The sequence below is a fragment of the Bidens hawaiensis genome, unplaced genomic scaffold, assembly GCF_021521415.1.
Source record: "Bidens hawaiensis isolate Kalapana, Puna unplaced genomic scaffold, B.hawaiensis_p1.1 tig00019795_1, whole genome shotgun sequence".
In the NCBI taxonomy this organism is placed as follows: domain Eukaryota; kingdom Viridiplantae; phylum Streptophyta; class Magnoliopsida; order Asterales; family Asteraceae; genus Bidens; species Bidens hawaiensis.
In genome coordinates this window covers 3,351-75,439 of record NW_027493005.1, presented here as the reverse complement: position 1 = coordinate 75,439, position 72,089 = coordinate 3,351, and the positions used below count along the sequence as shown (strand labels likewise).

The 72,089-nt window shown below is 36.3% G+C and overlaps 1 long non-coding RNA gene and 1 pseudogene across 2 annotated transcripts; one reads left to right on the top strand and one right to left on the bottom strand.

The window, feature by feature from the left end:
* Positions 1 to 28,780: 28,780 nt before the first annotated feature.
* LOC143559253 (TOM1-like protein 6) lies at positions 28,781 to 33,183 on the bottom strand (annotated as a pseudogene). Its single transcript, XR_013139904.1, has 10 exons — positions 32,948 to 33,183; positions 31,808 to 31,886; positions 31,614 to 31,712; positions 31,384 to 31,497; positions 30,914 to 31,077; positions 30,763 to 30,844; positions 30,575 to 30,660; positions 30,146 to 30,463; positions 28,888 to 29,551; positions 28,781 to 28,791 (listed from the first exon to the last, which is right to left on the bottom strand). The product of XR_013139904.1 is annotated as a TOM1-like protein 6 (transcript).
* A 30,556-nt stretch (positions 33,184 to 63,739) lies between these two features.
* LOC143559252 (uncharacterized) lies at positions 63,740 to 65,319 on the top strand. The gene is made up of 4 exons (XR_013139903.1): positions 63,740 to 63,820; positions 64,070 to 64,107; positions 64,255 to 64,474; positions 65,147 to 65,319. It is a non-coding gene; the product is annotated as an uncharacterized LOC143559252 (long non-coding RNA).
* The last annotated feature ends 6,770 nt before the right edge of the window (positions 65,320 to 72,089 follow it).

Here is a 72,089-nt window from a genome sequence, read left to right as displayed (position 1 = left end):
ATGTCCTAAAACCACACAATAGAGCAAGTTATATGGACCATCCGACGATAGAGGTAATTATGGGTCGACACGTAATTATCAAAGTCCTCGCATGGAAGATATAATAAGTCCAGTTGTGTGAAATAACTCGGAATTTGGAATGATTTGGAAACGGGACAAATACAATATGATAAGAGCATGGTGGATACGCCGCCGTTACATCCTATATATAAGTGTCCTTGTCATATTTCCTATTTGTGGCGTTCTTTCTAGTCACTCAAAGATCGGCGTTATTTTATTTTAATATATAAAATCGTTAAAACTTCTAACAACTCTGTGTATTCGTTTTTCAATTTTAAATTTTATCTTTATTTTAATTTATGGACGAAATTTCTAAAAGTTGTAAGTCCTGTAGCATTCGTTAATTTTCCAACCCGAAAACCCGACCCATTTTAAATTTTCGGTTTTATATGTATTAATATAAATGTAAATAAAGTTTCGTTGTATATATTTAAATGATTGTCAACTGATTCATTTTGATGTTTCTATGTATTCGTATCATTCGTTTATTATATATATAATTACCGTTATTTATTTAATAATATTTACGACGTGTTATAGTCACAATTAGTTGTTTTTCTATTTTGTATTGTTCATTAACGAAACTCCAAGTTCAAACATGCATACTTAAACAAGTCCCGAGCTAACCAGGTATAATATAAAAATAATCCGAAACATTTTATTATATTTATATGATATCTAAAAGTATAAGGTTCAAATGGTAATTAAAGTTTTATTATGTTTTAAATATAAAATGAAAGTCTACGTGTTGAATATGTAAATTATCCAAAATATTATATAATATAATAACAATAATAATGAAAACATGGAGCAGAACCCGTCCTAATCAACCGTTTTTCCGGCACCCTTCCGACGACTGGAATTCGGCGAGTATTTCCGGCGAGGAAAACCCATCAGCCGTTGTTTTAACTACGTTTATGTTGGGTCAAGAAACTGACCTAAGGGGGAGATTGTTGAGTTAAAGATTTGACCAAAATGAAGTACATGGAGGATTGGAATCTTCTCAACCTCCTAAGAATTCGCTAAGTATGGATCCGGGTACACCTTAGACTTCCGAGCAAGCTTTTACTTAGCTGGGTACGATATTTTGTCTATCGGGCAAGATTTACTTCAAGTAGTCTTCTTTAGTGGATATCTGAGCAAGGTTTGCAAATTAGTGCATTGCCGGGCAAGGTTCACTAGTTTATGTAAATCCGAGCAAGGTTCACTTTATCAAGCAAGTGTGTTCTTCATAGTCAAGTAAGGTTCTCTTCCGAGTAAGCTTTTGGCTAACCAAGTCCATGAGGCCAAGTGATTGGAAGACCGGGAAAGGTATTCTTTAATAATTATGGTCCGAGCAAGCTTGATGTATAAATGGAATATCTCTAAGTATCATCGGGCAAGGTTCAACTCAAGCAAGGAACAGTACTGCCGAGTACACTTTGCTAATAAGTTATTGTATAGCAAGGAGTTGAATGGACCATCGAAGAACAAGGTTACTCGTAAGGGTTTGTCGGGCAAAGTCTGGAAAAGTCAAGAAGGCTGAAGTCTACCCGGTGAGTATTTTACTTGGTAAAATACTCTTCAAGTAAAGTCTACCCAGAAACTGATCCCGAGCACACTTCTATGTTACCAAGTCTAAGGCAGGCAAAGCACATAGTCTACTCGGAGAAGTTTACTTATCCAGAGCCTACCCGGAAGACTTGTTTTACACTTAGAATATTTTCTGATTATGTAATTTGAATATGTATGTATGTTTGGGGTTTCTAGAAGGAATGACAGCTGTCCTAGGTTGGCAGGCCTATAAATAGAATGTTTTAGGGCACGCCTCCTACGGAGGAAGAGAGGCCTAAGAACAGACACACACACAACACACGGAAAAAGGAATTTATTAAGAGAGAATATTGTGTGTGACGGCTGTCTTAGTACGGATAAACCTTCAAGAAACCCTAAATCGATTATCCACTATGTATGATTGATATTATATAAATGGAAATATTTTGAGTGAATCTTGTTTATGTTATCTATCATTGAATACTTATTAAGTAACCGTATGTTTGTTATTGATTCAGCCTTTAACAAACGAATATCTTTCTAAATATAGCAACCCGTCATTAACTCCCTTGTCAACACATCAATCTGTGTGAGTTATGACTTGATTAAGTAAGATCCAGCTAAAATCGAGAGACCTGACAAGTGGTATCAGAGCTGATTACTGCTATTTTAGAAAGATTGTTGCTGATTGAAGATTTGAAGAAGAATGACGTAAGCAGACCACTGTTCCATTGATTTGTGACGTCAGCAGCTCTGTTCTTCATTTTTCTTCCAGATCTACAATCATTTGGTGTTTTCTCTTCCTTGTTTTATTTAAAGTTTTAATCTTTATATTTATATCTTTTTCTTATCGAATCAGACACCTCAGATCTGAACAATCGAGTCTCAGATCTGAATATTTTTGAAACTCTGTTTTTATTAAGAAATTACTTTTATTTTCACAAAAATGTCTGGTTACGAGGAACATGAGGTGTCTACTAACAAGATTCCTAGATTGCATGGACAGGAAATTTCACAAAATGGAAGGTTTTGTTTGAAGCAGCCGTTTGCTACAATGATGTTGATATGTGGAACTCCATCAAGCATGGTCCACAAGGAGAAGTTGCAGAAGGTGCAAATGCAGCTGCAACTGCTGCTGTAAGAGAAAGAATGAGAAAGGTTGATGACAAGGCTTTAGCTATGTTGAAGCTAGGTCTGTCTTGGGAAATACTCACCAAGGTTGCACATCATCCCAATGCCAAGGAAATGTATGATGCAATACTTGAAATGTTTGAGGGAAATGTTGAACTCAAGAACATCAAGAAGCAGAGATTGAAGCAGCAGTTAGAAAGATTCAAGTATAAAGAAGGAGAAAGGTTGAAATCAATTCTAGAGAGGTTTCTGGGAATTGTGAATGAGCTCAGAACCACAGACTATGTCATGACTGATTTTGATCTCAACACCAAGCTGCTGAACTCTATGCCAAAGGAATGGTATACTGCCTGCAAGTTCATTCTTACAAAGCACAACTTCAATGAGCTAAAAGTAGATGATGTAGTGTGTTTTCTTCAAGCTGCAGAAATAGAGATGATAGAAAATGAAATGATTAAGGAGGAAAGACCATGCTTCAATGTTTCAAATGCGTTGAATGCACCTATGGGTAATTTGACTACCAAGAATCAACAGCAGATTCCTATCATTGAAGAACCTGTTGAACTCAATTCTGATACTCCAAAATCATTTGTTGGTGTTAGCACAAGTAATCAAGGAAATCAGCAAAGATTCAATGTGCAGTTGATTGATGATACTGATTCTGCCTCTATAGCAAGTGGGAATGTTCCTCACACTGGTGGTGGACATGGTCAAAGCAGTGATACACAGGCTTTGCTTTCAATGTTCATAGAGTCATATAATGCATTTATTGCAAAGAATTTAATCCACACAAGTGTAGTGCAAGATGATCTTGAGCAGATAGATGCTGATGATTTGGAAGACATGGATTTGAAGTGGCAAGCTGCCAGTTAGCATAGAGAAGTAAGAGGTTGTATAATAGAACTGGTAGATCTCTGGTTCCTGGTCCTAATAAAAGGATTGGATTTGACAAGTCAAAGGCAATCTGCTACAATTGCCAATAGCCAGGACATTTTGCAAGAGAATGCAACCTGCCAAGGAACTATCAGATGAATCAATTCCAGAATCAACAACCAAGAGGTCAGCAGCAATACCAGCAAAATCAGCAAAGAAATAATAACCAAAACATCAACAACAACTTCAATCCCAACAACAACTACAATCCCAATTTCAACAACTTTCAGCCTCAAATGAATAATCGTAATCAAAGTATGCAATAGAATCAAGGTTTTCAAATGAACAACAATCAAAACCTTCAAGCAGTTCAAAATTTTCCAAACAACATTGTTCTAGTCAACCAAAATCAACCAAGAAATCAAGGAAATGTGGCAGTGACTACACAACATGAAGGTAACTTTGATTGGAGCAATCATGAAGAAGACATTGCAGATGATATCAAGAGGGCAAATGTAGCATTCATGGCCATAATAGAGAAAGAAACTGGATCAACTTCTCAGGTACACTCTGCTCCTACTATTGATTTAAATGAACTTATCAATGATTTGAAAACGAAGGTAGGCAAGCTGGAAACTGAGTGTTTTAAGAAACAAAGTATCATCAATGCATATGAAGCTAGTGAACTGATAAGTGAAGAAAGGATGAAAAGTTTGGAAGATGACTGCATGAACAGTTACAGAGCTCAGAAAATATTTACAACTGAGATTGATGGGTTGAAGAAAATGATTATAGAAGAAAAGGTACTGAACACAAAACTGCAAACTGAAAATGAATTCTTGAAGAACTTGGTATCCACTGGAAACATCTGTGGAATTCTGAATCAAGTCAAGAAAGAAGACAAATACAAAGCAGTACCGCCACCATTCAACAACAACTTTATGCCAAAAGTTGATAAAGAGAAAAGAAATGCATATCTACAACAATTCAAAGATGTCTTTCAAGATAAAGAAGAACTTGTGTATTTGTATAAGAATGTTGAGGTGAGTGAAGAAGGAGAGTTTGTTGTGAAGAAAGAACTGAAAGAAGAAAAGTCAATTGGAGTTCAAGTCTCTGAAGATAACCTTGAGTCAATTGACTTGAATCAAGATGACTTGAGTGATCAAATTACTGAGGAGGAAATTAAAGCTGCTGAAAGAGGAAGAAGATTCAAGAAACTAGAATCCATTGACAAACTTCCAAAGTATCTACCTGTCACATCAAGAATGAAGAAACAAAATGAAATAACCAAGAGAGGACATGTGTCATTTGATATCTGTGAAGTATCAAAACCAAGTTATAATGCAGTGAGACCTCCAAGCAAAGCTATATTGGAAAGAATTAAACAGAATAAAAAATTGAAAGAAGTTGAAACAGTTTCATGTAAAAATTTTATTCCTGTTTACCCTATTTTCTCAAGTGTTGAAGACTTTGACATTGGAGAAGTAGAAACAATGGAAGAATATGAAAAGAGGAAATCAAGACAAAGGGAAAGCATAGAGGAAGAACCCTTAAGTATAAGAGAAATTGTTTTTATTAAAGGGAAAGTGGAAAGAAGTGACATAAGGATAGCTGAATTTGTTCCCTTCTCAATTGATTTTTACTGTTTAAAATCTAAAAAGACAATTGGAGTTGATTCACCAAGACCAAGTGAAAGGTTCAAGAAACCAAAAGAACATGGAGTATTCAAAGGAAAGGTTTGGTGCAAGAAGTGTGATGAATATGGTCATCATACAGACTCCTATAATGAAAGACTTAAATTCAAGCCTTTTCATGTCCCAGATGAAACATAATATGGACAAGACTTTGTGGCCTATAAAATGAAATATGAAAAATATTTGGGTATGGGAAAGGATTGTGCAGAGGAAGTTCTGGAAAAAGAGAGCCAAAGGCATTCACTAAAAGTCAAGAAACATGTGATCAAACTTGTTAACAAGGTTAAATCTCCAGTGAAGCATTTGAAAACTGTTAAGAAGGACTCTCATCCATTCCGAACAATCCCAAAAAGGGATAATCAGTCTGTCAAATCTGATAGTTCTCAAAGATCATCAAGCAGTGAGAATACAAAAAGACATTTGGTATCTAAAAGGAAACCAACAGAACTCACTAGCGATGAGAAGTTTCTGTTAAAGTATGGATATGAACCACAAGGTTTTCTTAGGAAACTTAAGCCTGGGATTAAGGTTGAGATAGTTGCTGATGTAAGAGACTACTCTGAAAAGAAGGACTATGTGATAAAAGAGTGTGACACTGACTCAGCTGAGTACCAGAACTCAACATCACTAGTTAAAACTCCAAGAGAATGTGGTTATGAAACAGACAATTCAGACAATCTAGAAATCACTCATGAAGATCCGGAACCAACTACACTCACTTCCCAGGTTGTGTCTGAAACTGAATCTGATGAGCTGCAAGTTGATAAGGCTTGCACTTCATCACTCAACTAATCAAACTTTCTTTGTATGTGCAGGAACAGTCTACTCGTCTGAATGACATATGGTACATGGATAGTCGATGTTCTAGGCACATGACATGTGACAAGAGATCTCTTGTCAATTATGAAGAAAAGTATGAAGGTCCAGTAGCTTTTGGGAGTGATGAGAATGGTGGAAAGATTGTTGGAAAAGGAATCTTAACAAATGGGAAAGTCTGATTTGATAATGTATTTCATGTTGAAGGTCTTCAGTACAATCTGCTGAGTATATCACAAATGTATGATAAGGGATACAAAGTCAGTTTTGATGATTCACACTGTTTCATTCTAAAACCCGAGTTTGTGATTCCACATGAAATGAATATGATGATGGCACCAAGAAATGGTAACTTGTATGAATTGAATATGAAAGAAGCGATTTCAAGAGGAGGTGCATGTTTTGTTTCCAAAGCCACTGAAAATGAGTCAAATTTGTGGCATAGGAAACTGTGTCATGTGAACTTGAAGAACATGAACAGACTTGTTAAAGGTGAGCATGTCATAGGCTTACCCACAATAGAATTCAAATTGGAAGATCACTTTAGTTCATGCCAAAAAGGAAAACAACACAAATCTACTCATAAGCCAAAGCTCATCAACTCAATTGATCAAGTACTTGAATTACTTCACATGGATCTTTTTGGTCCTGTAAGTGTACCAAGTATAGGAAAGAAAAGATATTGTCTTGTGATCATTGATGACTATTCAAGATACACTTGGGTTTATTTCCTAAGTACCAAGGATGAGACTGCAGAGTTGATTAAAGGTTGTGTAACAATGATTGAGAACAAGTTGAATAAGAAAGTCAAGATGATGAGAAGTGACAATGGCACTGAGTTCAAGAATGGAGTTATGCAAGAATTCTGTGCAGAAAAGGGCATACTACAACAATTCTCAGCTCCTAGAACTCCTGAACAAAATGGTGTAGCAGAAAGAAGAAATAGAACCTTGATTGAAGCTGCAAGAACCATGTTAGCTGATGCAAATTTGCCTGTCACTTTTTGGGGTGAAGCCATAAATACAGCCTGCTATGTTCAGAACAGGGTACTTGTCAACAAAAGGCATAACAAAACTCCATATGAAATATTTCACAACAGAAAGCCTTACATCAAGTTTTCAAGCCCTTTGGATGCAAATGTTTTCTACTGAACACAAGAGACTATTTGAAAAAGTTTCAAACAAAGTCCCTGGATTGTTTCTTTGTTGGATATTCTACACACTCAAAGACTTACAGAGTTTATGTGAAAGACCACTTGAGTGTTGTAGAATCATTTGATATTTTCTTTAATGAGAATCAATTCAATACAGTTAATGGTGCATCATGGCTGTTTGATCATGAAAAGTTAATAAGGTCTTTCAAGCCCTTTGAGGAAGTCTTTGCTCCTGTTGCAAGACTTGAAGCTATCAGGATTTTTCTTGCATATGCTGCCTCAAAGAACATTAGAGTGTTCCAGCTTGATGTTAAGTCTGCATTTCTTAATGGAAAGATTGATGAAGAGGTGTATGTAGCTCAACCTCCAGGTTTTGAGGATCCAATGTATCCAAATAGGGTGTATAAGCTAAACAAAGCCCTTTATGGATTGCATCAGGCCCCTAGAGCATGGTATGATGAGCTGTCAAATCATCTTCTTGAAAATGGTTTCAAAAGAGGAGCCATTGACAAGACACTCTTCTACAAAAGAAAGAGATCAGACTTGCTTCTGTTACAAGTGTATGTGGATGACATCATCTTTGGATCTACAAATGAACAAATGTGCATGGATTTTGAAGGGGTAATGAAGTCCAAATACAACATGAGTTCTATGAGAGAAATGAACTTCTTTCTTGGATTGCAAGTTCAACAGAAAGCTGAAGGGATCTTCATTCACCAAAACAAATATGTGCAGGACATCTTGAACAAGTTCAACTGTCATGAGTACAAGACTGCTTCAACTCCAATGGACACCAAAGAAAAGATGATTGCAGATGAAAAGGGGGAGCATGTAGATGAACATGAATATAGAGCCAAAATTGGATCTCTAATGTATCTGACTGCAACAAGACCAGATATCATGTTTGCTGTATGTGTGTGTGCAAGATTCCAATCAAGTCCAAAAGTCTCCCACATGAATACTGTTAAAAGAATATTCAGATATTTGAAAGGAAGACCAGACTTAGGGATTTGGTATCCAAAGAACCAATCTTTTGATCTAATTGCCTACACTGACATTGACTATGATGGCTGCAACATGAGCAGAAAGTCAACCTCAAGAGGAAGTCAATTTTTGGGTGAAAGGCTAGTGTCATGGCAATGCAAAAAGCAGACTACAGTCTCAATCTCTACTGCTGAAGCTGAATATGTTGATACATCTGCCTGCTGTGCACAAGTTCTATGGATTCAAAATCAGTTGCTGGACTATGGTTTGAATTTTCTAAACACCCCTATTCTTATTGACAATACTGCTGCATATTTTATTGTTATGAATCCAGTTCAACATTCTAAAACTAAGCACATTGAAATCAGACATCACTTCATCAGAGATTGCAGTGAAAAAGGTTTGATTGAAATGCAAAGAGTTGATACAAGTGACAATTTGGCTGACCTATTCACCAAACCACTTGATAGAACCTGGTTTAACTTTCTTCTGAAAGCCCTGGGAATGATCAACTCTGATGAAATCTGATTAAGGATGTGTGCCTAGCTGTGTGTCTCTCTGTGTTAACTGATTATGTTGTTAGAGATTACACATATTGAATGTTTAGTGAATATGCTTGATTATGTTGCTTAATTATGTTACTTGAATATGCTACTAAATATATTAACTGTTATGTGCTTTGACTGATTATGTGTGAAAAATTTGACATGATTGAATGGATTTATATGTTTGCATGTTTATCAGTTAATGTGCGTTTGTGATGTCAAGATAAGTGTTCTTGTTATGAATTACTTGTTGATGTAAGCTTATCTGATATCATTGCTTAATTGCTTGAATATGTGCTTTATCTGATCTTCTGATGTTATTAAGATAAGTTGGAATTTGATTGTTAGTACTGTCTACTTGTCTTGATGATTTCATGTTTGATTAAGATTTGAATATGTTACAACTGTTTGTCTCAAAATGTATTTTATGTCAAAATTAAATGATGAAATGAAGATTTTCCAATGAATTTTACATAAATACTCTATTTTGATCAAAACATGAGCATGTTGTTAATGGTGAAGAGATATGATAAGGTTATTCAGTTCAAGCTTTAAAAGAAGCTTAAAAGAATGATTTTTAAAGAGAAGTCTCAGGAAGTTGTTTTTGCGGAAAATTATGTCATTTGCCCGGTTAGAAGGACATGCACTTGTGTCTGTTTGGTCCTTAAATCTCTACAGATTTAAAGGATAGCCATTGACCTGAAAACTAAATGCATTTGGGGCAATTATGACTTGTTTCTTATTCCTTCACTTAAAACTATGTCAATAGCTCTCTCTTTGAAAAGACATATATTCACATGTATGTTTGGTCCTGTTGACCACTGTTGGTCAAACAGGATAGCCATTAACCTGACAATAAAGAGATATTGGGGTGATTGAATATTAAACTGTTTTTATAGGGGAAATGATAGTACATTGACTGCTTAGCCAATTGTCACACCCTCAAAATCCACTAACGGAGTTTTACCGTCAAAGGGTGTGAACTAACAGGATCAGAATCATTAGTTATAATCAAACACCATAAATAAAGTTTTCAAACCACGAAACATTTAAGTTTAAATAAGTGCGGAAGCGTAAATTCATAATCCAAGTGTTGCGTCACACAGGACGACTTAAACCCAATTAATAACAGTTTAAAAACAAGTTTGCAAAAACGTTAGAGTTCAATGGAATGCATGTTCCTATACCGCGCGCCCGCCTCGGCTACCTGAGAATAACATACTAAAAGTGTCAACACGGGGTTGGTGAGTTCACATATATAAATAAAGAAACTGTTTGCGTTTAAGTGTTTGCGTTTTGCGTTTGCGTTACCAGATAATGTTATGTCAATTATATATCGATAGGTAGCTAGCCTATAAAACAAGTATTACTAAGTGTTCGACACCGAAGCTGATGTTTATCAATTGCCTTGCCACCATGTCTACCACGACCATGGAAAATGTGTTAGCCAAAATTACACCCACTCGACCTCCAGTCGAGTTTAGAGTTGGGTGGGGTTTGTCAAACCCAGTAGTACTACTCAACAGTGACTCGCTATTATCCAAATATTAAACGGTTCGATGTTATGAAGGACTTTAGTTGGTTCGCTTGCCACTTAGCCTTACAAGTGATATATAATTAATAACAACATCTAAAGCGTTTTGGAGTATGTTATCTCCCCCAAGTAAAAAGCGTTTAAAAGAGTAAAAGAGGAACGTGAAACTCACTGTTTGCGAAGAATTCAAAAACAAGTCTACCGAGAGATGCGCGTCATAGAAAAATCCTCACTAGCGTTCTAAAACAAGAATGAGATTTTCTAAGTGTTGGAACTATTATTGATTATCTAGACTCGCAATATAATACCTATGCATGAGATACGTCTCGTGTTTCGTTTGTGAATTATGTGTGACTCGACAAACACATTGGTGACACGTTTCATGTGTAAGCAACTACATAAGTATTAAGTACTAACATTGTACATTACTAGCAATCTTTCCCCACAAGGGCAATTTAGTCAAAAACATAGCCATTATCTAGCAACAAGCACGTTTCATGTATTTTCACATAGTTCAGCAGCTAGTTATATCAAGACAGATTTCTACTTGAAAGATTACTCTATTCAACAGATCATAATATATCAATTAATTCACCAAAAATCGTCAATAAAGCACACATGAGTTAGGTTTCCAGAACTATTTTTATTGTATTTTTATTCCACCTAAATTTCTGACAATAACTAAAACATTACTGTAAACTCACAGCAGTCAAAATCATGCGCAACACAATGATATTTGTTATTACCATTAAATGGTAATTCCAATTAAGGCAAGACCAATTGTGTTAGATTCTTAACTCAATATGTTAACTTCCAGAAGTGGAACTAACCCATTTGATCTTGTAGTTTATGAGATATGATAATTTCAAAACAGCCTAACAGCAGACCTCACAATTCAGACTTGCACTTCAGTTTTGTAAAATAATAAAAGTTAACTTTTACACGTCCAAAAATTACAAACTTGGACTTTATAGAAACTAGACTCAACCTAGTACACAGTAGTGTTAAGAATTTCGACCAATTACCACATTAACATTCAGTTACAGTCGTCTAAACGTAAACTTAACAATCTGTCGAGTGCCAGTTTACATCAAGACTCAGCATAATAACAATCTATGAACCATAATCCATGCATATAACACTCTAGTCACAATATTTACCAATCATGCATATCAATATCACATTACACACATAGTTAGGGTTTTTCTTGAAAGTTTAAATCAAAGAACAAGTGATTATCAAACAACAATAACACAACTAGTTATCAATTTCATTAGCAATCATCATCAAGCATATAATCAAACCCTAACTCATCTTAATCATCAATTTCGTGACTTAGGGTTTTGGATTAACCCATTCAATATCAAAATTAAACATATAGAACGCATAGGGGAGTTGTTAATACCTTCCTAGCACCTTAATTCTTCAACCAAACATGAAAATCCTTGTATGTATGTGTGTGTAGTGTGAAGGCAGCCAAGGGAGAGAGGGGGGGGGGGGGGGGCGATCGGGTTTTGGGAGGGGGAAGGGAGGTTAGGGTTTTTGTTATTATTTAATAATAATATGTTACACAATAGTCCCTCCTCTTTTAGTTATTGCTTTTCTAGTGTAAACAATTAGTTCTTGCTTCTTGTGTTTAGCATTACACATAACATATCAAGTAACACATAAACCTAACACATAATTATCAATTACTTATTGTTTTGTTGTTTTTCGTTTGTTCACCAATGGTTTGAGTCAACTCGTTTGCGTTTCGGTGAAACCCCGAAAGACTACATGTGTAGTGATTGTCAAGAGTCATTTAAAACCCTAGTTTAAATGTAATGGGATGTGCGTTGTAGATCAAGTGATCTTAAGTTTGAATTGACGGAGTTTGAATTATCGGAGTTAACCTGAAATTGACGAGTGTCACATCATTCCCATGTTGAAAGAATTTTCGTCCCGAAAATTTGAGTCAAGTCGCGATGGGTGTCTGAAAAAGCAAGAAAAATTTTCAGTTTGTCATATCATCCCCTAGTAGAAAGAAATTTTTTCCCGAAATTTAATTCACACCTCTGGTGATTTCTGGCGGTTTGACGGCTTTCGCGGTTTTCGGTGTTTGGTCAACCCTTCAAAAAGGTAAGGATACTTTTTCATCATTTGGTCCTCGCGTTCCCACGTGAACTCTGGTCCACGTCTCGAGTTCCAACGAACCTTAACGATTTGAATTTTGCTGTGCTAGAGTGTTTTGGTTTCCCAATCCAAAACTTCGACTGGTTCTTCGATGAAGCGTAGCTGTTCATCAACTTGCAACTCGTCCAAAGGAACTGCTTGGGTTTCATTGGAAAGGCATTTCTTCAAATTGGATACATGGAATACATTGTGTACACTACTAAGTTCCGTTGGTAAATCCAGTCGGCACGCTACCGGACCAATGTGCTCAGTTATCCAGTAAGGGCCAACGTATCGTGGATTGAGTTTGTTTCGCTTTCCGAAGTGAACTACACCTTTCCAAGGTGAGACTTTGAGTAATACTTGGTCGTTCACTTGAAATTCAAGAGGCTTTCGGCGCTTGTCGGCGTAACTCTTTTGGCGATCTCGTGCTGCTGCGCTCACTTTGCCCATCCGTCTGAGGATGGTATGCTGTGCTCATATCAAGGCGGGTGCCTAGTGCACTCTGTAGTGACTTCCAGAAGTGCGAAGTGAAACGGGAATCTCGATCAGATATGATGGAGACAGGCACTCCGTGTCTAGACACTACTTCTTTCATATAGATGCGAGTCAGTCTTTCCATTTTGTCCGATTCTTTGATTGCTAAGAAGTGTGCAGACTTAGTCAACCGGTCACCGATCACCCAGATGGAATCGCATCCCGTCGGTGTTTTGGGTAATCCTGTGATGAAATCCATGGAAATGTGCTCCCATTTCCACGTTGGAAGTTTCGGTTGATGTAGCAGACCAGATGGTTTCTGATATTCCACTTTGACTCTTGCACAAGTCAAGCATTTGCTCACGTAGGTGGCAATGTCGGCTTTCATGTTTGGCCACCAGTAAAGTGCCTTTAGGTCATGGTACATTTTATCTGAGCCAGGGTGGATGGAATATCGGGACTTGTGTGCTTCGTCCATTACTAGGGTTCTCAGCTCTCCGTATAGAGGAACCCAAATTCGGTTTTCGAAATATCGGACCCCGTCCGATTTGGTTTCAAGTTGCTTGTTCATACCTCGCATGAGTTCTGATGGGAGGTTATCGTCTTTCAAGGCTTCGAGCTGCGCATCGCAAATCTGATCGGGTAAGTTGGCGTGAATCGTGAGTTGTAATGCTCGCACTCGTCTAGGTTTATCGGTTTCTTTTCTGCTAAGAGCATCGGCCACTACATTGGCCTTGCCATGGTGATACTTGATGGCACAGCCATAATCCTTAAGCAGCTCGACCCAACGACGCTATCGAATGTTCAGCTCCTTCTGATCGTAGATATGCTAGAGACTCTGGTGGTCGGTGTAAATGGTAAACTTGGTACCGTACAAGTAATGCCTCCATATCTTAAGAGCAAACACCACGGCTCCGAGTTCCAGGTCATGGGTCGTGTAGTTCTTCTCGTGGATCCGTAGTTCTCGAGAGGCATAGGCTATAACCTTCTCGAGTTGCATCAACACGCAACCGAGGCCCTATATCGATGCGTCACAATGCACCTCAAAATTCTCCGTTCCCTTGGGGAGGGCTAGGTTAGGTGCGCTACAGAGTTTGGTTTTCAACAGTTGGAAGGCAGACTCCTACGCGTCACCCCAATTGTACTTAGTACCCTATTGTGTCAATGCGGTGAGGGGTTGAGCAATCTTTTAAAATCCCTCGATGAAACGTCGGTAGTAGCCAGCCAGTCCTAGGAATTGTCGCACCTCAATCGGAGTCTTAGGTGCTTCCCAGTTTTTGATGGCCTCTACCTTGCCTGGATCGACATGGATACCACTCTCCTTGATCACATGTCCTAAGAAGTGAACCTCGCGAAGCCAAAATTCGCATTTCGAGAGTTTAGCGTACAGTTGTTCCTTCTTTAGCAATTATAGGATCAACCACAGGTGTTCTTCGTGGTCAGCCTTGTTCTTGGAGTAGACGAGGATATCATCAATAAAAACAATCACAAACTTGTCGAGGTACGCCTTGCATACTCGGTTCATGAGATCCATAAATACGGCTGGTGCGTTGGTTAAGCCAAAAAGCATAATCGAAAACTCGTAGTGACCGTACCGAGTTCTGAATGCCGTCTTTGAAATGTCTTCTTCGCGCACTCTTAATTGATGATAACCAAATCTCAGATCGATCTTCGAGTAGTAACTCGATCCTTGAAGCTGGTCGAACAGATCATCAATTCGGGGGAGGGGATAACGGTTCTTGATATTCACCTTGTTCAGCTCTCGGTAGTTGATGCACATGCGGAAAGTCCCGTCCTTCTTTCGAACATATAAGACAGGGGATCCCCATGGTGATGAGCTAGGTTGGATAAAACCTTTATCCAACAAGTCTTGCAATTGAGTGGACAACTCCTGAAGCTCTGCCTGTGCGAGCCGATACGGGGCTTGGGCTATTGGTGCTGTACCGGGGGCCAATTCGATTTGGAATTTGACTTGTCGAATAGGTGGGAGTCCAGGAAAATCCTCCGGGAAGACTTCCGGAAAATCTCGCACAATCGGTATGTCTTCGATTCGCTTCTCCTCCGCGGGTTTCTCAACAATATGAGCTAAAATCGCTGGATGGCCCTTTCGCAAATATTTCTGCGCCTTCATGAGGGTGATGACGCTTGTAGTCATGCCGCTCTTCTCGCCCTGTATTGAGATGATTTCACTGGAAGAGGTAGTGATATGGACTATCTTGTCGTGACATATAATCTCAGCTCTATTCTCGGATAGCCAGTCCATGCCGACAACGACATCGAAACTACCAAGCGTAAAGGGTATGAGGTTGATATCGAAGGTATGACCCGACAGTTTCAACTTACATCCCGCTAGTACATGAGTTGTTTCTATAGACTTACCGTCAGCTAATTCAACAGGAAACTTAGCATCTAACGGGGTTGGAGTTAAGTCTAAGAGTTTACTAAAGACTTTCGATACAAAACTCCTATCAGCTCCAGTGTCAAACAAAATAGAAGCAGAACAGTCGTTCACAGGGAACTTACCGGTAACCATATTCGGATCGTTGCGGGCCTGGCCCGACCTAATGATGAAAGCTCTACCTTTACCACTGCTCCCGCCACTGTTATTGCCTTCATTGTTCTCATTATGCTTCAGTTTGGGACAATCCTTCCTGAAGTGACCCTCTTGACCACACTCAAAGCACCATTTCGTCGCTGTAGGCTGTTTAGGAGCACCCTTAGCCGCTAGGTCTCACCTACAGTCCTTGGCCTGATGAACCAATTTACCACATCACAAACACTTGATATGGTCACATGGGCCAGCATGGTGATAGTTGCACTTGTTGCACTTCGGGTAGTTTCCAGCATAGCAACTCGAACCCTGTCCGCCACCGTTGTTGTTATTGTTGGAACCCTGATTATTGAAGTTCTGAGTGAGTTCGGGTTTACGGTGGTGTTGTTGCTGTGGGGGGTTCGATGATGAGGACCTGGTGTTGTCAAACTTCCTCTTTCCATTCCCAGAGTTGTTGTTACTGTTGTCATTGCTCGAGTTTTCGCGGGTTCTAGAGGTGGAACCTCTAGGTGGTAACGCACCTTGTGCCACTACTTGTTCTGTCAGCCTGTGGGCTATTCGGATCACTTGCTGAATAAAGGTTGGTTTAGAAGACGTCACCATACCCTGAATCTGGGGTACTAAACAATCAATATGCATCTCGATTCTCTTACTTGGCGGGATTTCCATCCGCGGGCACATCACTGCCAGTTCATGAGAACGGGGGGTGTAGGCTTCAATCACAGAGCCCACCATCTTCAAAGCCCAAAATTCTGACTCCAGCTTCGAGATTTCCTTTCTAGGACAATACTCTTCTCGCGTCATGTTCTTGAATTCTTCCCAATTCATTGCATTTGCCAATTCCAATCCAAAAATTTGCACATTAGAGTTCCACCAGGTGAGGGCGGAATCTTGCAGTGTTCCAGCAGCAAATTTGACCCTACTGGCGGGTGGACAGTTACACATCTCGAAAGCTGACTCTGCCTTCTCAGCCCAACGCAGGAAACCTATGGCTCCCTCAGTGCCCTTAAACGAATTGGGCTTGCAATCCAGGTAGTTCTTGAAAGTACAGGCTCCGGCTGGACCTCCGGCTTGATTCTGAACATGTGCGGCTAGAGCTGCCGCCGCATGGTCATTCAATAGGGTTTGGAGTTCTGCTACGGTTAGGTTGATTTACCGCGACCATGTCCAGCGTTTCTTCCAGCCATCTCCTAGAATCACAGCATAAAATGTTAGACTGAATTCTCGGTTTCATATGCAACACACCATACATGTAATAAAAAGGTAGGTAAGAAAGAAAAATAAAAGAAGCAAACATCACATCACAACCATATAATAATCCAAATAATAATTCATGATTAAAACCATTGTATTCGCTACAAAGTATTTAAAACCAATCCTTAAAATCATAGAAAATAATAGTTTGGATGGAGACAACCCCTCCATCTAGGTGTTATCCTTCTCAAATGTCATCGTCTGAGGACACCTCTGAGAGTGCCTCCGGCTCAGCCTGTTCATCCTCCGGTTCCTCTTCGGGATCTTCCTCGGGTTCCTCCTCAAGTTCTTCCTCAGGTTCTTCTTCATGTTCTGCTGCATTCTGGGCAATTTGCGTCTGTAAGATATCGCAACGCTCTAGAGCTATCTCTGTCCGGGATCTCGCCACAAGGAGTTGCTCTTGCAAATCTATCATCTCTGTTTGCATTTTTCTCATAATCTTCATTTGTTGATCGTTGGTATCCTGCGCTTCCCTCACTGCTTCCTTCAGGCGGAATATTTCTTTCCTAGCCTCGGTTCCATCTCTTAATAATTCGGGAACGTTCACTTTCTCCGAGCGAATAAAATCCGCGTCACGCTCTAGACAGGAAACAACAGCTGCGAGAACACGCTCTATCGGTTCGGTTGTGGGTGGTAGGGTGTTGGGGTAAGCAGGGCGGATCGGGTGAGGTAGTGGGGGAACTTGTTCGCGGTAAACCATACGCCTGATCAGACTCGGGTACCAATCCCAGCTAACGTCGTCATTGTACATGCCTCCAGATAGACGATACCTCTTCGGTGCAGGGACTTCTAGTTCCGGGGCTACTCGGAGTGGCGATGAGGTAGGTGGCTGCGGTTCCTTTCCATGGGCATGAGTCACCTGGTTGGATGATGATGATGGTGGCGTCGACATCCCTGCAGGTAAGTCGTGTATGCGCGCGTATGAGTGAATGAGGTAAAGAGATAAAGATAACGAAAGACTAATAAAATATATATGCAGTGCGTAGAAATTATAACTAACGGGTCGTTGCGGTTATAGTCTAGTATGCATGCAATTTCTAGTTCGCTATAACCAATGGCTTTGATACCAATCTGTCACACCCTCAAAATCCACTAACGGAGTTTTACCGTCAGAGGGTGTGAACTAACAGGATCGGAATCATTAGTTATAATCAAACACCATAAATAAAGTTTTCAAACCACGAAACATTTAAGTTTAAATAAGTGCGGAAGCGTAAATTCATAAACCAAGTGTTGCGTCACACAGGACGACTTAAAACCCAATTAATAACAGTTTAAAAAAAAGTTTGCAAAAACGTTAGAGTTCAATGGAATGCATGTTCCTATACCGCGCGCCCGCCTCGGCTACCTGAGAATAACATACTAAATGTGTCAACACGGGGTTGGTGAGTTCACATATAAAAATAAAGAAACTGTTTGCGTTTAAGTGTTTGCGTTTTGCGTTTGCGTTACCAGATAATGTTATGTCAATTATATATTGATAGGTAGCTAGCCTATAAAACAAGTATTACTAAGTGTTCGACACCGAAGCTGACTGTTTATCAATTGCCTTGCCACCATGTCTACCACGACCATGGAAAATGTGTTAGCCAAAATTACACCCACTCGACCTCCAGTCGAGTTTAGAGTTGGGTGGGGTTTGTCAAACCCAGTAGTACTACTCAACAGTGACTCGCTATTATCCAAATATTAAACGGTTCGATGTTATGAAGGACTTTAGTTGGTTCGCTTGCCACTTAGCCTTACAAGTGATATATAATTAATAACAACATCTAAAGCGTTTTGGAGTATGTTATCTCCCCCAAGTAAAAAGCGTTTAAAAGAGTAAAAGGGGAACGTGAAACTCAATGTTTGCGAAGAATTCAAAACCAAGTCAACCGAGAGATGGGCGTCACAGAAAAATCCTCACTAGCGTTCTAAAACAAGAATGAGATATTCTAAGTGTTGGAACTATTACTGAGTCTCTAGACTCGGCGCATAATACCTATGCATGAGATACGTCTCGTGTTTCGTTTGTGAATTATGTGTGACTCGACAAACACATTGGTGACACGTTTCATGTGTAAGCAACTACATAAGTATTAAGTACTAACATTTTACGTTACTAGCAATCTTTCCCCACAAGGGCAATTTAGTCAAAAACATAGCAATTATCTAGCAACAAGCACGTTTCACGTATTTTCACATAATTTAGCAGCTAGTTTATCAAGACAGATTTCTACTTGAAAGATTACTCTATTCAATAGATCATAATATATCAATTAATTCACCAAAAATCGTCACAAAAGCACACATGAGTTAGGTTTCCAGAACTATTTTTATTGTATTTTTATTCCACCTAGATTTCTCACAATAACCAAAACATTACAGTAAACTCACAGCAGTCAAAATCATGCGCAACAGAATGATATTTGTTATTCCCGTTAAATGATAATTCCAATTAATGCAAGACCAATTGGGTTAGATTTTTAACTCAATATTTTAACTTCCAGAGTTGGAACTAACCCATTTGATCTTGTAGTTTATGAGATATGATAATTTCAAAACAGCCTAACAGCAGACCTCACAATTCAGACTTGCACTTCATTTTTGTAAAATAATAAAAATTAACTTTTACAACGTCCAAAAATTACAAACTTGGACTTTATAGAAACTAGACTCAACCTAGTACACTGTAGTGTTAGGAATTTTGACCAATTACCGCAATAACATTCAGTTACAGTCGTCTAAACATAAACTTAACAATCTGTCGAGTGCCAGTTTACATCAAGACTCAACATAATAACAATCTATGAACCATAATCCATGCATATAACACTCTAGTCACAATATTTACCAATCATGCATATCAATATCACATTACACACATAGTTAGGGTTTTTCTTGAAAGTTTTAATCAAAGAACAAGTGATTATCAAGCAACAATAACACAACTAGTTATCAATTTCATTAGCAATCATCATCAAGCATATAATCAAACCCTAACTCATCTTAATCATCAATTTCGTGACTTAGGGTTTTGGATTAACCCATTCAATATCAAAATTAAACATATAGAACGCATAGGGGAGTTGTTAATACCTTCCTAGAACCTTAATTCTTCAACCAAACTTGAAAATCCTTGTATGTATGTGTGTGTAGTGTGACGGCAGCCAAGGGAGAGAGGGGGGGGGGGGGCGATCGGGTTTTGGGAGGGGGAAGGGAGGTTAGGGTTTTTGTTATTATTTAATAATAATATGTTACACAATAGTCCCTCCTCTTTTAGTTATTGCTTTTCTAGTGTAAACAATTAGTTCTTGCTTCTTGTGTTTAGCATTACACATAACATATCAAGTAACACATAAACCTAACACATAATTATCAATTTCTTATTGTTTTGATGTTTGTCGTTTGTTCACCAATGGTTTGAGTCAACTCGTTTGCGTTTCGGTGAAATCCCGAAAGACTACATGTGTAGTGATTGTCAAGCGTCATTTAAAACCCTAGTTTAAATGTAATGGGATATGCGTTATAGATCAAGTGATCTTTAGTTTGAATTGACGGAGTTTGAATTAACGGAGTTAACCTGAAATTGACGAGTGTCACACCAATCATATGGATTTAATAGGCTAAAAGGACCATAGTATAGTCATTAACATTTATGGTTGCTTTCCCATGATGATGTAAAATCTAAGGTGATATAAACATAATGAATATGCTAATCTTTATGTGGATATACATAGTTGTCTTTGCATGTCTCAAGATAAATCTCTCCGAATGATAGGCCGAAAAGTGATTACCCAGTCATACACGAGCCTGTTGTTATTTGGTCAACCAAAAATGAAGCATCTTTAAATATGACAAAGAACAAAGTTTAAGAAAATTTGAGAAAATATCAAAAACAAGGGGAAGTATGAATAAATCAACCAAAAGTTGATAAGTGTTTTAAATATTTTATCAAAACACGAGGGTTACAACTAAGAACTACAAAGATATTGATAAAATCAGTCTCATCTTGAATGAAAGGCATGTTATTAACAGTAAGTCCAACGTTCAACCTCTATATATGTTTGAATCTCAAAATCAAAAAAAAATACAAAAAAGATCCAATAAGTTTTGTCATACAAAAACAATTTTTGACCAAATACAGGAGGTTGGAGTCAAATTGGGGTGATCTGGGGAAAGCCAAATAAGCTTTGAGAAGAGATATGAGGCATCATAGCACAGTGTTGACCATTAATGCATTATTCTTAAATTGAACCTTAATAATATCACCAAAGAAATGAAATTCATGCTAAGTTTATACCTGCTGTTAACCTATCAATGTTGTCATAATAATGCTGAGAATGAAGTATTGAGAAAGCTACTTAGTCAATATGATCCCATTCTTGAGATCTTTTCAGAAAATGGAAGAAACTGTTTTGAAGAGAAATATAACTGAAATTTGATCTCTAAATGCACCATTTGCTCTTAAACTATGATCTTTAATGAAAAATATATTTTAACAAGTGGTTTAAGTCAAAGAGTGTTGCATTTTGCCTTTAATTGGCTGAATATGTAAGTTCGGGTAAGGTTTGATGTTTTATAACCTTTCCGGGCACAAAACAGATGAATATGTTTGAATATGTTACTTCGGGTAAGGTTTGATGATTTATGACCTTTCCGGGCAAGCTTAGTCATTTTTGACTAAGTTTATGATTTTCGGGCATGCTTTGAAGTGTTTACACTTTTCGGGTAGAGTACACTGTTGTACTCATTTCCTGAGCAAGCTTGAAGTCTTGAGATGATTATGTGGTATAGCTAGTTTTTAACAAGATATTCTTGTTTCGGGCAAGCTTTGCATTTTATATGCTGATTGTGAGTTCAAGCAAACTTTGTGAACTTAAGTTAGTACACTGAGTAAGCTTTGTGATTTATGTGAATATGCTGTTAGGAAAGGTTTGTTAATCTTTCCAGGCAGACTTAGATATTATTATTTAAGTTTGTCATTTTCGGGTATGGTTTGACATGTTGAAATTCCCTCGAGTAAGGGCATACCTGATGATTGAATGTGTTTATCCTAGCAAGCTTAGTGCTAACATAGGATTTTCGGGCAAGCTCTTTGAAATTTTAGACTATTGCACACTTAAATGTTTATGTGTTTTAAATTCATTCCGAGCATGCTCTGTGATATGTGTGTTTATGATTTCTTTGAAATTACAAGTGTTTTCAGGCAAACTTTGTTTTCCGGGCACACTTTATATTTCGGGTACACTTTTGTTCCCTCAATATACTTGGTAATTTCAAAACTTAACTTTCCGAGTACACTGTCTGCTAGAAATCCTTTTCCGGGCACACTTTGTACTATATGAAGGTTATTCGGGTATACTTTGCATTAGAAAGGTGTTCGGGCACACTATTCTCTTGAATAGTTGCTCGGGCACACTATGTTTTCAAGTATGCTTGATTGAATATGTTATTTAGTATGATAAAATTGATTGTGATTCTTATTAGGGTTTATGCTAGATAAGTTTTAATTTGAAATTGAGAAATCTATATGGGTGTCTTGATTGATTCCTAGTAAGGATGTTTATTTGATGTTTATACTTGATTATTTATCTTGTGATTAAGTTCTCAAGAAATCTAGTATTTCGAGTAAGCTTTCTTCATTATGTCTTAACTTTAAATTAATTAGCTTGATCGAACAAGGTTTATAAATAGAAGGATTCGGGCAAACTTTGTATATTCAAAAATGAAAATTTTCCAAGCAAAGTTTGACCGGGTAAGCTTTGTAAGTGGATGTATACCTAGTAGACTTTGAAAAGAATAATTTCGAGTAAGGGTTCACTACCTCAAAAGATAAATATTGTTTTTAATATATCAAGTGGATAATGTTACTGTATGACAGATAATAATTCACAAAAAGAAAAAGAGCATTTAAAACCCACTTTCAAAAGGTATATAAGAGGGAGTTATGCAAAATTTTCAACATTACTTTTCCCTCTCTCTCCTTCAACTGCAAACTGCTTACTCGCAAAGAAACCTAACCAACTTATCGCATTTTGCTTCAGTCCAAACCCTAACTTGTATCAGCTCTCTAATTCCGACTCGGTAAGCAACATTAATGTGTTTTCCGACCACGATTAGACTATTATGGGCTTTGATTATATATTTGATTACTAATACTCTGTTTATGTGTTTAGGTTATAAATTTGTCGAAGAACAGGTTCTTGATGAATTTCCTCACTTTCTTCTTCATTTTTATACATTGAAATTATCTAAAGTACTGAACTTTATAACTAATTTCATTTTGAATATGTTTGATTGTATTGTTCAGATATGGCAGAAGAAGAAGAAGTTCAACCTAAGTATGCTTTTGAGAAGAAACACAATATGTGTGCACTTTTACAAGTCACACCTGACAACGAGCCAGTGGCACCAATGATAACCAGGATGGCTTGATCAAATGTCAGCTTTGCTTTCACTGAAAGTCCTGTTATCTACAGAAATCATTCATTGGATTTCTAGAGATCTGCAAGACTAGTTGATGATGTTAATGGTCGGAGAATTGAAGCAACGGTTGCAAGACAAGAGATACAAGTCACTGAAAGAATGATTAGACGTTACTTGCAGTTGCGTGATGATGATCATAACCATATAAACTTTAATACTGATCACCTGATGAGAATTTTTGAACAGACGATGGGATATCAGGGGACAGTACATGAGGGGCAATTTCAAAAGGGAATGTTCCCTATGTTGTACATATTTTTGATACACCATGTGATACAAGGGTTTGCTCCACGGAAGGGGTCATGGACTCTAATGAGTCGTGATCTAGCTAATGCCACAATTGGTATTGTATATGATCTGCCTTTTTAACTTTTCAAAGATGATATTTGAAGGCATGGTGGGAAATTTAAAGAAGGCTGAGGTAGATAGATTTTTGCAGTATCCAAGGTTTCTACAGATAATTTTTAATCAAGAATTGCAAGATTTACCCACTATTGATATAACCCACCTACTCCAGAACCCTGACACTTACAAAAGGATCAGAAATCCAGGTGTAGCCAACAGATTTGACTCAGGAGTTTCTTTTGAGATTCTGCCATGGTTGTTAAACCATGACTTGGAGATAATGCCAGTGCCTGAGTTAAGCTCAGAGGAGGAAGGAGTTGATGATGATGAGAGTGATGATGGAGACTCTGATGATGAAGATGATGATGTGAATGGAGATGATGGAGGAGCTAGGGTAGCTATGGACATTGTTGCACCTGATCAAGGGGAGCAACTTAAGCAAATTGATCAGCCTATTCCAACACCACCACAGTCACCACTACACCTTGACCAACCAATTATACCACCAACACCACAAACACCACCAACATTTAGCCCAAGTCATTCTGATCCATTCATTTCAAGCCCACCTCATATACAATCACCACCACCATCCATTTTCCAAACTCACACCACAGAACAACCTGAGTATGAACATTTCACCATATCACCACCTTCAACACCACCCACTGACACTGACCTTCTAACCTTGTTGAAAGAAAATGCTGAGTTGAGAAGAAGAAATGAAGAGGTGACTAATGAAAATGTTATGCTGATAGAGAAATTGGTACAAGCTAATATGAGAATTCAAGCCCTGGTGCAGGAGGTTGAGAAGACCTCAGCTGCCCCAAAACAGGGGGAGAAAGAATCTATGCCAACTGTCTCAGGTGTGAATATTAAAGATACTGCAACAGTTGTGGAGACTGCTGATAGTTTGAAGTTGACTATGATTGATTATGATGATGGAGAGGAAAGTAGTGAAGAGAGGAGGATTGATGATGATTAATATGATGGTGACATATCAGATGTTGGTGAACAAGATTATAATTACAATGAAGAAAGAATTGATAAGGAGAATGTTGAGAAGAGTAGCTGGAACTGATATGGCTACTGATGTTTTAACTGACATGATTGGAGTTGAGACAACTTAAGTGTTAAATGAAGGAGATACTGCTGTTGAGGAGCCCATCACTCAAACTGAACAACCAGAAAGCTCCAAGAGGGCAGAGTATGAAATAACATACTTCATATCTTTAATTTAATAATTGAGTAATTTAATTATTGTTTATTTTGTTTCAGCGTAAGCTAATTTAATTATTCTTTAAGGGGGTGTTTGGGATTGCTTCTTGAAATTACTTATGGCTTTTTGGAGAGGCAAAATATCTAAAATGCCCCTCCAAAAGCACCTAAAAGCTCCAATTTGGTGCTTTTAGGTGCTTTTGGAGGGGCATTTTAGACATTTTACTTCTCCAAAAAGCAATAAGCAATTTCAAGAAGCAATCCCAAACCTGCTCTAATGAATTCATGCAAAACATTTAAGTTTATTAATTAGTAAATTAATTAATTATATTACTAGGATAAAAAAAACGTTTAATCATAAATTGTTATTAATATTGCTATTTAATCTTATATTAATAAATAATAGTTATTTATCTACAAATAATTATTCAACTAATAAACATCAAATGATTTATATAAACTTTAATTCATTTTTGTTAAACTCATTTTAAATAAAAAATTATCAAGTCCCCATTTGCCATAAGTTAGTGAAATAGATATTAAAATAAACCTTAATTCCTAAAACTAATATTATTTAACTTTATAATCCGGATAGCTAGTCTTTAAATTTTGTATATCCTTTTTAATTATAATTCGTGAGGTTCGATCGTTTCAATTTTCTTAAACGCGCTTTCGGTTGTTATCTCAAGTTTAACTTCAATTTCAAGGTGATTTTCTCACACTCCCTTTTTAACATTTTTTTAATGACTTTTGGGGGTAACATATGTATCCTACAAAACTCAATTATTTACGATTTCGCTTACAAACTACAATTCGCTACATGGACTTGTGTGTTTATTTGTTACTTGCTCAAAATTACCTGCACATGGATTACTTCAAGAAAGTATGATTATACGCCCCCTTTGAACTCAGGACCTTGTTGTTATGAGTGGAAAAAGGCCTCATTATCCGAGTACGTTGTTTGTTACCATCGAGAAAGAACCTTATTTGTTTTTCACAAGTTTTCACGGAATTGTATGGTTTTTATGTATTATATCAAATTGTGTGAACTCACCAACTATTAATTTAGTTGACATTATTTTATGTATATATTACCGGCATGCTTATTAGAGGATGAAACAAGAGAAGACACTAGACTTGGGATTATTAATAAAGTGTTTGATATGTTTCATTTCTTTGTAACTTTCTTATTTGCAAAACAACTTGTTATTTGAATCATCAATGAAATAATGAAAATATTGTCATTTAATAGTGTCACATGTGTTTTGAATAATCTGTACGTCACACACGGGCGTATTCCGCTTAAGCAGGGGTGTTACAACCCATCTTACTCCGCTTGTCGCCAATGCTCGAACTTCAATCACTTCAGTCACCCATGCATTTTATTCAAACTCCTCCACAACTAAGAGCTTGTTTCAATTGTGGAGCCCCAAATCATTTCGGAGATGCATGTCCCCGACTCACCTTTGCAAACCAAGCCCACACCATACTTCAAAACTCAAGCCTACCAAGTTCAAACTTACCAACCTCAAGTCTCGCGACACATGGCTACTCCAATGCAAACTCTCCAAGCAATTCAAGCTCCTCCGCAAGCTTCGCAAGTCACCCACAAAAACCAAGGGCGTGCTTTTATGATGAACGTGCCAACGACGTAGTGAACATTACGTTTTTAGTAAATTAGCATTTAGCGTCAATGTTATTTGTTACCGAAGCTTATAGGAGTTTTATTTCTTTTAAATTTGAGTTTACCCTACCCCATACTAAACTTTCTCGACATTTTTCATCCTCCAACTTTGCAAGCGTAAATACTCGATCGATCTCATCCCGATGCAAATGGGAAGCTTCAACATCATACTACTCATGGATTGGTTAGCCCTGCATCGTGTCGAAGTTGTTTTATACTTTAGAACACAAAAATACAATGATTCTATAAAGTATCAAGATTGGTGGAATCAATCTTTTTACAATTACTTAAGTCTTACGAACAAATTGTAAAACAAAATTAAAGAAATACTTCACACATTACAGCAATTCACTTTGAAGCTCCAAAGCATACCACTCTTAAGAAATTCAAAGTTGTAAGGCTAATATTAAAGAGGCAGATGCGTATTAAACGATTTACTACAATATTGATTATTAAGGCAAAAGACGAAAGGAAGAGATTTGACGGGTTAAAGTGTTGCACAAGGGTAGTTTAGACTATGTCACCCATAAATCCATAATGCATTATGAGCTACAATGGATTCCTCATCATTTATACAAAACATACACAATAAGGTGTATTTGGACACATCAATAATTCTACACGTTTCATCTATTATTACTAGTTTAAAATCAAGACTTTCTTCTTCTAGTACTTCTAGCTTGTTTGGTTTCGTCAAGTTCATGGTTCGACTGTATTTCGCGCTCCCAAATCACGTAGATCCAAATACGTTAGTTAGATCTGATCAGTTGGGGACTTACAAGTGGTATCAGATTTGTTGTGCACGATTTCAAGTTCGTTTTCGAATCAAATTCGTGACATAAGCTTATGTTCTTAGCTAATTTCGATTGGAATCTAGTTCGGTAAATCTCGGATGTAACTCGATTTTAAGGTTGTTTGTGTTCAAGTTTGAATTTTTCTTACTCATTGGGTTGTGTTATTAGTGTAAAGAGTTTCACGTTTATTGATCTTGGAATAAAAAGCTTTTTAGTGATTGTTGTGTGGCTATTAGTTTGATTCTGGTTCATGAACCCTGGTTCATAAACCTAGGTCTGATAGCAAGTTCATCAAGTCTAGTCACATTCAAATGTGCCAAAAGTTTGCGAGCAATAAAACATCATTTGCGAACCACCAGTTCAAGTCACAATATAGGTTTTGCGAGCCTGCTTGCCAGCTCGATTTTGCAATATGTACCACATTTGCAAACATGCCCTTCTACAATCTTGAATTTTGAAAGGCCACCTAATCGCATTAGAGATTTGCTATCCCGGACACTAGAAGTTGCGACTCTACCCTTGCCCTTGTGCGATCCTGCTCCTACCATTATGTAGGCTCATTTATCTCTTATAGATCAATTGCAAGCCTGATTTTAACACATTCAGATATGGGAAATATCAATTGACTTGATAGTCTATATCCAAAATGGGTTTGGATCAAATACAAATGAAATTAACGTGTAAATTGTGAAAATCAAGTAAAGAAATTATATATACAAGTAGAGTAATTAGGTAAATACATCATAGAGTAATACCCAAAACAAAATTAGCATGTTTATGTTACGTTAACTTTCCCCTATCCAAAATTGAGGGAAACAATGACAATTCAAAGCGAACCAATCATCCAAACATCATGTTCAATTAATTCAAAGCCAAATATGTAAATTCCGGCTAAACGATTATAGTCAACAAAACGAGTTAACAGCCGAAATGCACCATATCATAATCTATTTAACGTCTAACCAATAACCCCCAAAATGATCTGCAATTTATACTAAACCCGTAGTGTCGCAATAGCTAAAATAACAAGACCTGATAGCGTATCTAGCGTCGCATATAACAAAACATTTTTCATAAGCACAAGACACTAGCTAGTGACTCTATAGCAACAACTTCAAAAACTTTATTTTCTCGTTCACATTTACTGATTTGTAGCTGCTTTTAACGATCCCAAAAATCTTCCCCGAAGGCCGAAGCAGCTGCAAACCAGTTTTCCAATTACAGAAGATCATTATCAATGTTGGTATCAATGTCAGGTCTTACGTCTATCGTTGACTATTCAAATCAACTGCCCTTGCAACGCAGAGGTCAAAATACTTGCTATTTATTCATTTACCAAGTGCATCATGTCATGCCATCATTGATATTCTTGCAATCATTATTCTAAACTGTTAAAAACACTACCAGTAATCCATCCACCAATCATAAACTCAATTACCGACACAAAACCATCCTCGTCATGTTCTAAATCCAAGAAATTGATCTAAACGAATGCACACACATACACAAATCTTAACCAAACACTGTATGAACAAACATAAAATCTCATTATACCAAACTTACCAGACCCATTTTATTTCATTTCTTCCCACCCATCATACTTTGTTAAAAACAATTACCCATCATACTATGACCAGAAGAACTCCCTGACGATGCACCACCTGTCTTTTGATTTCCAAGAACATTAAGATCCTCAAATAATCTGTATGAAGGAATAAACTGTTGACTTTGACCAGAACCATCAGCATTGTTTGACCCGACCCGACCATCTCCACTCATCCCTACCGACCTCATATTATTCGAATAAGCATTCATTTGCTGCGTAGGAACGTTATTATATGCAGGAGACGTGTATGTGTTAGGAGCTGATGAAGCATACGGATTGTTGGTGTAGTATCCGGGAGTTGCAGCCCATGGTGGTGGAATATAGCCCATGGACTGAGGTTGGACCTGGACCTGGTCCTGAGGTTCAGACTGGGCCCATGGAACCACATAACTATTTGAGGGTTGCTGGGGTTGGTATGGATACGGTTGTGGGGCGGCTGAAACAGGTGGTGATTGGTCAATGTTTTGTGGTGGTGATGTGGAGGAAGGTGGAGGCTGGGAGGGTGGAGAGGTGATGGTTACAGATGATAATGTGAGACTTAAAAAGTCAATCATGTCATCGGCTCTTGTTGAATTAACTGGTGGAGGTGGGTCGGTTATTGTTAAAGCCATACTCATTGATGTGTCGGGTTGCTGGTAACCCCGTTTGGAGATACGCCCGTTTGTGCTTTCGTGTGCCTGAAAAAACAAAACATAATAATGAATCCATTCTTGTAATCACAACCATAATAAGTAGTATATGGCTCACTAAAAGCTCGAACTGAGTAGAGCTCAAACAAGACGGGCTCAAGCTTATATCGGGGCTCATTTAATAAACAAGCTGAGCCAGAGCTTCAAATGTCTAGCTTGACTACACTTGTGAGCTTAAACAAGCCTTTTATATTAAAAACATAATAACATAACAATATTATTATATAGATATAATATGATATAAATAATAATACAGTATATAGTATGTTACATATGAAAAATTCAATTATAAAAATAAATATAAAAGAATTAATTAATGAATAGTGAACAAGCCAAGCACTGCCAAGCTCGAGCTTGAAAAACTACTCACGAGCCTGGCTGCAGGTTGGCTCAGCGTAGCTCGTTTACACAGCTAAAAACAAGTAATTCTACTGATAAAAAACACAGGTTAGGTTGATCTCATGCAAAAATCATTAAAGTCAACTCATTTCCTTTTTGGGCCAACTGTTCTCTATTAAAAAATGTATAACCCATATTGGTAAACATGTCAACTTTTTCACAAAAAAAGAAACAAGAATCAACCTTCTAGCAAGCAGAGCAAAGTCATCTTCATCTTCCTCGTCTTCGTCGTCTTGAGGTTTGTTATTTGAGAGTGGAGTTGCAGGGGAAGAAACTGCAGCAGCAGCAACGCTTGATAGCATCTTTTCTTTATCTTCTTCAGTAGGAATTGGAGGTTTAACTTGGGGGCTTGGGTTATTACTATTATCAGAAGGTGATGCAGTAGCAGAACTTGTAACTTGAAGAGGAATTGGAGAACCAGAAGCAATAGCATCATGCTTTGCAAGAACAGTTTGCAGGTAATCATTTAATTCAATACCCTGACCAAGAAGCTCCTCATCACTGCAAACATAAAAAAATCATCATAAGCGGAGTGTAAGCAAATAGGCACGCAAACAGTTTGTAGTTAGTGTGTCTCAACTGTTAACATCCAAATAGTTAAGGTTAACATACGTTGGGGAAGCTAACATTTGCATCAATTTCTTCTGATTTGATCGACAACGGCCCACAACATCAACAATAACTTCATCTTTTACAGCCTATTAATCAAATATTAAAATAAAAAAATTCGTCAAATATTGCACTAATTTATAACCCAAGGTACAAAAAAGAAAAGAAGCAGCAGAAAACAAAAGGTGTACTGCGCGGTCATTTGGGTCAACTTCTTGCAACATCTCAGATAAGAGAGCAGAAACATTCCTCATAGACTCAATCGTTGACACACTACAAAAATAAACAATTATTTATTGGCTAAAATAAGAAAAAAAAAATGGAAAAAGAAAATAAGGATACCTTAAATTTTCAATCTCAGAAGCCATGGCTTCATCAAGCCGTGTTGAAGAATTACTTGGCATACCATAATTTGCTTGAGGAGATCTTAAAGGTGGATGGGTAATAGGAGGTGTGAATATTGGAGCTGCATCAGGTGACCGTTGAGGAAATTGTACTCCAGATTGCTGTAATAATAAAATTATATCAAAAAGAATAAATTAAATTTGGAGAAAAATTGAACAAATATTCCCTGTGGCTAATGTCAACTTCATCACCATATGTCAGTGCAAGAACGAATGTTCAGTTTAAAACCGAAAGTGATGAAGTTTATGTTAAGAGTTCTGTAGTTTAAAAGAGTATTTTATTTGGACTAAGTTTGCGATTTTTAAAATTTGGGAACCAAACTTGCAGAAGGGTCAAACCACAGGGACCATTTTTGCAATTTTCTCTTAAATTTAAAACTTGAAAGCGTGTATATGCAATAAATTTACCAGTAATTCATCGTAAGCGAAATAATACTGAGGGTACTTTCCTCCTCGACCACCAAACGCGTCTTGCCAAGAGTCTAAAAGTACCAATACTTTCTCCCTCACACGCATATCCGTCTGCAAAGCATATATTTCTTGTAAGCTTGACTCACAAAACTCAAAAGTTAAAGTCAACTTTCTTCAGAACAGAGATGGTAAAAAGTCAAGAGTCAAATGAAGAATGGAAAATTGACCTTTTTCTTGACAATCTTGATCATCTCTGGGAGTAGGTTTCGTTCTGCTATTTGAAAATGAACATTTTCACCACAATTCTTTACCATTGTCTCTAAAAGCTACACTCAACAATAAACCGTGTCTTCCAGATTTATAAACTAAAATGGAAAGATATCAACAAAAGTGTACAAATGGTTTAAAGTAGATTACATACCGTCAAGGAAAGGAACTGAACATGGGGATTCTTGTGTTGTAAACGTTTCTTCAAATCCTTGACAACATCTTTTGCCAGCCTGGAAGAATTTAGATCTTTAGGATACAAAATATCCTTTTTTTTAATATTCAAATTTCCGAAAGTTGTCAGCAGTCACTAATTCTATCAAATTGATTTAATTGTTTTGTTGAGTGTTACAAAATCGTCTGCAAAAAAGCTAAGTAGCATATCTGGAAGACTAATGATCCTAAAAATAACGTTATAAAAATTATTATCATTAAGCACACATAAAGTGTCTAGAAACAAGAATATGTAGTCAATTAAGCGAGTATAAGTCCTATTTGTAAACACAAAACATGAACGGTCTAACTAAACATGAATAAAGTTCCGTGCACCCGTTAAAAGAAAGTCCATTTTCCTTCGCGTGCATTTAATAAACGACATCTATAAACGCCCGTGCATATAATGATAGCACCCAAGTAAGAAACGTATACTTATTTAGTAACATCTACAAAAGTAAGATAGCAACTATTAGAAATAAATCATCACCGAATCATGACTAATGACTCGGTATTCACTTAAGAATCTTAACTGCCATATAGACATACAGAGACATAAGAATAAACTCAACAAATTTTATACTAATTTGTGAAAATTTTAAGCATCAATACTCAATAGATATCAAAACGTTTAAACCGCACTCTCTAAAATATAAAGCAAGTATCAACATGTAATTGAAGGGTTCCTAGACAAATCATCAAACCCTAAAACAACTAAACCCACATGTCGAAAGGTCAATTTTATTAACTCGACATACCAGAAAACAAGACAAATAGAGTAATTCTACAATCAGAAGTTAACTCGAATTGATATATAACAGTAACAATTGAGCATACCCTCCAACGGTTAAGAAAATTAAACTTTCACAACTTACAAAACAGTAGCAACTGTAGCAAGGATTAACATGAAACACTGAAAATGAAACAATTAAGACTTGAAATTGGTGGGTCAAATATTGGTACCGGGGTTCTGCACGAGGTAGGTATGATGACAGCCAGAAACAAATAACAAAATATTTCAGTCATTAACAAAAACCCCCAAAAAATGATATGTTGCAAGTAAAATGAAAGGATTAGGTACCATGGATTAGCGTTAAGGGTATCGCAGATATCAATGTTGAGAGTCCAATCGGGGCCGTTCAAGAACTCGCTGGTGGCTTTGTCCACTCGAACAACAGCAGAATTAGCAGACGGCGTTGAAGCCGATGAGAAGGCCGTGGCGGGAAGCATCACTGATGATGATTATTATTATTATTAACAAGAAGAAAGAGGATTAGGGAGAAAAGAGGATGAGGAGGGGGAATAATAATAATATTATTATTAAGGAAAAGGGGTTGTTATTATTATTGTTCATGAGAAAGGAAGGAATGAAAGTTTTGGTGTTAAAAAGAAAAGAAAAGAAAAGAAAAGAAAAGGTGTGTTTGATTCCTAAAGAAACGAAAGGTAACCAGCAAAGGGGCGACCTTTTTGTTTTTCTTTTTAATAGGCTGATGATACAAGGTCTCACCATTCCACAATGGTTTCTTCAGCACACCATCCTCATCAATCCTTTGCTTTTTAATCTTTTTAAAGACAATAGGCTATTTTTGGTCAATGTGATTTTTTGACTTTGAATATTTGGGTTTAGTCGTCAAATCCTTAACAATTTGGGATATTAAAGTTTTAATTTAAAATTATTTATGTCTAATTGACAAATGTCATCCAACTTCTCCGTTAGAACCTCCACACGCTCCTCACGTGATGGGTATTTTCGTTCACTAAAATCTATTCAAATCCCTTTTTGTAGCCCCTGTCTCTTCCTCATTGATAAAATCCTAGCTCCATCAAGAATCATTCGTACATAACCACGAACATGGTCATCTGCTCATGTGGATGTTCAATAGTCATTCACACATCTTGGACGGATAATTGTCCGGGTCATCGCTTCCATTGTGTAAGTGATAAACTTATGATTTCTTTGAGTTTTAAACCTATTATTTTTATGGTAAATATCACCATGTGTTTAGTCCTAATGACAGGTTCCAGCTGCAATTATGACATCCAAGAACAAGTTATGAAAATTATCATCTAAAGACTATAATGAAGCTAAGAAAATTATCATCTAAAGCCCTTTCCCCAAGGAGATCGGTTTTCTATATCATGAAGATAATTTAAAAGAGTCTCAAAGATCTAATAATCTTTAGACCAAAAATGACTTCTTAGACCACATCACATCTTTAATGTATCGTTTATATTTGATACTTTGAAAAATACTATACTACTTTCAGCTTTAAGGTTTAGCCCAGTGCCGACCAAACCGATTTAAATACTGTTCGGGGTCTAAAATCGGTTCAGTATCGGTTTGACTCGGAAACACTATTTGCATAGTTATTGATAAATATTTAATGTGTATTATAGTGAATTTATTTTTTATTTGTGTAATTTAGATTCCAAAGCTTCAAAATTCAAATAAAACGATTTAGGAGGGTGTATGGTTACAATAGGTATTGGGTGAGTGCATACTTTTTTCAAGTAAATAATTTTCAAGCCTGATGTTAACTTGGTTCTTAAATCACAACATATATATACTAGTAGAAACCCGCGCAATGCAGCGGGCAACGTAATTTAGAATACAATTTAAATTAATTTCTTTTCAAGAAAGCATAATCTTTTTATTAAAAAAAAATCCAAATAAGTATAAAAATTCGTGTCATCGATATCACTAATTTCAAACAAACCCAACAAACACAATGCCCTTTTAACAGTTTGACACTAAACATATACCAATCAAACTAAAAAAATATAGAAGTCAAAAACAAAACCATGATACATTAACCAAATATTAGACACCAAAAAAGACAAATTACATTCTTAGCAATCTAGGTACAACAACATAAAGAAAACATATTCGAGCCAAACCTCATGTGTAAAATAACCAAATTATGTGCATGAACCAAAAGAATAGAGATTTGTGTGTTTAATGGTCAAATTTAAAAAAAATGACCTAATATAGATTATTTTCAAATCTCACAATTCTTCTACAATTTACTATTCACACTTAAAAAAAACAAAAAAAAAACCTTAATAAATGACATCAAGAATCTTAAGGGTGTTTGGATTAGCAAGACCTTTAACCGCCATTAAACTAATACATATTTATCATGAATGTATAATTACATTTAGTTAGGACTTTTCATATAATAGCCCTAAATTATATAAGTCATTCTATGACATATACACACACCTAAAACTACAAAACCGCAGCAACTTCCTTATATGTATTCTTCTTTGGCCTCCCAGTTTGCAATGCATCTTTAATCATCAAAAACTTCAAAGATTTCTCAAGGGTTACACCATCCGCATTCACGAACTGCATCATGTCAAACAAAGTCTTTAAACAGTCGTTTCATTTATAAATCTAAATAGATATTTAACAACTTTTGACATCTTTGGGCCCATTTGAAGCATTCAACCCGTTGACTCATTAAGTTATTTCTTAATTTTAATTATTAGATATTAGCATACCTTTGGCACCGGTGCTTGTGTACGTCTATGTTTGACCCGTAATCCATGTCTTTCGAGCTTTAACGCGCCTCATCCGGATGTTTTCCCTAACAATAGTTCCACACACACACACATATATATATATACTAATAGATACCCGCACGATGCGGCGGGAATGACAAATTACAATGCGGTACTCGTTTTTCGTAAGACCACATGCATATGCTAAACTTTATTAAAATTGCCAACTATAGTGGATTAAAACAAAAAAACAAATAGCCACATAAATATATCAAACAAGTTGGTAACTTACCTCACCATTTACCAATCTCCAATCTGCCTCCGGGTTTTGTAAAAAATTTGGTGTGGTCGTTTTGGTTTAAGCTAGGACTGGCATAGCAAGAACATCTAGAAAAGACAGCATAACACCAACATCTTAAAATATGGCGAAGACTTAATGCATTCGTTGCACCCTCTACAAACACATAATGTGACGCAAAACACAAATTAAATATATATTTAATCAAGTATAAAGTGTCATGTTTACAAATATTCATACCTCATCCCCGTTAGACGTGTGACTGGTAAGGTCAACCCTACCCAACTTAATTCATAGACTCACAGTAAAAATTGCTAACTTAACCCCTTTACCAAGCCAGCCCATTTTTTACCAATGGCCAACTTGAAAAGTTTAGTGCTTTTAGTACCATTTTAAATCCACTATATTGTAGTTTTTAGGGGTGAGCAAGGTTTGGTTTGGTCTGGTTAGGTTACAGGGCGAAACCCATAATACCATATTAGTAGATTCGGCTTCATCCCGGTATCTTTTATACATCATCTCTTTCTCCATGATTTTGTTGACAAAGCACTCAACCTGCATGTACTTTTTATTCAAAAACAACTCTCTCCCATTACCAAATCATTGATGAACTTACTTGAATTTCTTATAAATTCTTCCCATAATGTTTTGACTTCTTCATACCTGTAACAACATTTAAGTATATGTTCATTACCAGTAATACCTAAATTTCCTAAACTGATGTAATACATAAATTTGACTAAGGACACACAATTGCCAAATAAAACCAGAAGCTTATGTTTGTGAATACGGCCTCACTTTAAACTAAAATCCTTCATATATAAAATATATATGTTAGATACATATAAAAGTTGCACTGGTGGCATGACAAAAAAAATTATAGGTGGATCAGATTTTTGGCTTGAATTTCTCCCAAAAAAGAAAAAACATAAATTGAGTGATCGGTTATCTAACACTTTATAGCAAAATAAAAAGAAGCATAAATAGTTACATACAAATTAACAAATATCCAGCTAATCCATATATACATACATACATATATGTATATATATAGTGTATATAGTAATTGTTACATGCTATCTAATGGCCACTAAACTATGCCCCACCAGATGTTGCCCCCATTTCTTTGGGATATCTCATATTAAACATCAACTAACTAAAACTTAACCAACAATGAATTTGCAAGCACATACATAAAACAATAGATATAAGGAAACATGAAGTTCTAGTGTCACCTTGTCGTGATAACCAGAATTCTTGATATTGCCCTCGTACTTATTTGCAGATTAAATATTTTTCTTCCACGAAACCTAAGTTTCAAACTGCAAAACCACCCATAAATTAAACTTAGATTACGTTAAAGTTGAAAATCCAAACATCAAATGCACACAAACACATAATTATCTTAACCTATGCTAATTCAAATGGTTTTCCAACCATAAAATAGCTCTGGTCATTGCAAAAAAAAAAAGGAAAAAAAAGAACAAAACAAAGAAAATCAGAGATTTCTCAAAATATGGCAGCCCACCATATGCAATAGAGACTGTTGCCAACAACTCTAGTAAGTTAAATCCTCAATCACAAGAACCATAATATATTACCTTATAATGGTGATCTAATTTCATTTTTCATATGCGTGTGTGTGGTGGGGTTCGGTGCCGTTTTAGGCTAAAAACCAAACCAAAGACCAATTTTTTTTTTGAGTTTTGTAACCATTCGGTTTCGGTTTTTGCCATTTGCCCGTTTGAGCTTGAATATTTTAGGTAGAAAAGAAAGTAGGCAGAAAATAATGAATTTAGGTATAACTACTTTTGTTAATTGTTAACTAATAGACTATTACACGTTTGACCAAAAGTATTTGAGTTACATATTTATTAAATTCTTTATAAATTACTTAAAATAAATAACAAATAAATAAAAATCCAGAAAATCGGTTCGATTTTTATTACTTTAAAAACCAAAAGAATAAAACCAAACCATCGGCTTTTGTTACGGTTCGGTTTTTTCGGTTTCGGATCGGGTTTTTTTCTTGCACGTCCCTAATTTTTCGCATTCAATAACGGGCTCTGCATTGGAGTCCGGACAATGAATGCTAAAGATACACCATCCCGTTAAATTTTGTATTTAGCTTATCGTGAGATAAAAGTTGTACTATTTATTTAGAAAACTTACGAACATAAATGAACCTGCCAAGCTCTTCGAAAAGGAGATGCTCCATTTCGGCATAATGATAGAAAGCTTGGATGTATAATAACAGTTTCTAAGAAAAATAAAAAATAAAAGTTCCATGAATAGTTAGTTTTAAATAAATTAGAAAATGTGATAAAAGAACCCCAACCTAATGACGGAATATTTAAAAATTTGGTTGGTAAAATATTCCCACATGCTGCTATGATGCAAAGCTCTGTCTCAAGGGCACTAAAATCAGATAAAAATGTTTCATGCATGACAGTGAAATAAAAAAAAAGATCATGAGAGCAGGCGAATTTTATTTATTGAGTTCTTCAATATAAATACATTGTCAACATCTTTTCAACTAATATGGTACAATTTACTAACAGTGATACCATTATTTTGCTACTGGTATGCCTCTTAACATGTTTGTGATCACTAACTGAATAACACAGTCATTGTTGATTTATTATTATTAACGAATGATTGTTTAATTAGAAGTTGATGCCCAACATGAAGATGTTTAATAAAATCGCGACCTTAGGTTGTGAACCAGTTTTAGTGTAGATGTTAATGTTAATTTGTTTATCATGGAACACATTATCAACAAAATACTCTTCACACATTTGTAAAAAGAGATCAACTATGACAAAATGACAATATCATTTAATAAAGGTTAAGTGGTTAAAAAAAGCAGAATATCGCCAAAAAAGAAGTACTAAAAGTACAAGAACTAATGCCCCAGATCTCAGTTACTAAACGATTAACACATTAACTAAGTAAGAAAATAATTAATAAATCAACTGACTAATAGATAAAAATGTCAATTTATGCAGCATATCAAGATTTCTAAATCAACTTACATTTCTCATTTTGGTGTTTGAACCACCTCCGATTCTACAGCTTTCCGTCCGCTTAAAATAATTGATTTCATGCTTGAACAAAAAAAATTATAAAACGAAATTAGAGACACTGAGCAGTTAATAAACATACTAAACTGTTTGAGATAGATCTATTAGCTTTAGGAATCAACACTTACCACTTATGTCCTCCCACATGATGTAAATAGTTTTTGTATGAAGCTTCCAAAGCCTAGACGGAACAAACCGCAAGCTTAATGGTTAGATAATTTGAGTGTATGCCTGAGAAAAAAAAATGTTAATCGACTTACAAAAGTGACAAAATATGGATGCTAGAAACCATAGATCTGATGGTACATGACTGAAAATGGTTAAAACCCCATGTAACCTAGCTTCTTCGTTTCAACCATCTAGAAGTGAGGCACTCACGTGTCAGTTGTTGAGCTACTCATTCCTTGAAAAAACTATCTCTCTCTCTTTTGCTCTATATGAGAATAAATAAATATAAGGTGAATTCAAAATTTGAAATGGGAACTCAAAAGACGCGCTTAATGCTTCTCTATGCAGGAGTGAGTTGTAACTCAAGCATTATTAGTTGTAAAACTCTTAAATTTAAGAGTTTATGTAAAATTACCTTTCTATCCTTTCTATATCTATTTTAATATAGTATAAATATATATGTATGTATGTATATATATGTATGTATGTATGTACATTGATATATTAAAAATTATTAATATAAGTCAAGTCAAGTCAGGCCAAGTCCGGATCGAGCTTAAAAAATTACTCGCGAGCAGCGTCGAACTTTAAATAGAGCTCAAAACAAGCCGGGTTCGAGACCAAGTATGTTAAACAAGCCAAGTCCAGGCCTTGTTGAGTATGTGATTGGCTTGGCTCGGCTCGTTTACACCTCTAATCATATACTAGTTGGTTGAATGACCAAAAAGGGTCATACAATACTATGGCTCATAATCAACATAACAGAACTGAAATAACCAGACCCGACCCAAAATCGACAGTTTGATCTTTTTTCAAAGAAAAATTTCCGGTTCGGTTTCAATTTTACCAGGTACCTAATACCAAACCAAACCGAACCATGAAAACCGTAAAACCATGAAATCCATTTTTATGCGAATCAAAACTTGACGTTTATATAACCAAACCTGACAGATTTTTCCTAAAAACTGCATTATTGATAAACATATTTGCGAAAAAGATACCCGTGAGTTTAACCATAACAGATGTGGGTACCGCAAAGATAAAGATCAAACAACTAAATGAAAGTAGATTATTTTGAACTTTAAATATAATTTACTTATTAAAAATTAGGTGATTCTACAAACTGCTATAATGCATCCATGTAATAGGTAACTTACTCTACATATGATATAGTGAGATCAACAACGAACAACGAACTGGCTGAGATGATTCCATGGATCATAGATAGCACATTTTAACACCTTGGAAGTATTAAAGCCTGCCACATAAGCAATAAAATAAAAAGGCCAGTGCCCCCTTTTCGTCACTGACTTGGACTTGGCTAGACGGTTGTTTAAACGACTCGATCATGAAAAAATTGTATGACTGAAACAGTTATTAAAAAATATAGTTTTTGTTGAAAACAAAATTTTTGTTGTAAAAATTATTAAAACTATAGAATATTATAAAATGTTAGAGCAATGTTGTTGCGAGTCAACCAAAACCGACCCGTTTCGAACCATCCAACCTGCCCTATATGCCTGCGGTGTTTGTTTGCTACAAGTATTGAACTTGAAGACCTTAACTATGAGCTTAATAATAACAATAATAACAATGTTAGATTTTTTTACAAAATTAATCTTACCTTGCCAATGTTTGGAACAAGATCAAGTATCTTCCTCATTTTTCACTTATTTGGGTTCATCACACCTTAAAATATCCAAAAAAAAAGTATTAACATATCCGAAAAAGTCATGGTTAACTAAAACATAAAATTATTCTTTGCAATACACCCAGACCCATTCTGACCCGTACTGTAAGTTACTCATTTTAACTCAAAAATTACTCGTTTTGATACAAACCAATCTTGACTCATACTTTACACAAACCCATTTTTGACTCGTACTATAAGTTATATCCATTTAAATATTTCGGCCAGTTTACCTGGCAGTTCCAAACTCAAAAGTTTAAATCAAACCATGAAACACGATTTTCAAATTGATATAGCAATCAAGTAGGATCGTTTAAAATAGAATATAAAAAGCATCGTTTTGAACAAAACTTTATTCAAAAATTTAGAATAAAACCTTGTGAAGCCGATGCCTATAGTAATCCCCAGTTGGGCGGTTATATAATCCAATTTTCAGTTATACCAACAATATCCGAAAAAAAGGAGGATCATCGTGCGGATTACACGTGGGGCCACCCTAACTAAGACCTCACAGAGCATCACCTAGCTGGAAAAAAAGAAAAAAAACAAATAATATCATATTTAATAATTGAATTCAAGTAACAAAGAAGCAGATAATATCTACTCAATTTTTCATTAACAGAACATAAAAATCATGAGCACAGTGATGGATTGTAATGTGGTTGCAAAGATGTTTAGTTTCTAACCTTTTGCGTTGCACCAAAAAAATAAATACAGTAGTGCTTATGAGTTAACTTTATCAACTGTTAACAAAGCTGTACAGCCTACACTAAGTGACCACATCTTAAACATAATTCAAAAAATGGTCCTAAATGTAACTGTTTTCAATGCACATCGGAAACAAATACAACCACCCCTTAAGTTATTGTTGGTCTAAGGGAAAGTTGACAACAGATACAACAGCCCCTTATGCCAACACATATAGCAGCATGCAGCCCCTTGTCAATAAGATACTAAACACCTCAGTTTACACTTAAACAACTGGCAATCAGAAAAAGACAGATGGCAACTAACTCTCCCTTTTTGTCTCAACAGTGCAAATTTGAATGATTTTTAGTTCTAACCAATAGCCCTAATTACATACCATTTAGGATTCTCAAGGTAAAAGTTATCCACTTGCAAACTGAATGTGATGGAATAATTTCCAATCAGATTATGCACCGATTTCCAATCAGATTATGTAATAAATTCAACATTACAACCTCTCAATTTTATCATCTTGATTTTATAAACTCCTAAAGAAAATATTAGTTAAATGAAGTTCTACAAAAGCATAATCGGGTGAATGAATGAACTCTACACAAAAAAACTTGAACAACATGTCAATTAAATCCATGAAGAAATCGAATACTTATCTTACTTGACAATGAGCGGATGTAGACATAATAGGCGAAATTCAATCACGCATCAAAGCGATTCAATCTCCAGATAGCTTCGCTCATCGCAAATGCAAATACTGTATCTCGAATTATTTTTCATAAGGCTGAGGGGTGTGGGGCTCTAACGCGGGGGCGCGAGAGCCCCTCCGCCCCACCGGGAGGCGAGAGGGGCGCGAGCACGAAAAACAAAGCAGGCGCAAGCATGTTAGCGGGACCAAGCTGGCGTAAAGGGGCATGGGAAAACGTGAAAGAGCCGTTGGACATTAAAATTGAGCCGTTGGGCTCTTATTTAATAAAAAAAAAAGTTTTTTCTTCCTATATATAACCCATTTCATATAAAACAATTACCACAACTTCAAAAAAAAACCCAAAATCAACCCATCTTCCCAATTTTATTTTAAAAAAAAATGTCGTCGTACTCGTCTGATTCCGACTCCTCCGAAGAGGATGATTTGCTTCTTCATGTAGGGGGAGTTTTGACCGCAACCGTGGTCAATCTCTTGCAAAATCAAGCCCATCAACCTCGAGTCCCGAGGGTTAGAGCACCACCTCGTGATCGTGATCGATCGGGTGCTAACAATCTTTTGTTGCAAATGGAGAACTCTTCAAGTACGGGTACTATCTGGTCGATGGTATTTACAACGAATGGGCTTTGTTAGGTCAAGCTTTTACAGATCCAATCGCCGACAAACGGAAGTATTTTACGAAGAAGCAAGAGTCTGCTAGAAAAGATATTGAAAGAGCTTTTGGAGCTATAAAAAAACAATATTATGTTCTGGCGAACCCGATACGTTATTGGACTCGGGAGAGGATAACGGACGTCGTCTACACGTGTCTGATCCTACACAACATGACGTTAGAAGACGAGGGCAAAGCTATCTGCCAAAACTACCAAGGTGACATTCCGCCACAACCGTCCACAATCAGTGATCAACAAAGACTTCATAACATAGCAAATATCAAGAGCCGTGAGATACACGGGGATCTTCGACATGAGTTGGTTGAACATTTGTGGGCAAGGCGACCCGATGATCTTGTATTAGATTAGTGTTATTATTAAGTATTATTGTTTGTTTAATTTTTAGTATGTTTTTTTTTGTAATTTGAATTTTAAAAAAATTGTGTGTTTTTTTAAATAATTTATGAGTTTTTTTAATAATACGTTTTTTGAATATATTTATAAAAAAATAAAAAAAAAAATCCGCTGGAGCCCCTCCACACCAGGGCAGGGGCTCCAGCGGGGGCTCCAACACCCCCCTTATCCAGTTTCTCTATCTGCCACACGTCATAATATTATTGGCTGGAGCCCCCACTCGCGCCCCCGTTAAAGCCCCCCACACCCCTCAGCCTAAGCGCAAATGCAAAAAATGAGGACCTTGGAAGAAACAAAAAAAACAGTTGTTACATGTGTCAGAATTCTTTAAAGCGCAGTAAGTTTTAAGTGTGTGAATGAAGGAAGTGGTGGAAGTGGTAAATGTTTATCTCACATTGGGTTGGGAACAAAATAATGAATGGTTTATAAGGTAGTGACCTTACACCCATTTGAATTCTTTATGACATGTTTTACCACAAGTCCTACGTGCGTGCAATGGGGGGGTGCAAATTTGGGTTTATGGATTAGAAATTCATCGAACTTGTGCGTGCCTGCACGTCCCGCGGACACGAATGCAACTCCGAACTCCGAAAACCCAAGCCCGCGTTAGACGATTTTTTGAATTCGGTTTTGAAATTCAAAATATGGTGGTCTAGTCAATACCATTAATAATCATAATGATTATGATTATTGAGTTTCAGTTTCAATTCTTTTTGATAATGGTCATTAGATGAGTATTATTATTATTTAATATTCTTTAATGGTGATAACTAAGAGTTGATTATATGGTTATGACTCTTGGTTATAAATACCATGACATTCTTCATTTGTAGATACACCAACTCAAAAACACTTCATCTTTTTCCTAGTTCAAACAGTGTTATTTCCGATTGCATTTCAGGCAAGTGTCCGAGTCCGGCAGAGCACCGATTCTGTTTCGAACCGGAGTACCCTGGGAACAGACCGAGAATCTGCTTAAGGGAATTGTGTTAAACACAAGCCCGGTTTACTGTGTCGATTATTTCTTATTTATTTACTTTCTGGTTATTATTAATACAATATTTTCAACAAACTTAAACAGATTACTTATTATTATTCTTGTATAAACAAAGTTCGTGAGATTGTTGCTCCAATCTTAAAACCTTATTTATAAGGGTTTAGGGTTCACGAAATAGTTTGAAATAAAAGTATTTAGATATTATAATCTTATAAATATTTTCTTTTGGGAAATTATGTGCGTAGTACAACTTGGTGTGTTTGGATTTTAGAGATCATGATGCAATCTTAAATCCTATACCGTGTTACAAAATGTAAAATTTGATCAACCGTTGGTAAAATGATTTGTGTAATCGTTTGTATTCTAACTATAGTGTTAGAACTATGTTGGAAAACCGTTGGGATTTTATTAGTTTGGGTTAACGACTTTTGCAATCGTTTGTGTCTAACAATTGTGTTAGAAATGGTTTTGAGTAAACTATTCGTTTCTTGTAAACTTTAAATATCTAACATGCGTGTAAGATACAATCTATTTATAACGTTTTGTGTAAACGTTAATTTTCTAATGAATGTGCTAGAAAATTCAAGCTTTGCTACTTAAGTGTAGTAATTGTAACAAGTTGATGTTATTTGAACATATTTGTTCAAGAGTATGGTTTCAAAAGTGAAACGAATATATGAGGATATGTGTGCATGGATTTCTATTTGAGGGAGTACTTGTATACATAATATAAAATGATATCACTGAGATGATTATCCATATGGATTTTTGATTAATATATGTTAATTATGTATTAACTCCATGGAAATTTATTAAGTGTGAATTGTAACATAGAATTAATATATGTTAATTACGTATTAACTCCATGGAAATTCACTAAGTGTGAATTGTAACATATGAATTAATATATGTTTATGACGTATTAACTCCTTGGAAATTTACTAAGTGTGAATTGTAACATATGAATTATTATATGTTAATGACGAATTGTAACATATGAATTATATGTTAATGACGAATTGTAACATATGAATTAATATATGGTAATGAGATATTTAAATCCTTGGATATTCATCATTGAGAATTCACCATAATATGCTTACAATAGCGATGGGTATATGGATGTTTCTACCATCAAATGTGAGATAGATTCTATCTTACAAAGTCATACTTGGGAACTAGTGGATCTTCCTAAAGGGTGTAAACCACTAGGATATCGATGGATCTTCAAGAAGAAGATGACACCTGATGGCACCATCGATAAGTGTAAGGCAATGTTGGTGATCAAAGGATATAAACAACGAGAAGGTTTAGATTACTTTGATACATATTCACCGGTTACGCGAATAACATCTATAAGGTTGGTGCTTGCCATTGCCGCCGTTAGAAACTTGGAAGTTCACCAAATGGATGTAAAAACGGCTTTCTTGAATGGAAATCTAGAGGAAGAGATTTACATGGAACAACCCGAAGGCTTCATAGCCGTTGGGCAAGAAAAGAAAGTGTGTAAACTTGTGAAATCCTTGTATGGATTGAAACAAGCTAATAAACAATGGCACCAAAAGTTTGATCATGTCATGCTTGATGCTGGGTTCAAAATCAATGAATGTGACAAATTTGTATATGTGAAGGACTCATCCGATAGATATGTCATTTTGTGTTTATACGTAGATGATATGCTCATTGCTGGAAGTGATGAGAAAATCGTAACGTCCACAAAGAACATGCTAAAAGCAAGATTTGACATGAAGGATATGGGTTTTGCGGATGTGATTTTGGGAGTTAAAATCACACGAACCGAAAACGAACTTGTTTTAAGTCAATCCCATTACGTGAGCAAAATTCTTGAGAATGTTAATGCGAATGACTCTAATGTAGCTAGAACTCCCATTGACACGAGTCAGCATCTAGCAAAGAATAGAGGTGAACCCGTTAACCAGTTGGAATACTTAAGAATTATTGGCAGCTTGATGTATCTTATGAGTTGCACTAGACCCGACTTAGCATATGCTGTGAGCAAGCTAAGTAGATACACAAGCAACCCAAGTTCAAGTCATTGGAACTGTGTGATTTAGTTGCTTCGGTACCTAAGATACACTAGAGAATACGTGTTACATTATAACAGATATCCTGCAGTTGTTGAAGGACATTGTGATGCAAATTGGATATCTGACACGAATTATTCCAGAGCAACAAGTGGGTATGTATTCACACTTGGAGGTGTTGCTATATCGTGTAAATCATCTAAACAAACGGTCATAGCTAGATCCACGATGGAATCAGAATTCATCGCCCTAGATAAAGCGGGCGAAGAGGAAGAATGGTTACGTCAATTTGTTGAGGATATACCAAGATGGCCTAAGCCGGCATCGGCCATCTGTATACATTGTGATAGTCAATCGGCAATTGGCAGAGCTCATAGCACAATGTATAATGGTAAGAATAGACATATTAGACGTAGACATAATACGGTACGACAACTAATATCTACTAGAATTATCACTGTTGACTATGTGAAGTCAAAGGATAATAATGCGGATTCGCTAACAAAAGGCCTAAGTAGAGAGTTAGTTCAGAAGTCGTCCATGGGAATGGGACTGAAGCCCTTGAAAAATTAAAGTTCATGCGAAGGAAACCTAACTCAACAGACTGGAGATCCCAAGGGTTGAGTTCAATAGGAAAACCTAATTGTATGAATTAGTGCGGTCACTGTGGGGGGGGGGGGATAATCCTACAATTTTAAGAGGGACTTTACCACGTGGCAAGGTAACCTTCCTAGTCCATTCCTAAAAGTGACAAGTGTGAGGCTAAGCATATGGCTTTTAATGATTCGACCAAAGTAGTCATACATGGTGAATCACCTATGTGAGAGAGAAGTGGGGTCGCTTCGAAGGGTATTGTTGGGCACAATACTTAATAGCTCTTGCAGAACCAGGCGCATGTTCATACCATAACGAACATAACTATGAGGACTTGACTTTGTCAAGAAGAGTCTTGTGTGAAGTGTATTGTCGTCTACACAAATGGCCTCGAGTTCAAAGACATCACCGTCTACTCAGAGCCAGTGGGCTAAGTATGCTCATAAGCAAAGGTTCAAAGGAAAACACCTACCTATTGTATGCAAGATTCAACTGTTGAAATCTAATCGGAATAATGTGGTTGTTTCGACCTCCATTCATGTGGGGGGATTGTTGGAAGTTTTAAGTGTGTGAATGAAGGAAGTGGTGGAAGTGGTAAATGTTTGTCCCACATCGGGTTGGGAACAAAATAATGAATGGTTTATAAGGTAGTGACCTTACACCCATTTGAATTCTTTATGACATGTTTTACCACAAGTCCTACGTGCGCACAAGGGGGGGGGTGCAAATTTGGGTTTCTGGACTAGAAATTCATCGAACTCGTGCGTGCCCGCACGTCCCGCGGACACGAATGCAACTCCGAAAACCCGAGCCCGCGTCAGACGATTTTTTGAATTCGGTTTAGAAATTCAAAATATGGTGGTCTAGTCAATACCATTAATAATCATAATGATTATGATTATTGTGTTTCAGTTTCAATTCTTTTTGATAATGGTCATTAGATGAGTATTATTATTATTTAATATTCTTTAATGGTGATAACTAAGAGTTGATTATATGGTTATGACTCTTGGTTATAAATACCATGACATTCTTCATTTGTAGATACACCAACTCAAAAACACTTCATCTTTTTCCTAGTTCAAACAGTGTTATTTCCGATTGCATTTCAGGCAAGTGTCCGAGTCACGCAGAGCACCGATTCTGTTTCGAACCGGAGTACCCTGGGAACAGACCGAGAATCTGCTTAAGGGAATTGTGTTAAACACAAGCCCGATTTACTGTGTCGATTATTTCTTATTTCTTTACTTTCTGGTTATTATTAATACAATATTTCCAACATAAAGTTGAAACACACTCAACACAATATTCAAATCTGTTTTCATGTATAATAAATGATACATACTCGGCACTCAAAGAAGATATACCAAAAAAAAAAAATCCTGCTTGAATTCCAATATGTAGAGTTTGTACCACAAGAATTTACTAAAATAATGCATATGTGCCTAAACTCTGTCAACAATCAACGAAACCAAATACCATAAGCTTTGGCTTCTCAAAATTAACTTAATTGGGAAAAAAACTATAACTTACATACCGTGAGTAACATCAAATCCATCAATTGTTTTTCAATTTAGCTTCCAAAGCCATATACACCATTTCAATTAGAAGAATCTTGGAATAACTCAATCAGAAATCTAGGTTTTCAAGAACTGTTATAAAATCAGTGAGGATTTCAAATTCAAATCAAACCAATTACTGAAATAAGAGAAAATGAGAGGAAGATATAAACATACCTAGAGGTGGAGAACGGTTGTTGGAAACCACGATCGTCCCTGAATTTGAAATTTTACAAATCGTATACAAACAAAAGGGTATTTACAGAAAGAATTGAAAATAAAAATCGGTGATAGGCTGGTGGAAGAAGACTATTGGCTTCATGGAAATATGGAAGAAAAGGATTCAAAGGGACGACAGCAGGAGACGGTCACATCAGTACTATTTGATCTCTGTACACTATATTTGAAATTTGAATCCCTCTTTTGAATTCTGAAAGCCCGCTTCGAATCCCTTATAAGCTTCAAAAGTTGTAAAGTTCTTATTTTTAAGAGATTTTGTGAAATGACTATTTTGTCCTTTCTATATGTATTATAAGATAGTATTGATATAGATTAGTCAAGTTTTAGAATTTACTTTACAAAAATATTTTAATTTTATTTTTGTTAATATTTTCTTTAAATAGCAACTTTTTAACGTTTTCGTGTCGGTTTTCGCGACACGAACCGTTTAGGACTAAGTTTTGTTATCTTGTCCTCTTCTCATATATTAACTTATTTTATATACGAGTATTTGACAACTTTAGGGGTTGTTCTAAATAAGTCCTTAATTGTCGTGTCGGTTTACGTTTAAAAGCCGATTTTTCGACCGTTAAAGTTAACGACAAGTAAAATGAGTCAAGTAAGTTCACACCAATAATCCTATGAACTAAATAAACACATTATAACACATAATTCATCCTTAATTCCATATTTGCTCACATAGTTTCACATAACACATTTAAATCAATTTCAAGTTTCTAATTCGTATCTTAAGTTTATTCATAATGTCACTACTCAAACTTATCATTTCTTATATGATTAAATATTATAATAGAACTTAAAAATCCAGATTTCAACCTACTATTATGATTCCACAACAAGCCAAATCAATACTTTATAACTATATTCTTTATTCTCATTTGGAATATTCTAACATGTGTATAACCATGTAAGTTCTTTTCAAGAATCATATAATCAACTTTGTGTTTATTCCTTTCATTATCTAACAATCAATTCATTCCATCAAATCATAAGTCATTAAAATCATCATCAAGTCATTCAAATCATTAGTTCATGCATTTCACCATTCTTATGAATTTCCTAAGTGTTTAATTAACAAAGTTTCCTATTATAGTAACTTTTAGTTTTTAATAATTGTATCTAATTCAATCTTTCAATTCTGATTTAAGTATGAATCTAGGTATATCTCATTCAACTAGTTTGATATGGTTTCATGCACCCTAATTTTCTATTCAAGTTTTGATCTTTTAATTTATCAAGTAACAAAGTTTCTATTTCTAGTAAGTAAGCGACAATTTGATCAATATGCTAAACCAATCTATACTTCAACAATTTATCCTATCTTAACTTAAGTATGCAATTTATTATATACCAAACACATTTATGCCAAGTATTCATATCAAAATCAAAGATTCAACTTTTCATTCAACAAAGTTTCCTTAATTGGCAATCAAATAAGTTTAACAATCTTCAAGTATTAACTAATGGTTTTATAAATTTACTAGCATATACCCTATTCAATATTCAATAAAATTAATCCATATCACTTTCATGATTCATTAATCCACCAAAATCATCAATTAATCCAAGAAATCCAAAAATCCTCAAATTGCAACTATGAACAAGTTCTTGCTATATTCATCTTTAATACTAACAATTCGATGATTCATGTTCAGATCATCAATCCAAATGATCAATTACTAACCAACGTTCATCCTAACATCAAACTCTAAAAATAATTTCATCCAAGATTATACCCAAATATCAAGTATTCCAACAATGCCTCTAATCAATCTTAGCAATCAATGTATGAACTTCAAGATGAATGTATGCATGTGTAAGTGTGTTCAATACTTCATCTTACACATATATACACATACACGGCTCACACACACACACACATCAACATTTATAATTTTCAAACTTTCAAGCTCAATCTCAACTCAAGAACACATAATCTAACATATTTAACCCTAGAAGTCAACTTATAAACAATACTTACTTGTGTTCTTGAAGATCTAAGGATGAAAATAAGAGTGTGATGGGTGTGAATGTGATGATCCTTCTTCCTAATATTCTTCCTAGATGATAATTTTCATTTTTCTTGATCAAGATTTGATTGTAAGTGTGTGTTTGATGATTAGAGATTTGAATTTGTGTGTGTGATGAGTGTGTGTGTGAGCCGTGAGTTTATAAAGAATAAGAGGGAGGAGTGGGATTGATGAATGGGTGATTAGAGTGCAATGTGTATTAACTAGATTACTTACAACTCAACATGTTTCTAGAAGATGCAATGATTGGATGAGTGAATTTGTGGAGGCTCATTAGAGGAAGGAGAGGTGGGGGTGGTGATGTGGCATGGGGGGCGGCCAAGGGGGGGGGGGGGTAGGAGATGAAGGGTTGGTTATATTACAACTAATCTTGTTTAATCAGTTTAACGTATTGTAAGTTTTAGATAATCAATCGAATCCCGTTTTTAATAATTTTTGTCAGACTTTAAACGATAGCAAATTCCTGACAGTATGAACTATGAAAACTATTTTTCTGAAAAAAGTTTGTGCCGCGTCCTTTCTGGGTCCTGTACTGCGCTTACTTATTTCTCAGTTTTTGCAATTCGAGCTTCCCTAAATTATGTTTATACATTTCCTCCAATGTTTTAACATATATTTTAAATTTTTGGGGCCATTAAATCATATATTAATGATTTATTTACATTCTGGCTCGCTGCCCGAGGTTATTACACGCCATGGTCGTTACATGTCAAAATTTGGACTTTTTGTTGACTTTACAAGATATTAAATCTTAATAAAGAAAGATTTTATTAATAAAATGATATTATATTGTTAATCATGATTACATTAACGATAATTTTTTCCGAGTGTTACATTCTCCCTTCCTTTAAGAAATTTCGTCCCGAAATTTAGGAAGTGTGACTGGCTTCAGAATCTACTGGAAATAGATGAGGATATTTTCTTTTCATCTGGTCTTATCGTTCCCAAGTGAACTTATGACCTAGCCTTGGCTTCCAATGAACTTTGACTAGCTTGATTCGATTTCATCAAAGCTTTTGTATTTTCCAGTTCATGACCTCTACAAGCTCTTCGACGAATCGAAGCTTATCGTCAACTTCAATATCCTCAACAGGAACAATCAGTGATTCATCGGATAAGCATTTCTTCAGATTTGATACGTGGAACACATCATGTATTCATTTCAGCTCTAAAGGCAATTTGAGTAAATATGCTACTAGACCAATTCGATCGGTGATTTTGAATGGTCCCACATATCGGGGACTTAATTTTCCTCTTTTTCCGAATCTGATCACTCCATTCCAGGGTGAGACTTTTAAAAATACTTGATCTCCTACTTGGAACTCCAATGGTCTTCTGTGATTGTCAACATAAGTTACATAACTCTTTTGTCGGTGTGTTGCTGCCTTCAGCCTGTCTTTGATCTGGAAGACCCTATCGGTGGTCTCTTGAACAATTTCAGGTCCTGTCAGTTGTTTTCTCCAACCTCGGCCCAATAAATAGGGGATCGTCATTTCCTCTCGTATAAAGCTTCAAACGATGCAGCCTAAATACTGGAGTGGTAGTTGTTATTATAGAAAAATTCAGCTAACGGTAAATGAGTATCCCAACTTTTTCAAAATCAAGAAAACAGGCTCGCAACATATCTTCCAACGTTTAAGTGGTTCTTTCGCTTTGACCATCGGTTTGGGGGTGATTAGCGGTGCTCATGTCCAATCGTTTGCCTAAGGATTCATGCAGAGATTGCGAAAATCAAGAAACGAAATGACTGCCCATGCTTGATTCTTCGAGACTAAGATATAAACCCACATGTAACGAGTACAATCATCTACAAGTAGATATATATACTTCTTTCCCGAATGTGTTGGTGGGGATATAGGACCAAAAAGATCTCCATAGACCAAGTCTAAAGGTTTTATAGACCTGAACTTAGCCTTATTTGGAAATGGATCTCTATTGTGTTTTCCTATAACACAAGCATCACAAATCTGTCCCGTGTGCTTAACTTATGGAATTCCTTGAACCATCTTCTTCCGAGTCATGTCTTTGATTGATTCAAAGTTTAATTGACCCAATCTTGCGTGCCACATCTATGCTTCATCGTCCATGTTTACTAGAAGACATACGGATGTTCCTATCTTCAACGTGATGTTGTACAACCAGTTCTTAGACCTTTCTACTCTAAATAACAGCTTCTTCCCATGATCATATATCAACAGATGATTTTCTTCCATGACCACTTTACACCCGATTTCTGTTAGTTGCCCAAGACTCAATATACTATTCTTGGGATTTGGAATGTAATACACATCGGATATGATCCTTTGTTCTTGATTCTTACATTCTAACAACATAGAGCCTCTTCCCTTATATATGATCCGTCTCCAAGTCAAACACGACCACTGATTGCTTCATCAATCTCCTTGAAGTGACTCCTCACTCCGGTCATGTGATTACTTGCACCACTATCTAAATACCATAGACTTTCCTCTGTTGAAGTGTGCTTCTTGGGTTAGACTTCACCCTTGTTCAACAGGACTTTTTCACTATCATCCACAGTGATTGGCATTAACAATGCCGGTTCCTTGTCTTCTTGCACCAAGTTTGACTGTGCTTCATCAGCGTTCCTTTGTGGGCAATCTTTCTGAAAGTGTCCATACGTCTCACATTTGTGGCATTTGACCTTGTTCTTATCGAACTTCCTCCAACTCTTGTTCGTCCTAGGTCTGATTGACGAGCCTTCTTCCTTAGGATTCTGCCTATCCTGCCATTTCCCTCTCGTAGGGTTAAATTTTCCTCGTCCACGATTTCCAAATCACTTATCTCGGCCTGAGTTGTTGTCGTGGCGTGTGTACAAAAATCTATCTTGACCATCTTCAGGGCTTATTTTCTTTAGCCTTATTCTCTCTTCATAAGTCTTCAATTTCCCGATGCTTTCGTCGATTGAAACTTCATCTATGTCGGTACTTTGTTCTATTGATGCAACAATTGGGATAAACCGGTCTGGTACGAATTAATAAGAGTTTCCGTACGAGCATGGGTTCAACCAAGGATTTTCCCAATTCACTAGCTTTAGTATTATACGTGTTAATCCTCTCCTTGAAGGTGTCTATCGACTCATCTTCCTTCATTGGCATCATTTGGAACTCCACCATTAACGACTGTAAATGAGCCTTCTGTACCTGTTCAACACCGACATGTCTTTTCCTCAACGCTTCTCACACTTCTTTGCCATTTTGCAGTTTGCTACTTGCAAAATGACAACCTCCGGTATCGCTTGATACTGGTACGCAATTGTTGCTTTATCCCTTCGAACATCTGGTTGCGTAGCTTCAGTAGGTTCAATTGTTTCCATAATAATTTTGCCTCAAGAATTATCTTGATTCGAATTGCCCAAATGGTATAATTTGTAGGCTTTAAAATTGGGCATTGATAATGGGATACCAATCCTACCCCTCTATGTGTTACCAGTGCGTTGCTATACGGATGAGTCTCTGAATCTGACATCCATTCAAATCGAATAACTTTCACCCTGACTGACTACGGTTTTCACAACCTTGTATAGACAAACCTCTTGGTTGTATATACTAAGATACAATGATTCAGGAATATAGCTTGCGAACTTGAATTAACCGAAAACTTGTAAATATAATTCCTTCAGTCACCATCGATTATCCTTTAATTGAAACCTGTTTTTTTTTAAAATGTGTTATACGTACTGATAAAATCGAATCAGCCCTTATTTTTCTTCGGTTTGGTCCTTCAACAAAAGATCAACTTTGATATTTAACCTCGGTTTCTGAATCGTACTCAAAATGAATCACCGTTGTGTCTGCCTTTATTTACCAGATATCGCCGGATTTACAATAGTCCGCAAAGCCGCCACCCATATCAGCATCGGGTCTTTAAATTCTAATGATGTGGTTTTTAATAAGTTTAAAAATTTGAAAAATTCCAATAAATACTCATTGCCAAAGTTTGTTAAAGAGGGATGCTTTAATGAAAAACAGAGTGATAAACCAAACAATGTGTCAAGCAACAAACACCAGGCAAAGCAAACTGTCCTACATAACAGGTCCAGACAGGGAGTTGACCACAATAAATTCCATATAAAAAGTCAAACTTGTTTTAATTGTGGCACTCTGGGTCATATTGCTAGAAATTGCCCACACCGTCCACATGGCCCATACTATGCATTCTATCAGAGGAATATGCCTCGTAATACCTATCGACGAGATTTCAGGTAACACTAGGCCAATCCCTCTGACGGTGATTGGAACACAATCAAATCTGGTAGGTTTAGTCATCATCAGACCAAGCCTAACATGTTTCGTAAAGGTGGTAGAAATGGTGCTTCGGTCTCAAAGAGGAACACATTTTCTAAACCAAAAAAAGTGAGGAAGACAACCGTAGATGAATCAGGTTCACCCAGTGTTACTATGGACTGGGTACCAAAAACTAACTGATCTCGCACATTATAGTGGCTGTTCTAGGCACATGACAGGAGACATTTCCCAGCTACACGACATTCAAATCTTTAACGGTGGGTATGTTTCCTTTGCGGGATGAGAGAAAGGGAAGATTACGCAGAATGGTACTGTAAGTAATGGTGTTCTAAAATTTGAGAACGTTAATTTTGTTCATGAGTTGAAGAACAATCTGCTGATTGTTTCGTAGATCTGTGATAAAGGTTTCTCAATTCATTTCACTAATAAAGAGTGTCTGATTTTAAAACCTGGTATCATTATACCAGAAGACTGGATTCTTGTACGATCACAAAGAAAAGATAATGGTTATGTGATCGACATGAACAAAAATGTTCATGATGAAATAACCTGCTTATTTCCAAAAGTGTCAGAACATAATGCCATGCTTTGGCATCGTCGTCTTAATCATGCAAATGTTAAAAATTTAAATCGTCTTGCTAAAAACAACTTGGTGCGTGGTTTACCTTTCAAAGTTTTTGTGACTATTGAAAAATGTGTGGCTTGTGCCTTGGGTAAATGTCAGTCCTGAATATATCACTCAATCACTCACACACTCAATGTCGCAACCCACACGGTTAAGTCTTGACAATAAGGTTAACGAATTGCTATTTAGGGTAAGAACAATAATGTATTAATGGCAGAAACACTAACACACTAAATGTTGCTTAATAAATACTAAGGTAACAAACACAAACTGTAACTTAAAAGATTTTCATTTATAGAAAGATCAATACAAACGGAAATCAATCAGTGTTTTAAAAGGAATGTTTTGTCTGTATGCATTAAAGAACAACATTCACTCTTGATAGTCAGGAATAATATCAGGCGTCTTGTCTATTTTCTCGTGTCTCGCCCTTTCTAGGCGTGCCCTAAATTATTCTATTTATAGGTCTGCCCAGACAGTTGTCATTCCTTCTAAAACCCTAATGATTGATAGATAGTCATAAAAACATATTACAAAAGATTCTAAGTGTAAAACATGTCTTCAAGTAAGCTTTGCAACTTTAGTCTTCCTCGAGTAGACCTGGTAACCAAAGTGTATTGGGGAACAGTTATCCGGGTAGACTTTTCTTAGAATATTTTCCTTAGAAAATAGAAAATATTCACCTAGCAGACTTCAATCCTCTTGACCATAGCAAACTTTGCTCGATATGATCCCACGAGCAAACTTGTTTTTCATGAATCCCTTCAAATCTTTGTTAATAAATAACTTATTGAACAAACACAAGTGTGCTCGTAACAGTGTAGCTGTGCTGGTAGCACTGTAGCTTGCTCGAAGTTGAACATTGCTAGAATAAGTCCTTAGAATATTTCTCTATGAATTTACTTTAAGCTTGTTGGGACCATTGTTTATTATTAATAAACCTTGCTAGATCTCCAAAGTACTTGGATTCCTTAGCTTGGTTTTGCCAAGAGTTTGCCCGGAAACAAACCATGCTTGACTTGAAGAACAACCTTGCTAAGTGAACCCTACTCGGATTGTTACTTAAGAGGACTTCTAGAAGATAACCTTGCCCGGAAGGAAAAATACCTTGCTAGGATAAGTTAAGGCTTGCTCAGAGGCCTAAGTGTGCTCGGTATCCATACTTAGCCAATTTCAAGAGGTTGAGAAGATTCCAATCTTCATCTTGTCTTTTCATGTCAAATCTTTGACCCAATTGTAAACACAATCGCAAATCTCATAAGCCAAAACTGATTAATACCATTTCATCAGTGTTTCAATTATGGCATATGGACCTGTTCGGTCTAGTTCATGTTTTGAGTCTTTCTCGCAGCTCATATTGTCTCGTTATTACTGATGATTACTCACGTTTTACTTGGGCACGACTCGTTGTTTGCAAATTTCGTCAGGTTAAAGGTTTGAACTACATTGAAGTGTATGCTCACGTAGCTAGACTAGAAGCCATTCAGATTTTTCTGTCATATGCTTCGTTCATGGGTTTTACGGTCTACCAGATGGATGTTAAAACCGTGTTTCTGTATGGCGAAGTTAAGGAGGAGATTTATGTGGATCCGCCACCGGGGTTTGTTGACTCAAAGAATCCTACTCATGTCTACAAGTTAGATAAGGCACTGTATGGTCTTCATCAAGCTCCTCTTCCATGGTATGCAACCTTGACTGCTCATTTTCTAGGTCACGGCTACAAGAGAGGAACCATTGATCAAACCTTGTTCCTTAAAACAATTGGGAAAGATTTGATCCTGGTTCAAATTTAGGTGGATGACATTATTTTTGGGTCTACTAGTACGAGTTGTGCTCTGAATTTGAGGAGGTGATGAAGAAGAGATTTTAAATGAGCTCGTTGGGGAAATGACAACGTTTCTAGGGTTGTAGGTTCGTTAGAGTTCTACGAGAATTCTGTTGCATGAAGGAAAGTATGTTGTAGATATGCTTGCAAAATTTGAATTTCAAGACTCCAAGGGTGCGACTACTCCTATGGCGGAAAGACCTCTTCTGTCCACTGATCCTGAGGGAATCCCGTAGATCAAACGTACTATCGATCGATGATCGGGTCCCTGATGTATCTCACCGCAAGTCGCCCTGATATCATGTTTGCTATCTGACTGTGCCCTCATTTCCAGGCTAACCCTAAACTCTCTCATTTAATTGATGTTAAACGTATTATTAGATATCTGAAAAGGCAACCGAAGCTAGGTCTTTGGTATCCCAAAAACTCAGATTTTGATCTATATGCTTTTGCTGATAGCAATTATGGTGGAGATGATATTGACAGGAAATCCACATCTGCTGGTTTCAGTTCTTGGGCGATCTTCTGGTTTCATGGCAATGCAAGCAACAACAAACGATATCCACATCCACCACCGAGGCTGAATATGTTGCTGCCTCTGCTTGCTGCTCACATGTTATATGGATGCAACATCAATTGCTGGACTACGGTTTGGAATTTCTTGACACCCCTATCTTTTGTGATATTGATGCTGCTATCGTTATTGTTAAAAATCCTGTTCAGCATTCAAAAACCAAGCACATCGATATTAAAATTCATTTTATTCGTGACTGTTACAACCGTAAATTGATTCACCTTGAACAAGTTCACACTGATAATAATGTGGCAGACTTATTTACAAAACCGGACGGAATAGCCAGATTTAATGTGCTTGTAGAATTTGTTAAAATGCTTTGATTCGAGGATTATGTCTTTTTGAGGTTAAATTTGTACATATTTTCTAAATTTGCACAAATTTAAGGGGAGAAAAATTATAAAAAAAAAAATTCAAAAAGTGTGCGTGTGTGTTGTTTTAGAATATTAAAATAATTAAATAAATATATTTATTTACTTTCGCTTAAAATTATGTCGGTTGCTCAAATTTGAAGGACATATGCCTGTATATGTTTGATCCTGTCATCTACTTGTAGACTTTCAGGATAGCCATTCACCTAAATACTGAAAGCCACTTGGGCGGTTGTGATGTGTTCTAGTTTCTAATTCTCTCGCTTAAAATTATGTCGGTTGTTCTAAGTTTGAGGGACATGTATTTATATATGTGTTTGGTCCTGTTACCCACTTGTGGATATACGAGATAGCCCTTTACCTGAAAACAGAGAGTGACTGGGGTGAGACAGAGTTTAAAAATGTCTTTTGTAACTCTCTGGGAAATGATATGATTATTTAGTTAACAGCTTTTTAGGAGCTTCAAAATATTTTCAAATGAAAATTGATTCAACCCTTGGAAAATGATAGAAAAATTGATTCTGTTTGCCTATCGGGTGAAGTTATTAAGCTTATAAGGCTCTAGAACAGTCATTGATTTGCATGGTAGCTTTCCATGATGCGTAAAAGTTGAGGTGATATAAACTAAATATGCTAAACTTACTGTGGAGAGTCATTTCAAAGAAATGTTCATGTCTCCACATACATCTCTCTGAATGATAGGAAGAAAAGTAATTACCATGTCATACACGAGCCTGTTAGCATCTTGATCTCCAAAAATTTTATGTCTTTATTTTTTTATAAAAAAATAATAAAAATTTGAGGAGTATATATAATATAGTATTAATAAATGTTGGTTTTAAAGCTTAAAGGGTCAAACTAGAACTATAAGGGCGATGCATTCAAATCAGAAATCGATTAGGATTTCAGAATGGAATGTTTATCCGTACGTGATAAAGATAGCCGCCAAAATCAATATCAGGTGTAACGTCTAGGTGTCGTGTGTCATAGGCGTGCCCTAAATTATTCCTTTTATAGGCCTGCACTGACAACTGTCATTCCTTCTAGAAATCATAATGATAGTAACATTACGTATTCACACAAAATACACAATATTCTAAGTGTAAACAAGTCTTCGAGCTATCTTTACAGCTTCTGTCTTCATCGAGTAGACCTGGTAACTATAAACTGTGCCGGGGAACAATTCTCTGAGCAGACTTTACTTAGAATATTTTCCTAAGAAAATGTTCACCTATCAGACTTTAATCCTCTTGACCATAGCAAACTTTGCTTGATATAGTCGTACGAGCAAACTTGTTCTTCAGAAATCACTTCAACTATTTGTTAATAGTAACTTATTGAACAAACCAAAGTGTACTGGTAACACTGTAGCTTGTGCTGTAGCACTGTAGCTTGCTCTGAGTTGAACCTTGCTACTTAAGATATTTCTTTATCAACTTTCTTCAAGCTTGGTGGGACCACTGTTTATTAAGAATAAACCTTGCTAGATCTTCCAAAAGACTTGGTATCAGCTTGGTTTAGCCAAGGGTTTGCTAGGAAACAAACCTTGCTTGACTTTAAGAACAACCTTGCTAGACAAAGTGAACCTTGATCGGTTTAACACTTAAGAGGAATTCTAGAATATAACCTTGCCCGGAAGGCAAAATACCTTGCTAGGATAAGTAAAAGCTTGCTGGGAGGTCCAAGTGTGCTCGGTATCCATACTTAGCCTTTTCAGAGAGAAGTTGAGAAGATTCAATCTTCCTTATATCTTTTCATGTCATATCCTCGACCCAACAATCTCCCCCCTAGATTGGAACACCTCAGATGTACCAAAAAACCTCTAAGGTTGCATACACTTAGCCAAAATACACATCAAATTTCAGAATAAAAGTTACATATCATAATGAAAAATATTACAAGTTGGAAATTCGTGTCCCATGGACATTACAAAGTAAACCTAAGCTAGAAAAGCAGTCTTATCTTCTTGAGCTTGAGGCTTATTGTCTTCTATCCAACTTGACACTGGCGGCTCATTCCTTAAATAAGAATAATTCCTATTGGTGAGGATGATTGGGGGGGGGGGGGGGCAGGTTCCACCTGAATATATCCCTCAAGTCATCATCATCCAGAAATTGTAGTTCTTCAGCTTCTTTGATGACACCCAAGGCTAGTCCATCAAAGTTTCGGAGAATAAATGATTCATCTTGTACTTGATAATCAATGCTTGTAATCCTTCCATTTCTCTGGACTTCATAGTTAGGCCTTGTCATATGCCGCTTCATATTAGTGCACTCCATCATGTAGACGGTTTTTGTTCTTCATTTTTGACTTGTAGGTAGCTTCAGGATACCTTATCTCCCTCATCTTTTCCACTCTTTTGTTCCTTTCACACTTAGACAGTTCCAATTTTTTCTTTTTACCTAGTATAGGGAACTCTTTCCTGGCTTGATCCTTGAGATGCTTTGATAATTCGTTTCTTTGTCTTTCTGCAAATCTATGTCTGTAATGATAGTCATACAGATTTATAGTTGCCATCTCAGCCAGTTGTTCTCTTTTAAAATAAGCAAAATCATCCTTGAACACAATCTCCTTCAATTCTCCACTCTTCATAACCACCATCAAAGTTTCAGTTTGAGAATCAAAGAAGAGAGTTTTAGGAAGGTCCACATTAGATGGTGGCCTTTGTTGTCTCTGGTGTGCAGCTCTGGTGGTAGGTATTGCGACACTTATAACCGAGGGTCTTGAAATTTGTTTCTTCTTTGTCACAGGGACCCTCGCATGCCCAACTTTCTCAAACATCTCAATAATTTTATCCTTTGGAAATAAGATCAGTTGCAAGTAGTTTTCTCCTTCCCTTGCCAAGGTGGTTATCATTCCCATTAGTTCCTCGTCAGTTGGACCCTCAGGGATAGATCTTTGTGTTCCAATCAGCTCACCCTTTGGTCCACACTGGAATTGTAGGAGTCTTCTTTGTTCAGCCTCCAACTTTTCCCATTCAACCTTCTCAGTGTAAAATAAGTCTTTGCGTTGACTTTTTCCAAGGTTGTCAAAGACACCTTCTGCCATACCTTTGTTCAGCATCCATCCCTTGAGGGTCTTGATCTTGTTCTCGTCTTCCCATGGCTCAAGGTCTTCAACTAGTTCCTCTTTTATAAATACAACATGAGGAACCTTTGATGATGAGTGCTTTGCTTGATCATGTTTCTTCTTTTCAGCTTCAAGCATGGACATCTTCTCTGATTTTCTTAGATTTTTTGTTTCATCCCCTCCGCCCCTTGCCTCCATCAAGCTGCCAAACAAAATAACTTGCTCATCCTCCCATATTTTCTTCTTCTCAGCCTTTCCCTTTCAGCCAGAGTCACAATCCTTGGCCTCATTGTTGTTCTTTCAAACTCATCCTTTCTTGAAAATCTTTTAAAGTGAGTTTCCACTTTTTCCTTTGTAAGACAATATGCAATTCAAAGGATATTCCATGATCAATTAAAAACTTAACTTTTCCACCATATTTGTTGAATAGTCTTTCAATCCTTTCTTTCTGATTTGTTTCTTTCTTCAATCTTTCCAACTCTTCCCTCTTCACAGTTTCAACAGTTGTCAGATATGCATTCTCCAACTCATCAAATTTCATTTTGCTCAAATCTTTGTTAGAGAGTCCATGCATTCTCAAGTAAGTTGTGAATTTTAGAGAGTCACGATTCTTCTTCTCCATCTTTTTCTTTATGTCCCTTACTTCACCATTCAACAACTCCTACAGCTCCTCATCTGTCATTGGAGCCAGGGTTTCATACTTATATTCATGATTGATCGATCCCCGAATTTTCGGATCATTCCTCCTTCTATCATCCAACATTGTTTATATGCTCTCCTTGTGTTCATCTGTCATTTCAACATTTGGGGAGTCAACAATGCCATCTACTTCATCAGAGAAGTCATCAAGAGCCTCTATCCTAGGCTCATTCACTTCAACTAGGTCAATTAGGTCCTCCATCTCCATGTCAATATCATCATCCTTCTTCTTTGAGGTTTCATCATCTTTATTCTCAGTCAAAACTATCTCTTCAGTATCACCACCTTCATCCATAATTATATCAGTTTGTGGCTCAATATCAATAGCATCAGTTGCTATGGCTTCAGTCAGAGTTATATCAGTTTACATATCATCCACATTCTTATCAGCAGATATCTCTCTCTCAACCACCTCCTCATCAACCTTCTTCTGTGCTTGAGTGAACGTCTATACGAGCCAAGATCTAGCCGCTAACTAGATACATCAACACGATAAACATGAGATCAATACGTTAAATAAATACTTTATTAATAACTTAAGGATGAATACATTATGGTGGATAATAACTTATGGAGAGGATTGTTGGGTCAAGAAATTGACCTAAGGGGAGATTGTTGAGTCAAAGATTTGACCTAAATGAAGTACATGGAAGATTGGAATCTTCTCAACCTCCTCTGAATTTGCTAAGTAATGGATCCGAGCACACCTTAGACCTCCGAGCAAGCTTTTATTTGGCCGAGTATGATATTTTGCCTACCGGGAAAGGTTTACTTCAAGTAGTATTCTTAAGTGGATATCCGAGCAGGGTTTGCAAATTAGTGTAATGCCGAGTAAGGTACACTAATTTATGTAAATCCGGGCAAGGTTCACTTTATCAAGCAAGTCTGTTCTTTAGAGCCAAGTATATTACTCTTCCGAGTAAGGTTTGGTTAACCAAGTCCAAGAAGCCAAGTGATTGGAAGACTGGGCAAGGTATTCATTAATAAGTATGATCCAAGTATGCTTGATAATCTAAAGGAATATCTCTAAGTAATATCGGGTAAGGTTCAGCTCGATCAAGGAACAGTACTCCTGAGTACACTTTGCTAATAAGTTATTTTATAGCAAAGAGCTGAAATGGATCATTGAAGAACAAGGTTGCTCTTAAGGAGTTGTCGGGCAAAGTCTGGCAAATTCAAGAAGACTGAAGTCTACTCGGTGAGTATTTTACTTAGTGAAATACTCTTTAAGTAAAGTCTACCCGGAAACTGATCCCGAGCACACTTCTATGTTACCAAGTTATGAAGGATGGCCGAGCATACCCGGAAAGACAAGATTGGTGCAAAGCCTACCCGGAACACTTGTTTTACACTTAGAGGGTGTTTGGTAGAGGGAATTGAGGGGTGAGAAATGGAATTGGAAAGAATTCTCTTGTTTGTTTATGAAAGAAAGAGGTGATAAATGGAAATAAACCATTTCCATTTCTCTGATTTTGTTTCTCTAAAAAAGGCGGAGAATTGGATTTCTCGATTTTCATTTCTCCCATTTTACTCCTTTTCCTTTCAAACTCTCTCTTCTGCAAATGAAAGGCTCTCTCGACGTTCATCTCTTCCGATGACGGTCGTTGCCGGCTTCCATTTTTGAATCCTAGGCAACAGAGATGACGGAGGTAAGATGGTGATGTTTCATTGGACTTCTAAATCTGCTTTCTCCATCGATGATGGCCGTTGCCGGGTTTCGTTTTGGAGCTCTAATCAACGGCGGTGGTGGTCTCGGGTAAGCATTAGGGTTTCAATCTCATTCATATATTACGGTAATATAAGCTACTCGCCTCTGTATTGTGGCCACTTTGAAACCCTATCGGAGGTACCATCTTATTATTCATTTCTCAGTTTAATCTGTGCTCATACATTATTGTTAATGTATCATCATGTAATCAGATGCTTATTATTGTTAATTAACAAGCTTCCTCTTGTTAATTATATGTATTTAGATCTTAATTCCACCATTTTTTGATGCTTAGCCATCTCTTTGATGCTGAAATTATTATTATTATTATTATTATTATTATTATTATTATTATTATTTTTAATTTTTTTTATTTGATGCTTGCAGAAGTGAAATTAGCAAGAAGAGAAGCTTCTGAGAATGAGGTATGTTTATTGATTCAGTTAGATAAATTTAATAATAATAATAACAATAATAATAATACTGAATATTGATTGTTGTAGAACTGTTGTTTTAAAATGATAATTAGTGTATACTAAGTTTAATGTTTTTTTTAATTATTTGTTATGTAGTAAGCTTCAAAGTGAAGCACTGAGAGAGGCAATTACTCAGATTACTACTGATGCCAAGGAGAAGAAGAGAAATTTTACCTAAACAATTGAGCTTCAAATTGGTTTGAAGAATTATGATCCGCAAAAGGATAAGCGGTTCAGCGGTACCGTAAAACTGCCGCACATTCCTCGCCCCAAGTTGAAGGTTTGCATGCTTGGAGATGCTCAGCATGTTGAAGAGGTGATTTAACTGTTATTTTTTATTTCATTTAACTCAACGGTGAAAATGCATGGTATATTTAATTGAACATTAAGGTTTACGAGTAATGCTATTGTTATATGTTACATTAATAGTTCTGCTGATAACTGTGATATACACAAGGGAGTTGATGTTATAGGTTGTTTGAACAATTTGAACTTGACCAATAATCCAATATAGTCTTAATGGGATGTTTATAATAGATTGCATCATGCGGAAGTGTTTGGTTCATAGTTGTTAATAGCGATCATAGCAAGCGAGTGATCAGTGTGGCATTAGGGTGATCAGTGTGGCATTAGGGCTTTGCTTTCTTTCTGATTTTACACGTGATAAGTAGTGAGATTTCTGGTTTTTTTGGATTTAATATATACATAAATATATACCTATAAAATGGCAGGTTGTTGTTAAATATGCTGTATAAAATAGTGTGTGTGGGTATTAATAATAAAAACATTGTATTTGGATAAAATATACATGTAAAATGTTTCTGAAGTTTTTTTTTCTAGTGTATAGCTAAACATAAAATAGCATTCCCTATTTCATTATCGCCAATTAGCTTATAGGTAGCTTGTCGTTTGCTATTTGCTTATGACAACTATGGTTTGGTCAATTTGTTTATTCAAGCAATCTAATTATTTTCAAGCAAACTTGCAGGCCCAAAAGATTGGACTTGAGTATATGGACGTTGAGGGTCTGAAGAAGCTGAACAAGAACAAGAAGCTAGTGAAGAAACTTGCTAAGAAGCACCAAGCTTTCTTGGCTTCTGAGTCTGTCATCAAGCAGATTCCTCTTTTGTTGGGCCCTGGTCTAAACAAAGTTGGTAAGTTATATTTTTCTGTCTTACTAAACCAACACGTTGTGTTTACATTTATCAATCTTATTAAGTGTAAATTAGTCCCTGCACACAGTGTTTTCTTTGCAATAGCCTTAAGTTTGTATATTCTATTTGTAAATTACTGGTGTGGCTTTGGTGATGCCATGCCAGCTGCCATGTGCATAAAGATTTTATGGAAAATGTAATTTTTTATAAAAAGCAGTGATATTGTTATTGGTTTTTACAAAATTCGTAAAATTTGTTTGCAAAAATAAAGAGAATGTACAAAGCTTGTGTCTTTTTCATGCAATTTGCTCTTACTCTTTGTAAACTGTCACCATGATTTTTGTTATTAAAATGCAGGTAAGTTCCCGACCCTTTTTTCCCACCAGGAATCTCTTGAGGCAAAGGTCAACGAGACCAAAGCAACAGTCAAGTTCCAACTGAAGAAGGTGCTCTGCATGGGAGTTGCTGTTGGAAACTGCAGCATGGAGGAGAAGCAAATTTTCCAAAACGTTCAAATGAGTGTCAACTTCAGTTCTTAGTTTTGCCTTTTTTTCTTTGATTTGTTTGTTGATATTTAAAAGACATTTCTAGGGTTTATGGACTCGCTGATGATTTTGTTTGCAAGGTCGCGGACCTGGTTTCGGTGGACATTCACCTTCAAATCTGTTATTGTGGATATGGATCACGTAATGGTAACCAACTCTGTTGAATCAAACTGATAAGATGGTTAGTGTTTGTAGTTTTATATTGGTTTTCGTTTTTACTTTGGGATTTGATCGAACAGGTGACGGGGCAAGTTCTAATTTGGCAAATGTGTGTATTTGTTGGAGTTTCTCTTATTACGTACTGAAATGATGAGATTAATCTCATTATAGTGCTGATTTTTGGATGTTTATGGATTCAATGGTGGTCGGATCCGTTTGCTTTGGGTACTTTAAGGGGCGTTTATGTGGTTGCTTCCGCGATATGGCTATTTTTGGCCTTTTTAAGTGTTTCTACACTTTGTTTCCACCTATGCACGCGATTACTTGATGGTCCGTTTCTTGAAAACGTTTTCGGTTTGTTGTGATAATAAATATTTGTTATGAAAAAAATACTTGTGCTAATGATAAAGTTGATATAATTCTCTGTTTATTTTCTATGTACCAAATAAGAGAAATGATTCTCAGCTATATTTCTCTACTGAAATCTATGTACTACCAAACAGAACAGTCAATTCTCATTCTCCAGACCAATTCCCTTTCTCTGCAATTCCATTTCTCTATTCCATTTCTCTACACTTCCATTCTCTGTACCAAACACCCCCTTAGTTTATTTTGAATATGTAATTTGAATATGTATGACTGTATTTAGGGTTTCTAGAAGGAATGACAGGTGTCCTAGGTTGGCAGGCCTATAAATAGAATATTTAGGGCACGCCGCAAAAGGGGGCACAATACGGATAAGACAGACACATTAATTGAGAGAATATTGTGTGACGGCTGTCTTAGAATTCCTAGAAAACCCTAAATCGATTATCCTTTTGTATGATTAATATTATATAATTGGAAATCTTTTAAGTGAATCTTAAGTGTGCTTTCTACCTTTGATTATTCATTGCAACCGTATGTTTGTTATTGATTCCGCCTTTAACAAACGGATATCTTTCTAAATATAGCAACCCGTCATTAACTCTCTTGTCGACACATCAATCTGTGTGAGTTATGACATGATTAATTAAGATCCAAGTGAAATCGAAGGGACCGACAAGTGGTATCAGAGCTTGTTACTGCTATTTTGGAAAGATTGTTACTGATTGAAGATTTGAAGAAGAATGACGTAAGCAGACCACTGTTCTATTGATTTGTGACGTCAGCAGCCCTGTTTTTCATTTTTCTTCTAGATCTACAATCTACCGGTGTTTTCTCTTCCTTATTTCAATTAAAGTTCTAATCTTTATATCTAAATCTTGTTCTAATCACATTAGACACATCAGATCTGAGCATTCTGTTTCCAGATCTGATTATTTTTGAAACTCTGTTTTTACAAAGAAACTGATTTTTGATTTCTCAAAATGTCTGGATATGAGGAACAAGAGGTGTCTATTAACAAGATACCAAGGTTGTATGGACAGGAAAACTTTATCAAATGGAAAGTACTCTTTGAAGCAGCCGTATGCTACAATGATATTGATATGTGGAACTCCATCAAGAATGGTCCACAAACTGCTGTTGAAGAAGGTGCAAATGCAACTGCAACTGCTGTTGTAAGAGAAAAAAATGAAAAAGGTGGATGACAAAGCCTTAGCTATGATTAAGCTAGGTTTGTCTTGGGAGATTCTGACCAAGGTGGCTCATCACACAACTGCCAAACAAATGTATGATGCCATCCTTGAAATGTATGAAGGGAATACTGAACTAAAGAACATAAAGAAGCAAAGATTGAAGCAATAGTTGGAAAGATTCAAGTATAAGGATGGAGAAAGGTTGAAATCAATACTAGAACGTTTTCTAAGTATTGTGAATGAGTTGAGGACAACTGATTATGTAATGACTGACTTTGATTTGAATACAAAGTTACTCAACTCAATGCCAAAAGAATGGTATACTGCTTGCAAGTTCATCCTTCAGAAGCAAAATTTCAATGAATTGAAATTGGATGATGTGGTATGCTTTCTTCAGGCTGCAGAACTTGAAATGATAGAGAATGAGATGATTAAGGAAGATAGATCCTGCTTCATTTTTTCAAATGCATTGATTGCACCCATGGCAAATCTGTCTACCAAGAACCAACAGCAAATTCCCATTATTGAAGAACCAGCTGAACATAATGTTGTTACTCCAAAATCCTTCATTGGAGGTAGCACAAGTAATCAAGGAAATCAGCAGAGGTTCATTGTGCAACTGATTGATGATACTGATTCTGCCTCCAAGCCAAGTGGAAATGTTTCTAATACTGGCACAGGACATAGTCAAAGCAATGAAACACAAGCTTTGTTGTCTATGTTTACTGAGTCATATAATGCATTTGTTGCAAAGAATATAATTCACACAAGTGTGGTACAAGATGATTTAGAAAAAATTGATGCAGATGACTTGGAAGACATGGATTTGAAGTACAAGCTGCCATGTTGGGTGTGAGAAGTAAAAGGCTATATAACAGAACTGGTTGGTCTCTGGTTTCTGGTCCTAATGACAGGATTGGATCTGACAAGTCAAAAGCAATATGCTACAATTGTCAGCAACCTGGTCATTTTGCAAGAGAATGCAATCAACCAAGAAACTTTCAAATGAATCAATTCCAGAATCAACAACCAGGAGGTCAGCATCAATATCAACAACCAAGAGGTCAGCAGAATTACCAACAAAATCAGCCAAGATTCAACAACAACAACAGTCAAATGAACAACTTTAACAACTTCAATCCCAACAACAATTACAACCCCAACTTCAACAACTTTCATCCTCAAATGAATAATCAACAACAAAGTATGCAACAGACTCAAGGTTTTCAGATGAACAACAATCAAAACCTTCAAGCAGCTCAAAATGTTCCAAACAACACTGTTCCAGCAAATCAAAATCAGATCAGAAATCAAGGAATTGTGGCAGTGACTACACAACATGAAGGAAATTTTGATTGAAACAATCATGAAGAGGATATTGCAGATGATATCAGGAAAGCAAATGTGGCATTCATGGCCATAATTGAGAAAGAAAAGGGATCATTATCTCAGGTACACTCTGCTCCTACAGTTGATTTAAATGAACTTATCATTGAATTGAAAACAAAAGTAGGGAAGCTGGAAAGTGAGTGTTTTATAAAACAAAGCATCATCAATGAGTATGAGGCAAGTGAGTTGATCAGTGATGAAAAGATTAAAAACCTTGAAGATGATTGCATGATCATTTACAGAACTCAAACTAGATACACCACTGAGATTGATGGATTAAAGAAGATGTTGGTTGAAGAAAAGGTGCAAAACACAAGACTGAAGGTTGAAACTGAATTTCTGAAGAATTTGATCTCAACAAGAAACATATGTGGTATACTGAACCGGGTGAAGGAACAAGACAAATACAAAACAGTACCACCTCCATTCAACAACAACTTCATGCCAAAAGTTGACAAAGAGAAAAGAGATGCATACTTGCAACAATTCAGAGATGTCTTTCAAGACAAGGAAGAATTTGTTGATTTGTACAAAAAGGTAGAAGTGAATGAAGAAGGAGAGTTTGTGATTAAGAAAGAAGTAAAAGAGGATAAGTCAATTGGAGTTCAAGTCTCTAAGGATGACTTTGATTCAGTTGAGTTGGATCAAGATGATTTGAGTGATTTGAGTGATCAAATTACTGAAAAGGAAATCAAAGCTGCTGAAAGAGGAAGAAAATATAAGAAACCTGAATCTGTTGATAAACTTGCAAAGTATCCACCAGTCCCACCAAGATTGAAGAAACAGAATGATAAAATGAAAAGAGAACATGTTTCTTTTGATATTTGTGAAAGGAGGAAGATAAACTACAATGCAGTCTGACCACCAAGCAAGGCTGTATTGAGTAGGATAAAGCTAAACAACAAAAAGAAGATGATGACTGAAAAAGTTGATACAGAAAATTTTATCCCAGTTTATCCAGTCTTTTCTAGTCATGAGGTGTTGGATGTTGGAGAAGTGGAAACAATGGAAGAGTATGAGAAAAGACAGTCAAGGGTTAGAGAAAGCAGTGATGAAGAACCTATGATTATGGAGAAAATTGTCTTTGTCAAAAGCAAACTTAAAAGACAAGACATCAAGATTGAGGAATTTGTTCCTTTTTCAATTGATTTTGATGGTTTAAAGAATCAGAAGACTCTAGGAGTCAAGACACCTAAGCCAAGTGAAAGATACAAGAAACCAAAAGAACATGAGATATTCAAAGGCAAGGTTTGGTGCAAAAGGTGTGATGAATATGGTCACCACACATATTCATGTAATGAAAGATTCAAATTCAAACCATTTCATGTACCAGATGGAACAAAGTATGGGCAAGAATTTGTCCTGTACAAAAAGAAGTATGATGAATATCTGGGAAAAGGAACTGTAACACCCCGTAACCGCAGCGGAAACGTAAACGGGATGCAACAGACACCTCTGATATCAACCACATTGTTTATAAAGAAAACTGAATACATTAATATACTTCAAATTACATTATCTTGTATTTCATTACCGTCTAGGTGATACACACATCATACAATACGATACATAATTCTATTTTTTTATAATGTAACCTAACATCCCGCACGCAAATCTTACACACATCAAGCACTTAGCACGTAAGCAATCACTTCATCTTAATCGTACCTGAAAAGCATGTGAGAAAACGGGTCAACTACGAATAGTTGGTGAGTTTCACAATTCGAGTAAACCATGATAAATCATTATCAAAATATAATATTATCGATGTAATTATGCTGAGCCCACAAATGAAACCTCTGTTAACCCAGTACTGTACCCGTTCCGGGGGCAATGTTAACCCAGAAACACTTCTAGGGACATCTGGGGGCACTGTTAACCCAGTACAGTACCCATTCCGGGGGCAATGTTAACCAAGAACACTTCTAGGGACATCTGGGGACACTGTTAACCCAGTACTGTACCCATTCCAGGGGCAATGTTAACCCATAAACACTTCTAGGGACATCTGAGGACACTGTTAACCCAGTACTGTACCCATTCCGTATGATTCCCGTACAATCAAATATTTATAAATACACGCAAATCCATGCGTTCAGTATGTACTTAAACATTTTAATAGTAACATGCTTTCCGCCCCGAGAAAATATTTAAAAACAATTCAGAAAAGGGGCTCGTGAAACTCACCTTAGCACATGCAAGCAGGTAACAACAGTCATTATCAGTTAACTTGTCCAAATCTGTAATATGATCCTTACGATCGTTACTATACAATTATTGTTTATATAATCTTTAACCGTATCAACCGGTACATCTGGGGACACTGTTAACCCAGTACTGTACCTGTTCCGGGGGCAATGTTAACCCAGAACACTTCTCTGGACTCAGATTGTGATCTCGTTTAGAGTTCCATGGTCACAATTACTATTAGTCGTTTTTCTCGTTTTGCGTGCCTAGCACGGTTATCCGTTTTTACGTTTCAAAAATGAGTTTGGTCACACACGACCCGAAAATAGTGGTTGACTGATAATTTAATTAAAGTTATGAAGTTAGAGCTCGGTTTAGACGCCCCGATTGGCCGCGGGACCCGTTTCCGTCTTTAGTGCACCGGAAACTGTTTTATCGGATAAATTACCTAAATCATCCGAATTATTTTCGGATGATTTATTTTTAGTTGTTTAACTCGATTATATGAAAATAGTCCATTTTCAGGGTTTTTATACACCAGTCAGCTCGTCTACCCGAACTTTGCTGGTTTACGCGTTTTAAACTTTAAAGGTTCACTTTTATTCCAAATAAATATCCGTTCATCCTCGGATCTTGAGATTTTGCACAAATAACATTTTGACAGTGGGGAAATTTATAAAAATATTTCCAGAATTAATTTTTATATTTAAAATTTATTTATCTATTTTTAAACACCATTTAAGCACTATATATGTCGTAAATACCAAACGACCTTAGAAAAATCCCAAATTTTTCCTGGATGACCCCTGCCATCCACATAGTCCCCTGTAATTTTTCCAGAACCAAAATATCTTTTTACATGCCATTTTCACTAAAACCGAGCTAGAAAACCCTAGAACTCGTTTAACCGAAAAGCCTACTTAGACTTCTCCAACGGA